General features: G+C 43.6%; 1 long non-coding RNA gene across 1 annotated transcript; it reads left to right on the plus strand.

Moving 5' to 3' along the window:
- The first annotated feature begins 21,884 nt into the window (after positions 1 to 21,884).
- LOC143776543 (uncharacterized) lies at positions 21,885 to 50,409 on the plus strand. The gene is made up of 3 exons (XR_013215862.1): positions 21,885 to 22,056; positions 28,883 to 28,950; positions 49,929 to 50,409. It is a non-coding gene; the product is annotated as an uncharacterized LOC143776543 (long non-coding RNA).
- The last annotated feature ends 21,680 nt before the right edge of the window (positions 50,410 to 72,089 follow it).

Here is a 72,089-nt window from a genome sequence, read left to right on the forward strand (position 1 = left end):
ACCATCCTGAGATTACAAGAACCCATGTGCCAACTCATGGCACATGGGGAGAACCTCAGTCCACTAGAGCAACCAGCTAGCATAGAGACATTCTAAGCAAGCTGGACCAAAAACCAAACAACTGAAAATCAGCACTTAGCTTATCCTGAAAGATCTGGGAGCAGGTAGGCAGGAACCAAACAGAGCACATCTGAACACATTGATAGCCGGCAAGGGAAATGACAGAAAGGCCAGGTAAAATAGGAAACACCCAGCCTCTGATGGACAGGTGGAAACCAAAGGCCGCAACCCACCAAAGTCACCCAGTACCAGCAGTAACCACCAGAGGGAGCCCACAAACCGAATCCACAACAGGAGCCACTCGGGTGGAAAAATGTGGAATAAACAAACGGTAATAGTTGGCGAACCCCAGGAAGCGTTGTATGGCTTTCAGGCCAGATGGACGAGGCCATTTTACGATAGCAGATACCTTCTCCGGGTCCATCTTTAAACCTGTGGACGAAACTATGTATCCAAGGAAGGGCAGAGAGGTCTGTTGAAAAAGACACTTTTCAAATTTATCATAAAGTCTGTTCTCCCTGAGTCTTTATAAAACCAGATGTACTTGTCTCTGGTGAGAAGCTAAATCTGGAGAGAAGATCAGGATGTCGTCCAGATAAACGACAACACACGAATAAAGCAGATCTCTAAAAATATAATTTACAAATTCCTGAAAAACTGCAGGTGCATTGCTTAGGCCGAACGTCATTACCAGATATTCGTAGTGTCCATCCCGGGTGTTAAAAGCGGTTTTCCACTCATCTCCCTCACGAATGCATATCAGGATGTAGGCTCCTCTAAGGTCCATTTTGGTGAAAATTTTAGAACCCCTAAGATGGTCAAACAACTCAGAAATTAGCGGCAACGGATACCTGTTCTTTACCGTAATCTGATTCAGCCCCCGGTAATCGATACAGGGCCGTAAAGAACCATCTTTTTTCTTCCCGAAGAAGAATCCTGCTCCAGCTGGCGAGGACGACATCTGGATAAATCCCATGGCCAGGCTCTCCTCAATGTACTCAGACATGGAGTGAGTCTCTGCTTGAGAAAGAGGATAAATTCACCCTCGAGGAGATGTTCCGTGGAGCAGATCAATGGGGGAATCATACGACCTGTGTGGAGGTAATTTCTCTGCATCCTTTTTCCCAAAGACATCAGCAAATTATCAGTAAGAAGGCGGTAGACCCGGCAGAGCAGTGGGCTGAACTGGAGGAAGGACAGGACGGACGGGGATGATACACTGATCCAAGCAGGAGTCTCCCCAGTGCAGAACCTCTCCCGTCTTACAATTTAAGACTGGTTCATGTATCCGAAACCAAGGTAGACCTAAAAGCAAGGGGTGAGAGGAATCTGGCAACACATAAAAGTGGATTCTTTCTGAATGCCTTGAACCTACCCAGAGTACCAAAGACTTAGTCTGGAACTGAACGGACTCGGATAGGGGTTTACCATCCACGGATGTCACCTGCAATGGCTCCGGAAGACGCTGGACTGGAATCTGATATCAATCCACCAACACCTGCTGAATGAGATTTCCTGCAGCTCCGGAATCCTGGTGACAGAGTTCCGAAAACTTTACCTTGCCGAAGGCCATGGAGACAGTTATTTGCAGTGAAGGATAGAGATGATCCTTACCTAGGGTAGTCTCTCCTACAGACCCTAGGTACTGGAGTTTCCTGACTTCTTTGGACAAGTGTGGATATAATGCTTTGAACTGCCACAGTAGAAACAGCTCCCCTCCAGGCGGCATGCCTCCTGGCGACGGTTGCCCAAGCTTACTCGATCCACCTCCATAGCCATAGGTGAGGGAGACGAAGGCGAGGAAGTTGTGGATTTAGGAGAATTAGAACCTTGATGATAGGAGCCCTTTTCACGTTTGGTCTCCTTGGATCGTTCTTGAAACCGTAGATCAATCCGAATTGCTAGGGAAATCAGGTAATCCAGAATTGTAGGTATGTCCCGTCCCGCCAGCTCATCCTTTATTCTTCCTGAAAGACCCTGCCAGAAGGTGGGTACCAAGGCTTCGTTGTTCCAGGATAGTTCAGACGATAGGGTACGAAACTGCACTGCAAACTGAGCCACTGTAAGATCCTCCTGTCGTAGTCGAAGAAGAGCCGAATCTGTCGACGTAGCATGACCGGGTTCATCGAAGGTCCTACGAAATGCCTCTAGAAAGGACTGAAGGTTAGTAACCACAGGATCCATTCTCTCCCACAGTGGATTCAACCAGGCAAGAGCCTCTCCCATCTAGGCGGGACATGATGAAGCCCACCTTGGCCCGATCCGAAGCAAACATATGCCCCAGGAGTTCAAAGTGCAACATACACTTGTTAATGAACCCCGACACTGAACGGGATCGCCACGGAGGGGGGTGGGAGCTGCCAGGCGAGGACCTTTACTTGCTGTACAGCTAGATACCTGTATACCAGTAGCAAAGAAAGGTGCAGTCGAAGCGACCCAGGTATCCATGCGAGCAGACACGTTGTGCAGAAAAGACATGATCTTGTCCTGCTGGCCCTTCAGATGGGTAACTTCTTGACATAGCTCCACGGCCGGCAGAGTCTGGGATCCAGCGGGTTCCATGGCCGGAGTAATCTGTAACGAATGGAAATGGAGGCACAGAAGTTGAAGTTCACATTCGTTTTTATTTAGGTTTAATGTGGAACCTCAGGAACATGGTCCTGGGGGCTCCGAAGGGGGCGTGACTACGTGAGCCCCAGACACCCGTGGTAAGTCCCCTCGAACAGGGACAGAATGGTATGCCTGGGGGACACGAGTGCTACCTCCAATTAGGCCCCGAACTCGTGGCAGCTGTCCCAGCGGGACAATCAGACAAGCAGGGTTAGCGGGAGACATGGAGCTAACCAGGTGATACCTGGTGTATGGGTAGAAGCTGGTTCCAATGGTACTGGCGTTGTCCGGAGATGAGGATGGCAGATTGGACGAGACGGGATTACGTAGATTGAACAGTCGTCCAGGATAGCCGGGTAACAGGTAGCTGATGATCTGTGGAAACAGTATAAGCGGAGTACTAGCAAAAGCACTTCAGAAACAGGAGCACATGCAGACAGGAACCGGAAGTAAGCAACAGTGGATACTTGTTGCTCCGGCGCCCTCCCTATGGTGGAGGAGCTAGAAATAGCAATGAATAACACGCCATTTGCCAGAAGCATATTTTAAAAAATGCACGCTCTCTCTTTAAGAGACCGGGAACGAGCGCACGTGCCCTAAGCACTCTGCCTGAGAACCTGCTGGCAGCACGCCAGGAAGCAGGAGAAGCTGCATCCTGACAGCATGGAGCCAGCACAGAGCAGGAGACCCGACGTGGACCCCGCAAAGGTACAGAGACCGGACCGTGTGTAATACATACTGGATGGGCCCATGCAAATCCACTTCACAATATGCATTTTTTTACGCCCATACTCATTGGCAGCAAGTCCAGCCCTGCTGCATATTCATATGCACCCCATTACACCTTGGAACCCACATACTGGATGGGCCCATGAAAATCCTCTTCACAATATGCATTTTGTACTCCCGTACTCCTTTGTTTTACACATTGGCAGCAAGGCCAGCCCTTCTGCATAGTCAGTCATATGCACCCCATTATGCTTTGTAACCCACATACTGGATGGGCCCATGAAAATCCACTTCACAATATTCATTTTGTATTCCCACACTCCTTTGTTTTACACATTGGCAGCTAGGCCAGCCCTGCTGCATAGTCATATGGACCCCATTATGCCTTTTAACCCACATACTGGATGGGCCTGTGAAAATCCACTTGTATTTTGTAATGGTATGATGGTTCCCTCTTTGCAGAATTATTTACAAGATAATTTGGCAATTTTATTTACCATGTTTTTAACACTAAGGTTCAGATACGGCTTTAAATAAGGCTAATACTTGGAATACAACGAAATTTTATTGCAATCTTCAAAATTTAAGGAATAGTATGATTGAATAGTGTGAGTGTGTACACTTTTGTATATGTTAACATACAAAGGTTAATAAGTACATATAAGGATTAAATACATATAGTGATTACGCATATATATAAAGATTAACTACATACAGTATACTTACATCATCCACAAGAGGCTTTTAAACATCATCCATCTGGAATGTCAGAGAAGCAAGACCAAGACAGAGAACCCCACAAGGATTTAGATCAAACCACCACAGGCAGAGTTTCAGTAAACCTTAAGGTACCTTCACACGAAACGACTTTACAACGAGAACGACAACGATCCGTGACGTTGCAGCGTCCTGGATAGCGATATCGTTGTGTTTGACACGCAGCAGCGATCTGGATCCTGCTGTGATATCGCTGGTCATTGATTAAAGTTCAGAACTTTCTTTGGTCGTCAGATCGCCGTGTATCGTCAGGTTTGACACCAAAAGCAACGATACCAGCGATGTTTTACGTTGGTAACCAGGGTAAATATCGGGTTACTAAGCGCAGGGCCGCACTTAGTAACCCGATGTTTACCCTGGTTACCATCGTAAAAGTAAAAAAAACAAACAGTACATACTCACCTGCGCGTTCCCTGCCGTCCGCTTCCCACACTGACTAAGCTCCGGCCGGCCCTAAAGTGAAAGTAAAAGCACAGCGGTGACGTCACCGCTCTGCTCTTAGGGCCGGCGCTCACACAGTACAGGAAGCGGACGCCGGGGGACGCGCAGGTGAGCATGTACTGTTTGTTATTTTTACTTTTACGCTGGTAACCAGGGTAAACATCGGGTTACTAAGCGCGGCCCTGCGCTTAGCAACCCGATGTTTACCCTGGTTACCCGGGGACCTCGGCATCGTTGGTCGCTGGAGAGCGGTCTGTGTGACAGCTCTCCAGCGACCAAACAGCGACGCTGCAGCGATCGGCATCGTTGTCGCTATCGCTGCAGCGTCGCTTCGTGTGAAGGTACCTTTAATGTTTTACAATGACAAAGAGCAAACATATAGAGGTTTAGAACTGTTTGGGAAGTGAATAAACAAACATTTCTCAGGATTGTGTCACTATGAGCATTGTCTGTCACTTCTGTAAATGTTTTACAAGACATGCAACTATGTGATTGTCTGAATGCATTCGGTATACAGTATTTTAATCTGGATTCCAAATCACCATTTGTATATTTGCCATTTGTACATTTGAGGCAGCCAAAGTCATGGCTCTCAAGGAGAAAATCTAATATAGTAGACAAAGAAATATTTGTAATGAACTACTGAGCCAAACTAACAGCATTGCTTTATCAAATTTATATGAAGTGTATTGTGTCCAATGTGAGCAACCAGGCAACACAAAAAGGAGCTTTTCAAGAGAGCTCTTTAAGGTACACAAATGTTATGAAGTCTTTGCCAACAAGGACGTGGTTTCACCAATGGGAGGGGGTAACTTTTTTAAAAATATACTTTTGCCATCACAGCCCCCCTTGCTCAAAATTTTGTGGCCTATAAAAGTACTGAACACATTCACCAGGTCATGTTGTCAGACATAAGGAAGAGACATTGCAAGAAACAGAGTTAAGAAATAGGCCCAATGTAGGGGTGTGGGTCTCTGAGTCTTGTAATGGAGGGTATGAGCTGACAAACAATTCCCCAATGTGGAGTCCTTTTTTTTACTAAATAAAATAGTGCCATCACAGCCCCCTTGCCCAAAATTCAATGTACAGAGCATGTTCACCCTGGTCATCTGGTGGCAGCTAAAGGACACATTGCAGGAGACAGTTAAGAAGTAGGGAGCTGACAAACAATTCCCCAATGGAGGAGGTCCTTTTTTTAATAAATAAAATAGTGCCATCACAGCCCCCTTGCCCAAAATTCACCGGCTTATAACCGTACAGAACACGTTCACCCTGGTCATCTAGTGGTTCTGGATGATGAGGATGAGGATAAGGAGGAGGATAAGAACAAACAGACCAAATCTGGAAATGTATACCCATGTGTGGTTGTTAAAGGGAACCTGTCACCCCGTTTTTTCGGTATGAGATAAAAATACCGTTAAATAGGGCCTGAGCTGTGCATTACAATAGTGTAGTTTGTGGACCCCGATTCCCCACCTATGCTGCCGAAATACGTTACCGAAGTAGTCGTTTTCGCCTGTCAATCAGGCTGGTCAGGTCAAAAGGGTGTGGTGTCCTCCCCCAGATCTTGCGTAGTGTTCCGTTGGTGGCGTAGTGGTGTGCGCATGCCCAAGGTCCCGAATCCTCTGCCAGGGGTGTGAAAACAACAGCGATGTCCGTTATTCCATTGGTGGTCGGTGGGCGCGGCCATCTTGCTTTGGCCGCAGAATCGGCGCTCTGCTGGCCGCGGCTTCAGGAAAATGGCCGCGGGCATCCGCGCGTGCGCAGATGGCTATCGCGGCGGCCATTTTCGTGAAGCAGAATTCGCATCTCGGCTTCACGAAAATGGCCGCCGCGATAGCCATCTGCGCACGCGCGGATGCCCGCGGCCATTTTCCTGAAGCCGCGGCCAGCAGAGCGCCGATTCTGCGGCCAAAGCAAGATGGCCGCGCCCACCGACCACCAATGGAATAACGGACATCGCTGTTGTTTTCACACCCCTGGCAGAGGATTCGGGACCTTGGGCATGCGCACACCACTACGCCACCAACGGAACACTACGCAAGATCTGGGGGAGGACACCACACCCTTTTGACCTGACCAGCCTGATTGACAGGCGAAAACGACTACTTCGGTAACGTATTTCGGCAGCATAGGTGGGGAATCGGGGTCCACAAACTACACTATTGTAATGCACAGCTCAGGCCCTATTTAACGGTATTTTTATCTCATACCGAAAAAACGGGGTGACAGGTTCCCTTTAAGAGGTGCATGAGAATACACCTGCCCAAAAAAGAGAATGTATTTGAGGTTATGTTTCGCTGTTTTCACTTGGTGGTGTACAGAAGTCTTTCCCATTCCAGCCCTTGTTCATTTTTATAAGAGTCAGCCTGTCAGCATTTTCAGTTGACAGGCGGATGCGCTTATCTGTTATAATTCCACCAGAGGCACTGAAAACCCGCTCTGACAGAACGCTAGCATCAGGGCAGGCCACGATCTCCAAAGCGTAGAGAGTCAGTTCATGCCACATGTCCAGCTTGAATACCCAATAATTAAAAGGCACAGAGGAATCACGGAGGACGTTTGTACGATCTGCAAGGTACTCCCTCACCATCTTCCCAAACATTGCACTTCTTGTGACAGCACCCTTTGCCTTTGTGGCGCATGATGGGAGGGACTGAGAAAACTGTCCCAGAACTTTGCCATTATTCCCCTGCCTGAGCTGTCTCTCTCTCTTGGACTCCTTGGTTGTACAACAAACTCTGACGTCTGCTGCCAGTGTTCTCACATGGGAATTTTCTAAGTAGTTCCACTACAAGGGCCTTCTGGTACTGCAACATTTTAGTACACCTCTCACCAGTAATGAGTGTCACCCAAAATTTTTATAATGCGAGGGTCATGTGAAACGCAGCGCAATATAAAGTCAGCCATGCGTGCCAGACTGCTAACAGGCAAGACTTCCGTGTCCTCACCAACAGGACGGCTGACCATGCTGTCCTCCTCCTCATCCTCCTCCTTCCTGTCCTCAAGCCATCCATGCTGAATAGACGGTATGACAGCTGTGCTTGTAGTACCGTCTATAGCACATGAAAGTAGCTCCTGTTCTTCCTCCTCCTCATTTTCCTCTTTGCCTACCAATCCACGATAAGAAGACATGAGGCTGGGCTGAGTGTAATCCCCCTGTATGGTTCCTTGCTCCATGTCGTCGTGGTCTGCCTGCAATGCATCCTCTTTAATTGTGAGCAGAGAGGTTTTCAGAATGCTGAGAAGTGGGATGGTGACGCTAATTATGGCATCATCGTCGCTCACCATCTTGGTGCAGTCCTCAAAGTTTTGGAGGATGGTACATATGCCTGACATCCATGTCCACTCCTGAGCTCTTATGTGTGGATCTGAACTGAAAATCGACGGCCTTGTTAATGTTGGTAGTCAACAACTGCCCTCTTCTGCTCACAAATCCTTTCCAACATGTGCAGTAGAGATTCAGCGCGTGGGGACATCAAACACCAGTCGGTGAGCTGGAAGCTGCAAACGCTGCTGAAGCACGGCAAGGGCGGCTGAAGCTGTAGCTGACTTTCTAAAATGGGCAGACGGACGGCATACTTTCACTAGCAGATCCGGAAGCTCCGGGTAGCTTTTCAGAAAACTTTGAACCACGAGGTTAAGCACATGGGCCAAGCAAAGTATGTGTGTGAGCTCACCTTGCCTCAGAGCCGCCACCAGGATACGGTGGAAAACAGGCCTAAAATGCCCAAACTTGGAGCACGCAGATATATGAGGCCTTTTTTTGTTTTTTGATGAATTTAAAACAAAAAAAAAAGAGTGGCACAAGGCTACCACACAGAAATATGCTACTGCGGAAATTTGATTTTTCAAAAACAGATACACCAGGACTCAGTCTGACTTAACAGACTGTATTAATGTGTTTTTTGCATTTTGGTGAATGTAAACCAAAAAAAATTGACCAAGACTAGCACACCGAACTATGCTACGTATGCCTGTGGAAATACGTTTTTTCAAAAACAGCTACACCAGGACTCAGCCTGACATAACAGACTGTATTAATTTTTTGGGGGCTTCTGACATGAGTGATAGCTATTGTAAATTCTACAATACCATGCAGTAGAGGGGCTTTAAATATAAGTCAACCCCCTATGTGCCATTTTTTGTGACTTACTCCCTCTTCCTCAGTTACCAGTAGGCATTTTATTGTTAGCTGAACTTGCTGCAAAGAAAAAAACTGCATACATTGAATATGACAATTTTTTTATGGAAAACTTTTTAAAGTAAACATTAGAAAGTATTAAAGTAGAACATTTGTAAAAGTGCAAAATTGGTTGCAGCATCGCAACACATCAGTATTCATTGTCCCATTGTTTTGAATTCACTGTCGATTTGTAGTGCTGATGACTGACCCCAATAAGTGATAAGTGCATTAATGCGGCTTAAGAGCTATAAAAACAAGAAAACAAAAAAAATAAACCAGTAGGCTACCACCACAGTGATCGAATAATATCACATACAAGGAACAAATACCACAACACCATGACCAGACCACAACATATTACCACCACAAAGTGACCAAATAGCACATTCAAGGGACAAATACCGCAACACCATGACCAGGCCACATATTACCTCCACAAAGTGACCAAATAGCACATACAAGGGACAAATACTGCAACACCATGGCCAGGCCACCTATTACCTCCACAAAGTGATCAAATAGCACATACAAGGGACAAATACCGCAACACCATGTCCAGACCACATATTACCACCACATAGTGACTGAATACTACAATACTGATCAGTAATAAAAAACACATTGCTAATATCATCATAAGTGCCATTATCCACAGGAGGTCTGTACTTAGTATGCAGTGTCTGTGAACAGGTAATACAGTGATTACCGGTGACATTATACACAGGAGCTCTGTATATAATGTATAGGTAATACAGTGATCACTGGTGACATTATACAGAGGACCTCTGTATATAGTATACAGTGTATAGTGTCAGTATATAGGTAACATACTGACTCACCAGTGACATCTCTAGGTGAAGTCCTTCATCTTTGGTTTTCATCTTTCATCCAGCACAGACAGCCATCACTTCTTCCAGCCAGGGCTCATGTCTGCAGGAAATAACACAGTTATCTCGAGCTCCGCTTGCAGAACACATTACTTAATTTTTCCCAACTTCTACATTACACCACATGAAGAAAAAAAAGGGGACATAGTATCACTCTACACAGTAACAGGACTGCCCCCCCATTTAAAACTGTATACTCAAAAAATAAAATAAATACACCACTGGAGTAATATCCCTTAATTAGCCCCTATGGTAATAATATTCCCCATCCTGGGCCCCATATGTCTCATTCCTGGCTTCAGCCATATGTTATGCCATGCTGCTCTCATGAGTATCCATTCTGCCCCATATGATCTCCCCATCCTGCCCGATCTGTCTCCAACCCTGCCCAATCTGTCTCCAATCCTGTCCCCAATCATGCCCCGTATCTCCATTCAGCCCTGTGTCTCCAATCATGCCCGTATCTCCATTCCTGCCCCCAATCCCGCCCCCATGTCTTTCATCCTGCCCCCTGTGTCTCCAATCATGCCCTGTGTCCAGCATTCAGCCCCCATGTTAGGTGTCGAGATCCCACCTCTGCACATGGGGGAATCTCAAACCATCTCCGCTGCAGTCTCCCATTCTTCTCCAGCCACAGTGGAGTCTGCTCAGCTGAGATGTCGGTCCCAGTGTTTAGCTCAGGCTGATACTGGATGACTGGTTACTGCTGCCTTTCCAGCTTCTGCCATTGTAGCCAGTACTGGGCAGCGGCAAGCAGACGTGTTTGGGACTAAGTCCTGCTCTTCCCTTTCTGAGCATGCCCAGGGCAAGATCTCTCATTGGAGATCAAGGTTCACAGGCTTAGATACTGCAGCAAATCCCATTGGTCCTCAAGGAAGGTCCTGAAGGTGTTCTTCTTCTGTGGCTGACTTTTATTGGTCCTTCTGGGAAGGTCCTGTTCTTGCTGCAGCTATAAAAGGTTCGCATGGCCGCACGGCCATGCGCTTGTGTACATTTGGAATCATGTGTGTTGATGAGTGCAAGTCTTTCTTTAAAATCCCCTCACTTGTGCATGACTGTTTGCAAAAGGTGAATGCTTGCTGTCTAGTGCCCGACTAAGCTGTCAACATAAAGACACACGATACAGCATCTATTGCTGTAACCGCCAGTGTGGCACCGTGCGTTTATAGAGTGTTTTCCTATCCCAAGTCTGGGTGGTTAGTGGCGTCCACCAAAGCGGCACAACACACACTCTTGTGCTTTAAGTTAAATTTCCTGTTACTTTGACACCCCAGTTGCGGTGTCGAGCGCAAGTGGTCTGAACGTACTCTAATCCTGTGTCTTGGGATAGAGTCTTGAGACTCCTTGCTTGCGCTCTTGGTGCGGTACCGCGGCCCTGTGACGCAACAGGGTTTGCTTCCTTCACACAGGGTGAAGTTATCCCGTGTGTGTATCCACATTGTACCGCCATATAGTCAATCATTACTCAGCAGCAGGTTCCATCTCTGCACGGTGGACCCCAGGCTGCGAATGCACCTTATACCATCTCTCTTATAATTTGGTGTGTTCCACTAGCCCTAACAGTACACTAGCGCCAGGGTCTGGCTAGTAATGACGGCAAACAGCAATCCTTGCTGTACATCCAGCAGCTGGAGGGTAGGTTGGCGGCTCTCGAGCACACAACCTCCGTGTAACAATTGTAGTGGAACACTCAGGAATCTCTTGGCTTGAGACAAATAAGCAACAGAACCAAATATAGTGATAAGTCTGTATTTTTCAAACAAACACTGGTGCAAAGCGTGAACAAGTTCAAACACAGCAAATAAGGTGAAATCAGAATAAGTTCCTTGCAGCTCGGCTGCAGGCACAGTCAATATTCAAACGCACAAACGTGGGTGCAGCATGTGCACAACAGTTCAAATGGATGACAAACTGGGTCCTTCTTAGGAATAGTTATTTGCAGCTTTGCTGCAGGCAAAGTTTTATGGGCGAAGCATCTTCTGGGGAAATGCAGACGATAAGACACAGTTCAAACCAGGGCTGGCAGTTTTAGCAACGAGTCCAGAAGCAGTGCAGAGCTTCAAGTCCAAAACAGTCACATAAACCAGCAGTGAAAATCAAACAAGCTTAGCTGTAGCAGGATGAGCTTACATGTCCAGCAGGTAGGAGAAGAATGCAGAGAAATGCAGGAGAACCTCTGGGAGCTGAGAAGGTTTAGCTGAATAGGCGGAGCCGGAGTATCTGGAGAGGGGAAGTCTCTTGCAGCACAACCAGGGATTCAGGCAGAATACACAAGCAAGGAGAATGAAGCAAGCCAGGCTTATAAAGACAGGGAAGTCAGATCACATGAGCAGATTTGAGGCAGCAGACGCCATCTTGGAAAATGGCACCGAAGATAAACAAGGAATCCAGAATCCTTACACTCAGCTGTGGATGTAACCGCAGTTGCTGTTCAGGCTGCTAGAGTGGCTGCAGCAACTTTGTCCACTGCCACCCCTGTTCCAACTCTATCTCGCCTCCCGCTACCAGAAACATTTTCTGGTGATAGTAATTCTTGTAGGGGTTTCTTGAGTCAGTGCTCTATACATCTCGAGCTTCTGGCCACACGTTTCCCCACAGAGTGGGCTAAGGTGGGATTTATTGTGTCTCTCCTGTCGGACAGGGCGTTGGAGTGGGCTACGCCGCTGTGGGAGCATGGCGATCATGTGGTGCAGAGTGCTTCGTTGTTCCTGAGCACTCTGAAACAGGTCTTTTTAGGACCTCGTGTCACCCATGATACGGCACTCCAACTGTTGGCATTGACTCAGGGCTAGTCCTTGGTCAGCCATTTTGCCTTCCACTTTCGCACCCTAGCATCTGAGCTGGAGTGGTCGGATAAAGCCCTTATTCCAATAATTTGGAGGGGGCTGGCTGACCATGTGAAGGATGCTCTGGCCACTAGGGAGATTCCCGCCACGCTGGAGGAGTTATTAGCAGTGTCCACTCGTATTGACCTCCATTTTCACAAGCGGAGGTTAGAGCGAGCCCAGTGCAGGCAGAGGATTCAGCTGGCTCGCACCTTCGCCCAACCTTTGGAATCTCCAGTCCAGGCCTCTGAGTCACATGAAGCCATGGAAGTGTCACGAGCGGGATCTAAGTCCCGGACCGCTCATGCACTCCAGGTTTATCATGTTTGCCAGCAGTCAGGACATCTTGCCACCAGATGTCCCCAGCGGTTGAGGAAACATCAGCCTCTAGTGGTAGTAGGTCGTACACTAGACACAGCGACAGCGACGTTTGCCTCCAAATTGTCCTTTAAGGGGACAATTACTATAGGCCCATTTTCCCACTCGGTAGAGCTCTGCGTGGATTCTGGGGAGGAGGGCAGTTTTGTCATCTGCCTTCGCCCAACGTCACGCAATTCCCCTAGTAATGTTAGCTCAACCAGTGACCATACGAGTGGTAAATGGGTCGACACTGCCCTCACAGATAACACACCAGACCATCCCTTTCACTCCGTCCATGTCGCCATCTCATCAGGAGATTGTATCTCTGCTCGTAATTCCTGAGGGAATTGACGAGGTCCTGTTAGGGATGGCTTGGCTACGGTACCATTCTCCTCATATTGAGTGGTCCACAGGCAGACTTTTGGGATGGGGTGAATCTTGTGAGGGGTAGATGTCAGAGGGAATGTGTTCAGGTTGCTACTTCTGAGATACCCGCAGATCTATACTCTCTCTCCAAGCAATATTGGCCCTATGCGGACGTGTTCTCCAAAAGAGCTGCGGAGACCCTTCCACCTCACCGCCCCTATGACTGTCCTATTGACCTCTTGCCTGGTGCTGAGCCTCCCCGGAGTCAAGTCTATCCGTTATCTCTCCCAGAGATGGAGGCAATGTGTCAGTACATCCAGGAAAATCTGGCAAGAGGATTCATTAGGAAGTCAGTGTCACCTGCAGGGGCTGGGTTCTTCTTTGTGCAGAAGAAGAACAACGGAGAACTACGTCCATGCATAGATTACAGGGGTCTTAACGCCATCACCGTTAAGAATAAGTATCCTTTGCCCCTGATATCTGAGCTCCTTGATAGGCTTCGGGGAGCAAGGGTATTTACAAAATTAGATCTGCGGGGTGCTTACAACCTGATTCGCATCCGTGAGGGGGACGAATGGAAGATGGCTTTTAACACCAGGGATGGGCACTATGAATATCTGGTGATGCCCTTCGGGCTCTGTAATGCCCCAGACGTTTTCCAAGACTTTGTGAACGACATCTTCCGGGATATGCTCTCCACCTCGGTGGTAGTCTATCTGGATGATATTCTCATCTACTCTCTAGATATTGACTCCCACCAGAGAGATATTTGCAGAGTCTTCTACCTCTTACGGGCAAATTCCCTCTATGCAAAGTTGGAGAAATGTGTGTTTGAGCAGGAGTCTTTACCTTTCCTGGGCTATATCATCTCCGCCCAGGGATTGGCTATGGATCCTGCCAAACTACAGGCTGTGATGGACTGGCAGGAACCCCATTCTCTTAAAGCGGTGCAGGGCTTTATGGGGTTCATTAATTACTATCGCCAGTTCATTCCACACTTCTCAACTTTGGTAGCTCCCTTGGTTGCCCTCACCAAGAAGGGAGCAAATCCCAAATTGTGGTCTGAGGAGATCTCCAAGGCCTTTCTCTCCATTAAGTCACACTTCACTAGCGCTCCCATCCTACATTGCCCCGATGTAGATAAGCCATTTATAATGGAGGTGAATGCCTCATCTGTTGGTGCTGGAGAAGTCCTTTTCCAAAAGGATGCTCAAGGTCGGAAGCATCCTTGCTTCTTCTTTTCTAAGACCTTCTCACCAGCAGAGAGGAATTATTCCATCGGGGACAGGGAGTTGCTAGCCATGAAGTTGGCCTTCTCGGAGTGGAGACAGCTCTTGGAGGAAGCTCGTTTTCCCTTCCAAGTCTTCACAGATCACAAGAATTTGGTGTACCTGCAGACAGCCCAGCGGTTAAATTCTCGCCATGCAAGATGGTCCTTGTTCTTCTACTGGTTCCATTTCACCCTCCATTTTCTTTCTGGGGAGAAGAACATTCATGCCGATGCTCTCTCTTGCTCCGTTGTATCATCTGCGGAGGAGGAAGAGGAGCCTCAGCTTATTGTGCCCACCGAGAGCCTGAGAACTTTGGCCCCGGTTTCGCTCGAGCCTGTGCCTCCGTGCAAGACTTTTGTACCATCCAATCTGCGTCCGGAGGTTCTCTCTTGGGCTCACTTGTCCATGGTGGGTGGACATTTTGGGTCCAAAAGGACATCTGAGCTACTGGCGAGGAAATATTGGTGGCCACATATGCCTCGTGACGTCGCAGACTATGTTCAGGCGTGTGTCTCTTGCACCAAGAACAAGTCTCCTCGGCAATGGCCAGCTGGGTTGCTTTACCCCCTGCCGGTGGCGGACAGGCCCTGGGAGATGGTCGGGATGGACTTTGTGGTGGGCTTACCCAAGTCTCATAGCTGCACCATTATCTGGGTGATCACCGACCATTTTTCCAAAATGGTGCACTTGGTGCCTCTTCCACGGCTACCTTCTGTACGGGCTCTGGCAGAGTTGTTCATCAAGCATATCTTTTGCCTACACGGTATGCCAGACAACAATTTTGTCAGTGATCGGGGTTCCCAGTTTGCGTCTAGATTCTGGAGAGAGCTTTGTCTTCTACTCAGTATTGAGTTGAATGTCTCCTCGGCATATCATCCCGAGATGAATGGGTTGGTTGAGAGGGCCAACCAGACCTTGGTCACATATTTATGACATTTTGTTTCTGCCAGGCAGGATGACTGGGCATCCTTGCTACCGTGGGCAGAGTTTGTGCTTAACAATGCTGTAGCCGACTCCACCGGTCAGACTCCATTCCTCCTAAATTACGGCCAGCATCCGCTTGTCCCTGTGCCCATGCCCGTGTCTTCCACTGACTCCAGGGTGGCAGACTGGGCTGTGGAAGCACAGGACATTTGGGACCACACTCAGGATGCCACTCGGGCCTCCAAGGAGAGAATGAGGACCTCCGCCGATGCTCATCGGCGCCCCTCTACGACCTTTGCTCCTGGCGACTTGGTGTGTTTCTCCGCCCGTAACATCAGGCTGCGAGTTGAGTCCACTAAGTTTGCACCTCGCTACTTGGGTCCCTTCAAGGTCCTCGAACAGGTTAACCCTGTGGTCTCCTGTCTGGCCCTTCCTTCACTCCTGGGTATCACCGACACCTTTCATGTGTCCCTCCTGAAGCCCCTATACATGTCTCGGTTTTCCGAGTCATCTGCTGGGACATCGGGTTCGTCTACGGACGATTACGAGGTGAATGCTATTTTGGGGTGTAAGGTGGTACGTGGCAAAAAATTCCATTTGGTGGAGTGGAAGGGTTATGGCCCAGAGGACAGGTCCTGGGAGCCTGCTAAACACATTCGAGCTCCACAGCTCATTGCTGGCTTCGAGCGTAGCGAGGTCCAAGGAGGGGGGCCATCTTAGGTGTCGAGATCCCTCCTTTGCATAGGGGGAATCTCAAACCATCTCCGCTGCGGTCTCCTATTCTTCTCCATCCGCAGTGGAGTCTGCTCAATGGAGACGTCGTTCCAAGCTACCTAGCTCTGGCTGATACTGGACGACTGGTTACTGCTGCCTTTCAAGCTTCTGCCATTGTAGCCAGTACTGGGCAGTGGTGAGCAGACGTGTTTGGGACTAAGTCCTGCTCTTCAAGGGTCACAGGCTTAGATACTGCAACAAATCCCATTGGTCCTTAAGGAAGGTCCTGAAGGTGTTCTTCTTCTGTGGCTGACTCCCATTGGTCCTTCTGGGAAGGTCCTGTTCTTGCTGCAGCTATAAAAGGTTCGCATGGCCGCACGGCCATGCGCTAGTGTACATTTGGAATCGTGTGTGTGTTGATGAGTGCAAGTCGTTCTTTAAAATCCCCTCCCTTGTGCATGACTGTTTGCAAAAGGTGGATGCTTGCTGTCTAGCGCCCGACTAAGCTGTCAACATAAAGACACACGATACAGCATCTATTGCTGTAACCGCCAGTGCGGCGCCGTGCGCTTATAGAGCGCTTTCCTATCCCAAGTCTGGGTGGTTAGTGGCGTCCGCCAAAGCGGCACAGCATGCACTCTTGTGCTTTAAGTTATATTTCCTGTTACTTTGACACCCCAGTTGCGGTGTCGAGCGCAAGTGGTCTGAACGTACTCTAATCCTGTGTCTTGGGATAGAGTCTTGAGACTCCTTGCTTGCGCTCTTGGTGTGGTACCGCGGCCCTTTGATGCAACAGGGTTTGCTTCCTTCACACAGGGTGAAGTTAACCCGTGTGTGTATCCACATTGTAGCGCCATATAGTCTGTCATTACTCGGCAGCAGGTTCCATCTCTGCACGGTGGACCCCGGGCTGCGAACACACCTTATACCAACTCTCTTATAATTTGGTGCGTTCCGCTAGCCCTAACACCCCGTGTCCAGCATTCTGTCCCCATGTCCATCATTCTGCCCACATAGCATATAACACAGCCCATGTAATATATAGCACAGCCCAAGTAGTATATAGCACTGCCCACATAGTATATAGCACAGCCACGTAGTATGTAACACAGCCACATAGTAAATAACACAGCCCACGTAGTATATAGCACAGGCCACGTAGTATATAGCACAGCCACGTAGTATATAGCACCGCCCAAGTAGTATATAGCAGCCACGTAGTATATAACTCAGCCGCGTAGTATATAGCAGTGTGGCCACCATATCCCTGTTAAAAAAATAATTAAAATAAAAAATAGTTATATACTCACCTTGAGGCGGCCCCCGGATTCAGTTCAGGCCTTAGAGATGCTCCCGCCAGCTCCCGTTCCCAGTGATACTTTGCGACAATGACGTAGTGGTCTCACGTGATCCTACGTCATCTGGGGTCATTTCGCAAGGCATCACTGGGAATGGGAGTTGCCGTGAGCATCGAGAAGATTGGGAAGACTGTGGGAAGTTGAGAATAGCACGATTTTTGGGCATAGGCAGCATCAATAGTAAAAAGTTGGTCACACTTGTCAAAATGGGCCCCTTCGTCTCGCTAGGGCCCCGGCACTTGCCCGGGTGCGCAGGGTGCTGACACTGGCCCTGCAACCATGCTACCTATGCCTGATAAACTATGATTTTTAAACAGGCATCAGTCTGACAGAACAGACTGTATATTTTTTTTGGAGGGGTGAATTTTTCGAAAAATAAAAAAGGGAAACTGCAACTATGTATATCGTAAATAAGCAGCAGCAGACAGTTATGTAGCTTTGGTAGGGATGCAGTGGGAGCTATGTACACACATACAGTGCCTGCAGGCCTTACACTGATGTGGATATGCCATGTGTTATGGACCTGGTGGTTAGGAGCACCCGAAATGACCTGATGAGTAAACTAATAATCGCAACAAGCTCTGGGAAAGTGGGAACTCTGCTGACCGCAAACCCTACTCCTATCACACACACTAGAAATAGCCGTGGAGCGTACCTAACTCTCCCTAGATGCCTCTTCACAGCCTAAGAGCTAACTACCCCTAAAGATAGAAATAGAAGCCTAACCTTGCCTCAGAGAAATTCCCCAAAGGTAAAGGCAGCCCCCCACATATATTGACTGTGAGTTAAGAGGAAAGTCACAAACACAGGAATGAAACAGGTTTTAGCAAAGGAGACCAGACTTCACTAAATAGAGGAAAGAAAAGGAAACTATGCGGTCAGCACAAAAACTACAAAAACCACGCAGAGTATGCAAAAAGACCCCCACACCGACTCACGGTGTGGAGGTGCAACACTGCACCCCAGAGCTTCCAGCTAGCAAGGAAATATCATGATAGCAAGCTGGACTAGAATTTAGCAGTACTAAGAAATATATTCAGGCAGCAGTAACAACAAATGAACTAGCAGGGACTTAGCTTCTGCTGGAGTAGACAGGTCCTCAGAGAAGTCCAAGAGAGATCTAAACCAATACTGAAACATTGACAGCTGGCATGAAGTAACGATCTGAGTAGAGTTAAATAGGGAAGCCAGCCTAAGAATAAATGAGGGCAGCTGAGAAAGCAAACCTCAGAGACCAGCAGTTCCGCTCAAAGCCACCAGAGGGAGTCCAAGAGCAGAACTAACCAAAGTACCATTCATGACCACAGGAGGGAGTCCGAGAAATGGAATTCACAACAGCCATGCCCTGCCTGCCTAGCACTGCAATATCGGGACCCACAAATTAGCCCTAAAAAGGACTGTTGGTTTCTGAGGAGTTGTGGAATTAACAGTTGCAGACCTACACTAACTATTAAAAGCATGATTCTGACTCTATCTCGGCAGCAGCACTCCCTACTCTCGCTGAGTCCGGAGCAGAATGCGGTGAGCAGGGCGGCGCCAGGTCTCTTATACTCGGGATGATGCTGTGCGGCCAAGCCAATCACTGCACGACCACAACAAAGATGGCTGCGGCGTTTCATGGCCTGGCAGACAATCCCTGCAGCATGATTGGGTCTCTCAGGTCCGCCAAAAAGGCTGGGTGGAGACACCAGTTACTGCCGAATAATCCCAGAAATGCTCGCTGCTAGCCGAGTACACCGAGCATAGTGATACTCGGGTGAGCAATGAGTAGTGGCAAGCATGTTCGCTCATCACTGATGATAATGCATCTTGCCATAGAGGAAAAACTGTGTAAATATTCCTTGAAAAAATACACATAAGGTCAATGTCATGGCCTGCAAATAGTCAGAATCTCAATCCAATGAAAATCTTTGGTCCAAGTTGAAGAAAATGGTCCATGACAAGCCAGATTGATGAAGAGTACTGTTTGACAGTCATTACGTCCATGCCTCAGAGAGCAAGCTGTTATAAAAGCCAGAGGTGGTGCAACAAAATACTAGTGATGTGTTGGAGGGTATTTTTTGGTTGTTTGTTTTTCATGATTCCATAGTTTTTTCCCCTCAGAATTCTTTCAGTTCTTGATTTCTTTTAATGTTTCTTAAAGCCAGAAAATTGCCATTTGAAATGACTTTAGTTTTGTGCCATGTCTGTGATCTGCTTTTGTTCTACAAAATTAAACAACTAAATGAACATCCTCCAAGGCCGGTTATTACATAATTTTTGCCAGGGGTTGTATAGATAGGAGCTACTCCTAAAAAATTAGAATATCATCAAAAAGTTAATTTATTTCAGTTCTTCACTACAAAAAGTGAAACTCATATATTATATAGAGTCATTACAAACAGAGTGATCTATTTCAAGTGTTTACTGCTGTTAATGTTGATGATTATTGCTTACAGCCAATGAAGACCCAAAAGTGATACTGTTGTTTGTAAACCATGTATTGGTACTTTTGGCAGTGTGAACAGGTGCCAAGTCCTGCAGGCGAATGAATTTTCCATCTCCAAAAAAGCTTGTCGTCAGAGGGAAGCATGAAGCGCTTTAAAATTTCCTGGTCTTGATAAAACTCAGTGGACCTACACCAGCAGATGACATGGCTCCCCAAACCACCACTGACTGTGGAAACCACACTAGACCTCAAGCAGCTTGGATTGTGTGTCTCTCCACTCTTCCTCCAGACTCTGGGACCTTGATTTCAAAATGAAATGCAAAATTTACGTTCCTTGTGGAGTGTGTCAATGATTGCCTTCTGGACATCTGTCAAGTCAGACTAAGGGACCCTTTTAAATGCCCAGGAAGCCCTTGTAGGTGTTTTTTGTAAATTTTTTGAATTTACTGAGAAATGACTTTTGGGTTTTCATTGGCTGTAAGCCATAATCATCAACATTAACAGCAGTAAACACTTGAAATAGATCACTCTGTTTGTAATAACTCTATAGAATATATGAGTTTCACTCTTTGTATTGAAGAACTGAAATAAATTAACTTTTTGATGATAATCTAATTTTGTGAGAAGCTCCTGTGTGTGTGTACCTTTTTCATTAGGTACTGGAGGTATTTTTACTAATGGAATCAGTGAGCCTGGTTGTTGTGAATTCTGCTCTTGGGTTCCCTCCGGTGGTTGTTGGTGGTAATGCAGTTGTCCCTGGGTTGCAATCCTGGGCAGGTGTCCCTGCTAATTGCAGCTCTGACTGGGGTATTTAGGTGTGCAGGATTCATTAGTCATTGCCAGTTGTCCATTGTTCTTGGAGGTTTTGCATCTCTGTCTGGTTCCTCCTGCCCTGCTGCCAAATCAGCAAAGATAAGTGTCTGGTTTTTGTTTCTGTAGCACACATGCTGTGTGCTTTACAATTCAGTGCTATTCATTGTTTTATCTTGTCCAGCTTAGACTGTGTTTGGATTTTTTCAGTCAAGTTGGATTCTCAGGAGATGCAGATATGCATTCCATGTCTTTAGTTAGATGGTGGAATTTTTGTATTATCTGCTGTGGATATTTTTAGGGTTTTAATACTGACCGCTTAGTATTCTGTCCTATCCTTTTCTATTTAGCTAGAGTGGCCTCTTTTGCTAAATCCTGTTTTCTGCCTGCGTGTGTCTTTCCTCTAATACTCACAGTCAATATTTGTGGGGGGCTGCCTATCCTTTGGGGTTCTGCTCTGAGGCAAGATAGAATTCCCATTTCCATCTATAGGGGTAATTAGTCCTCCGGCTGTGTCGAGGTGTCTAGGATGTGTTAGGTACACCCCACGGCTACTTCTAGTTGCGGTGTCAGTTTAGGGTTTGTGGTCAGTACAGGTTCCACCTCTCCAGAGAAAGTCTCATGCGGCTCCAAGGTCACTGGATCATAACACCTGGTATTATAGTGTACTCATGAAGAATAAATTTCAACTATTGCGTGGAAATGTTACATTATGAAATATTGTAATCTAATTACCAACCAATGGTGTATTTTAAGTATCTAAATTCTCTTTGACTGATTCCCTGAATGATTAACAGACAAACGCCTTCCCAGGTGCTTCTGACCTTGTCTATGAAACTGCAGGTTTGTTTGTCAGAACACAAAGCAGAAGTGGGCACAAACACTTTTTGCTTTTATAATTGGCGATGGCATATTTTGCAAAGAAACAAATCATGTTAGTTGTTGAAACTTTTGAAAATCTCTTGAAACAAATGACACTGTGCCGAATATTTTCTTTTCTTGGTCGTAAACAGAAGCTTAGTGTTGACAATGATAATATTATATTGTAAAATATATTTGTATTTCTGTATTTTTGTAGACTTCATTAGGCATATATAATACCTTGTACCAGGTCTTTCTCACTTCTCTTCAACCTGGGAAGGATTGATTTGAAAATGGGATTTTTACAATTATTTAACTGACATTTGGATTTAAATTTTCATTTACATTTGGCTAAAAATAATATATTCTTGGACCTATGATCGTTTGGAGTATTCTAATGGAAATACTGACAAGAATGGAAATACTCCATTGCTCATGATGGACAATCTGTAAGGATATAGTATTTTTTTTAATATATAGAATTTATATAGTTTTTCTATCTTTCTTCACTTGGATACATCACAATGGAAAAAATATTGAAGATTTCACTGGATTATCAAGCATTACCTTGTATTAATATATATCACAAGTTATATATACCTTCTCCAGCAATATATAACTAAATTCTAGTTTTATTCAAGGTTTATGTGATATTTATTGTTTTATTTAGACCGAGACATCCAGCATTATATGAATAAGTGTACTAATGCTTGCATTTCTGTTGATCTAATGTGAAAGCTTCATCGTTAGATGGCTATGCATGGGATAAGCAGCTGTTTGGGAAATACAACATGTTAAGGGCCCATTCAGACATGCGTTTTTTTTTTTATATCATATATGAGAACTGCTTTACTTTATTCACTTTTTTTAGAGTTTCAACAGTTTCATCAGCAGTTCTCATATGAGAAAAAAGTTTCTCTAGCAGGGCATAGAGAACGGAGAGCACTTCAGATATCATATGAGTACTTATAAAATTTTTCTTTTCATGGATCCATAGACAAAGATAAGATAGATAAAGGGCGATAAAAAGATCGTATCGACAACCAAAATAATATTACCAAAAAGTCAGTTAGGCGCACAAAAAATAAGCCCTCACCCAGCTTTAGATCACGAAATCACTTAAATAAAAAGCAACCTATGCATGTTTGGTGTCGGTGAACTCATAATGACCTGGGAAATCATAATAGCAGGTCAAACATGGTAAAAAAAACAACAACTGTGGAATTGCATTTTTTTGCAATTTCACCACACTTAGAATTTTTTTCCCATTTTCCAGTACACGATATGTTAAAACCAATGATGTGGTTCAAAAGTACAACTTGTCCTGCAAAAAAACAAGCCCTCACATGTCTATATTGAACAAAAAAATAAAAAAAGTTATGACTCTGGGTAGAAAATGCAAAAACGGAAATACCTCTGGTCGTGAAGGGGTTAAACAGTTGTGTTTTCATGCAATGTTAGTCAGCAAACTTAAGGGCTTGTTCATAAGTATAATGATTTTATATGTTTTTTAATGCTGAAAAAAGCAACGTTTTATAGAAACAGCAATATGAATTAAATATCTAAAATATCATTCACGCAATGCACTATTTTTTCATTTTTTTTTACCTATGCTGTATTTTTTTTAAAGAACACAGCATGTCAATTTTAGTAATGATTTTTTTTCCAAGCAATTTTATCCATAGTAGTAAAATTGATTTGGCACTGAAAAAAACTATGAACAACTCAACAAATATATGTGCAATTTCCTGGCCGTAGCTTGTATTTTTCAAGGAAAAAATGCATTAAAAAATCCATGTATGAAAGCACTTTTAGGGGTGCAGTCACACATCGTGGTCGCACTTTTTTTTTTCCAGCAGTCACGCTGGTACCGTCACATTTTTGCAACGATTTTGGAAAATCCCGACCTAGCAATGCAGCAAAAAAAAGTAATATAGCCATTGTTTACACAATCTTAACAATAGGAATTGAAAAATAACATATATGACAAAGTAAAGAAACAACTAACCCCATACAGATATATATAGGAAATTAAAGAGATCCCAAAATAATAAAAGCAATTTTTAATGTAATATTATTAAAATATATGTTAAAAAGGACATAAAAAAGCAACCAATGCCGTGGGGGACATCACAAGACACCAGGAGGACTGTATATATGAAGAAATGAATTGCTAACAAAATCAACAGAAGAAGATGGCATGAGGGACGAATAATGGGTTACCTTGCTCAGGGGTGAAGTGATGTTACCTTACCCATGGATGTTATATCCTATTAATTCACCTTTACTCGTTGAAGAGTTTATTGTATTGCTACCTTATCATTATTTATTAGCTACACTTTGATTTCTATTACATTCAGTCATTTATTCATTATCCTTATAATATCTAGAGGCACTACACAGACGCAAGGCATCACGTGCCATGTGAGCTAAATTATTCTTCTTCTGTTGATTTTGTTAGCAATTCATTCCCTCATATATATAGTCTTCCTGGTGTCTTATGATGTCACCCACGGCATTGGTTTCTTTTTTATGTACTTTTTTACATATATTTTAATAATGTTACAATAAAAATTGCTTTTATTATTTTGGGATCTCTTTATCTTCCTACATATATCTGTATGGGATTAGTTGTTTCATTATTGTGAAGTGCCCTTAATACAATGGAACATACGTAAGTTGATTTGAATATGACAAAGTATTTGAACTTTCCAGTTTTATCATATATATTTTTTATTTATTTAACCCCTTCATGACCTTGGGATTTTCCGTTTTCCCGTGTTCGTTTTTCACTCCCCTCCTTCCCAGAGCCATAACTTTTTTATTTTTCCGTCAATTTGGCCATGTGGGGGCTTATTTTTTGTGGGATGAGTTGTACTTTTGAACGACATCATTGGTTTTACCATGTCGTGTACTAGAAAACGGGAAAAAAATTCCAAGTGCAGTGAAATTGCAAAAAAAGTGCAGTCCCACACTTGTTTTTTGTTTGGCTTTTTTGCTAGGTTCACTAAATGCTAAAACTGACCTGCCATTATGATTCTCCAGGTCACTACGAGTTCATAGACACCTAACATGACTAGGTTATTTTTCACCTAAGTGGTGAAAAAAAATTCCAAACTTTGCAAAAAAAAATATTATTTTCCGATACTTGTAGCGTCTCCATTTTTCGTGACCTGGGGTCAGGTGAGGGCTTATTTTTTGCGTGCCAAGCTGGCGTTTTTAATGATAGCATTTTGGTGCAGATATGTTCTTTTGATCGCCCGTTATTGCATTTTAATGCAATGTAGCGGCGACCAAAAAAAAAATAATTCTGGCGTTTCAAATTTTTTTCTCGTTACGCCGTTTAGCGATCAGGTAAATGCTTTTTTTTTATTAATAGATTGGGCAATTCTGAACGTGGCGATACCAAATATGTGTAGGTTTGATTTTTTTTTTATTGATTTATTTTGATTGGGGCGAAAGGGGGGTGATTTAAACTTTTATATTTTTTTTATTTTTTTCACATTTTTTTTAACTTTTTTTTTTTACTTTTACCATGCTTCAATAGCCTCCATGGGAGGCTAGAAGCAGGCACAGCGCGATTGGCTCTGCTACATAACAGCGATCATCAGATCGCTGCTATGTAGCAGAAAATCAGGTGTGCTGTGAGCGCCGTCCACAGGGTGGCGCTCACAGCTGCCGGAGATCAGTAACCATAGAGGTCTCAAGGACCTCTATGGTTACTATTCTGAAGCATCGCCGACCTCCAATCATGTGACGGGGGTCGGCGATGACATCATATCCGGCCGCCCGGATGAGGTAGTTAAATGCGGCTGTCTGCGTTTGACAGCGGCATTTAACTAGTTAATAGCAGCGGGTGAATCGCGATTTCACCCGCCGTTATTGCGGGCACATGTCAGCTGTTCAAAACAGCTGACATGTCCCGGCTTTGATGCGGGCTCACCGCGGAGCCCTGCATCAAAGCAGGGGAGCTGACCTCGAACGTACTATCCCGTCCGAGGTCAGTAAGGGGTTAATGTCCTTAAGCTCGATCTCGAGCCATGGTGACTTGATAAATGAACGCTCTGTAGGAAGATCGATCTTATGCAAGCCTAGATAGGTTCACAAGGTTCTTTGTTGTTATCTTGATAATATCAAATTATTGGGTTACTGGTTTCCTCTACGCTTTGCTCCTTCTATTCTTCAGACTATGATATCCCTCTCCAGGGATTGCAGTCTTTTTCATATGATGTTTCCAAAGTGGGCAAGTAGTAGCTTGGCAATCCTTGCTTCGAGTAACATGTCTGGCTTGATTTGTTTCAAAATTGATTTATTTGTTCTTTTTTACATTCATGGCATTGTTAACATTCGTCTCCAGCACTACAATTCGAAGGTGTAGATTCTTCTTTTGCTTTGTATCTTTATTGTCCATTTTTCTCATCCATATGCTACTACAGAAAAGATAGAAACACGGAACACAAAGAAGGCTCCTAAGCCAATATATAATCATGATGATATAGAGAATCTAATTATAGAGCCTTAATATATGGAAGTGTGGGACACACTGGAAAATGAAACTGAACGCCCTCCCCAACGCACGTTTTGGATTAACCTTCCTTAGGGGGCGTGCCCTGTGGAAGGTTAATCCGAAACGTGCATTGGGGTGGGTGGGAGACGGCGTTGCACACTCTGCAAATCTCACTGGGTAGGTTGTTTTAATTGCAAAGTATGCACCTTGCTAATTAGTGTATGTTTGTACATAGGAACTTTCCTATAACAGTGCTGCAGTGCTTTTTGATAGCATATGATGTGTTTTGTATACAGCATCTCAGTTGTTATTAGCATTATGATGTTCTTGATTCTATCTGAGTGGATTTTGTCACCCTGTTCTCCTGCCATGTAGTGTAGATTTGATTGCCGATTTTAGCCTCTTTTTACTGCTAGAGACTTTTTGTATTCACTAATAAATTTCACAATACTTATTTAACCCCTTATCGACATCGGACGTACTATCCAGTCCGAGGTCAGCTCCCCTGCTTTGATGCAGGGCTCCGCAGTGAGCCCGCATCAAAGCCGGGACATGTCAGCTGTTTTGAACAGCTGACATGTGCCCGCAATAGCGGCGGGTGAAATCGCGATTCACCCGCCGCTATTAACTAGTTAAATGCCGCTGTCAAATGCAGACAGCGGCATCTAACTACCGCATCCGGCCGGGCGGCCGGAAATGACGTCATCGCCGACCCTCGTCACATGATCGGGGGTCGGCGATGTGTCAGGACAGTAACCATAGAGGTCCTTGAGACCTCTATGGTTACTGATCGCTGGTAGCTGTGAGCGCCACCCTGTGGTCGGCGCTCACAGCACACCTGCATTTCTGCTGCATAGCAGCGATCTGATGATCGCTGTTATGTAGCAGCGGCGATCGTGCTGTGCCTGCTTCTAGCCTCCCATGGAAGCTATTGAAGCATGGCAAAAGTTTAAAAAAAAAGTTAAAAAAATGTGAAAAAAATAAAAAAAATATAAAAGTTTAAATCACCCCCCTTTCGCCCCAATCAAAATAAATCAATAAAAAAAAAATCAAATCTACACATATTTGGTATCGCCACGTTCAGAATCGCCCGATCTATCAATAAAAAAAAGCATTAACCTGATCGCTAAACTGCGTAACGAGAAAAAAATCGAAACGCCAGAATTACGTTTTTTTGGTCACCGCGACATTGCGTTAAAATGCAATAACGGGCGATCGAAAGAACGTATCTGCACCAAAACGCTATCATTAAAAACGCCAGCTCGGCACGCTAAAATAAGCCCTCAACTAACCCCAGATCATGAAAAATGGAGACGCTACGAGTATCGGAAAATGGAGCAATTTTTTTTTTTTTTTAGCAAAGTTTGGAATTTTTTTTCACCACTTAGGTAAAACATAACCTAGCCATGTTAGGTGTCTATGAACTCGTAATGACCTGGAAAATCATAATGGCAGGTCAGTTTTAGCATTTAGTGAACTTAGCAAAAAAGCCAAGCAAAAAACCAGTGTGGGATTGCACTTTTTTTGCAATTTCACCGCACTTGGAATTTTTTTCCCGTTTTCTAGTACACGACATGGTAAAACCAATGATATCGTTCAAAAGTACAACTCGTCCCGCAAAAAATAAGCCCTTACATGGCCAAATTGACGGAAAAATAAAAAAGTTATGGCTCTGGGAAGGAGGGGAGTGAAAAACGAACACGGAAAAACGAAAAATCCCACGGTCATGAAGGGGTTAAATTATGGACTATTGCACTGTGGTTTACTACAGAAAAGACCAAACTATATACAAACTGTGTGCTCATCGCCGGTAATTTGTTTTTCAATTTAAAGCCCTTGTACAACTTTCATTGTTGATTTGCCCATAGCTGTTCTCCTATTGACTTCTGATGTCATCATTGCATCTTGAGTGATCATTGATCTTAGTAGGTTGAAGCCCTTTACAACTTCCAGTTCATCGCCATCCATCTCAAAATGTGTCTTACTGTGTCATAACTGACTGTAGTCAATATCTTTGCCTTCTTTGTGTTGAGTAACAGTCGAATGATCGAGCTTTTCATCTTGACAATCTGTATTAAATCCTTAATTCCATCTACGCCTGTTGCTATCAATGTCTAACTTTCCTTCTGCATGTAAATTGAAGAGAAATGAAGACAAGAGGCAACCTTGTCTGATGCCTCGATCTACTTTGAACCATGCTGTGGTGCCATGTTCCGTTCGGAATGTTGCTTCTTAGTCGATGTAAAGGTTCCTAATGAGGCTGATCAGGTTTGGAGCACCCATATCCTTCGTGGTATTACGAAGTTTCTGGTGATCAAAATATTTGAAGGCTTTGCTATAGTTAATAAAGCAAAAATAGATCTTGTATTCTTTGGCCTTTCCATTATCCTTCTAATGTTAACATTCACATCTCTTGTTCCTCTACCTTTTCTGAATCCTACTTTTTCGTTTGGCAGTTATTTGCCAAAGTAAGGCTGTAACCGGCTTTGTAGGATCTTTCATGAGTAGTATTTTGCTGGCATGAGGTATAAGCGCAGTAGTCCAATAGTTTCCACAGATGGTAACATCTCCCTTGTTCAGAATAGTAATAAACACGGTCTTGTCCAGTCCTTTTGCAATTTACCAGTTGCCCAAAACTGTTGACACAGGCATGTAATGATATAGACTGCTGATTCAGATGACTTTGCTATCCCCATTGTAATATTGTCACATCCAGGCGCTTTGTTGTTTGACAGAAGCTTTACCCTAGCAAATACTTTGTGTTTCAGGATGTTCGGCTCTCTATATTATTAAAAAACCAAAGACAGACAGAAAATGAACATATACCCTGATGAAAGTAAGTAAAAAGCAAATGTGCATATAAATAGCATAGGGTAAGCACTGTTTTTGATTAAAAAAGGCGTAACAGCCATCCCACCAGCGACAAGGTGTACCGATCAGGATGGTCATAAACTCTAATATTAAAACCTTACCTCCCTTTCTTTCAACATATGATGAACAACATATACATTCGGTATAAACATACAAAGTGCAAATGCATAATATACTTATATAGGTAATATAGTACAGGAAAAACCCACATGTTACTTGGCATGTGGGATTTTTCCTGCACTATATCTAAATATATACTTACCTTCTAATGCCTTCACATCCTGTTCCGTCCAGATGTGTCCGGATCCCAGAATTCCAAGGTGCAGAAGTTCACCCGCCTTCATACGGGGACACCCAAGTGATGGGTGTCTCAATATGGAAACTGCTGGTGGTACCACCGTCCTGGGCGGTACCACCAGTGGAACACTGTCGCACCACACACACACACTGTATACGCCATACGCACCACACACACACGCAAACACACACTGTATATGCCGTACGCACCACACACACACACTGTATGCGCCGTACGCAGCCTCTTGCGTGGTACCACCAGTGGAACACTGTTGCGAACAGGCCGCCGCCGGGATCAGTCGAATGATTCACTGACCACCGCCATCTTTGTACAGGAGGAGTGCATGCACAGTTTTAATGTGACCGCCGCTATCTGTCTGCACACAGATGGCAGCGGTCTGATTTACTGCGCCTGTGTGAATTCCATGCAGCCGCAGTGAATTATTCGGCTGATGCTGGCTGCAGATGCGTGACATGTCTACAAGCAGAGGAAGCCAGTCACATTAAAGGGATTTTCCCAGGAACGAAAGTTAATTTTAAAAATTGTCTGTGTCTGACCGTGTACAGAGCATCACATCTCCTGGGCAGGGGAGGAAGAAAAAGACAATACTGACATTACAGCAGGGGATCACAGAGGATTTCTTTTGTCAGGTAAAATATTTCACTGACTATTTTTAAACAATATTTTACCTCACAAAATGTATCCTCTGCGATCTTCTGCTGTAATGCCAGTATTGTCTTTGAGGGGAGAACACAGCACAGGAAGGAGAGAGACAGCAGACAAGGGGATACCACATCGGGTACACAAGCCAAAGAAGAGAGCACAGACGGGAGAAGTCAGTTCCTGGGGAAAGAGAGAGTGGATAGGTGGGTGAGCACATGGGGGGGAGAGGTTTTCAATGCTGCAAAGCCTGCCCCCATCGTGACATTACCGCCCTCCCAATGCGATAGCATTGGGCCTCCATCTAGTTTGCTATATGAGTATATTATGCATTTGAACTTTGAATGTTTATATTGAATGTACTTGCATATGTTGGCAATCATATGTTGATGCTCTCTAAAATGGGAATATTTTGAGGCTGTTATAATGTGTAACCTATTACTAAACAAGCACTTACACTTTAGCCTAACCCTGAATTGAGAACTAATTTTTTACATGTATTTGGCCATCCATATGAAAGTATGTACATTTCCCACATAGACTTGTGAGCTGCGTGTTCACGTGCTTAATTTTAGCTGTATATTTTATATGCATTTATCTTTAATAAAAATTTGAATCTTTTCAATTTTAAAGCATATGACCCTTTCTAACCTAAGATGATATATTTTTTTGAGCTGTTTTCAAATGTTATGATATAGAAGTAGTCTGCACCTTATGAGTATTGCGACAAGTGTGGTAATTTCTCCCTTTCTTTGCACCAGTCATTATATTTATATAGCCTCCCTATGGATGGGTTTCCATAGTTGGGCACTGATCCTGCTCGGCCCTAATTCTCATGAGGTAATTTTTGACACATGGAAAGGTTTTAATACTATAGGTTAGGTCTGTCCCGATTGGGTACACCTTGACGCTGATGGGATGGCTTTTTATTAATCAAAAACAGTGTTTACTAATTACTAGTGATGAGCGAGCAATAAAATGCTCGGGTACTCATTACTCGAATTGAGCAAATCATAATGCTCGGCTGCTCGACCCAAGTAGCAAGTATAATGGAAGTCCATGGGAAAATCAAGCATTTTTCCGACGCCCCCCTGGAGGTTTGGAGAGGTCTAAAAACTGAAAACAACGGAAACAGCGCAGAAATAGCATGGGGAAGACCCCTGGAAGTATTTCTAAATCCCAAATCGCTGTTGGAGACAATATTGTCAGATTATTACGCCACTTTTATGGACTGACAATAAGAAAACAAAACCGCTCTTAAAATGGATTTGACTGGAAAAAATGTTAAGAAACATTCTTTCCAGGATAATGACTTATACATATGGCGAAATAAATAAAATAAAACAGGCTCCTCCACACCATGGGCTATGTTCACATGCAGTGTTTTTTCTTTTCTTTTGCACATTTGCATTGCATTGTAATTTTAACATTTTACTACCTTATCTGGTCATGTGGTATGTGAGACACAATCCGACATATCCTGTTTAATTCATGAAGGAGGGCCTCTGAAAGTCACAATTTTTTTTCAGGGCAATCACTATTTCTGGGTGCCATCAGGCAACCCTCACTAGTGTTAGAGGGCCATCAAGTGGCTCTCACTATTGTCAAAGGGCCATCAGGCAGCCCTAACTCTAATTTTTGAGGGCCAGCAGTCAGCCTTCATTAAGCAGTTTTGGAGGACCAGCAGATTGCTTTGCACAGCTGTATATTGCTGCTGCAATATAATTTGTGGTGGGCAATTTTTTTCTTTTTGCATTAATACTGGAAAGATTGTAACTTGGAGGGCCAGCAGGTGGCCCTCACAATTTATAGAGGGCCAGCAAGTGGCCCCCACTATTTCTAGAGTGCCAGCTGGCATCTTGTGGACAGATGAGAGCAAGGTAGAATTATTTTGATAAAGCACATCATTCTATTGTTTACTGTAAATGGAATGAGGCTACACATACACAGTAGTTACAGTCAAATATGGTGGAGTTTCAAAGATATTTTGAGGTTGTTTTGCTGCTTCTGGCCCTGGGTGCCTTGACTGTATGGAAGGCATCATAAAATGTGAAGATTTCCAAAGGATTTTTGGTCGCAATGTAGTGCTCGGGGTCAGAAAGCTGGGTTTGGATCCTAGGTCAAGGGTCTTCCAGCAGCACAATGACCCCAAACATATTTCAAGAAGCACCCAGACATAGAAGGAAACAAAGCACTGGAGAGTTCAAAAGTGGTAATTCCACATCCAGTAGCGTAAAGTCTCCCACCACTATCTCTTACATACAGATGCTACAGAGAAACTGTTAAAGGGCACATTAAATCATTTTAGTTTTGCCTGCTTTAATGAATTTGAGTACAGATCAATATAAAAAAACAAATTGGTCAATGAGTCCATGGAAAAAAGCAGCAGCAAGGCTTAACATTTTTAAGGCAATAATCCCTGACTAGATGCCTGTAATACGCTAAACCCACTGCCACACCTCACTGTATATAAAGTGCAAATAAGAGCAGTGTTATTGTAGAATATAGAAGGGATTTGAACCGGCCCTGAAAATATTTTTTCTTGCACGTGGCAGCAACAAACTCTGGAGGAATGTAGGTAACACTGCAAGCTTTGATGAATTTCTGAGTACAGATCACCATAAAAAACAGGAATCGGTCAATGAGCGCATGAAAAAAAGCAGCAAGGATTATAATTTATAAGGCAATAATCCCTGACTAGATGCCTGTCATACCTCACCGTAGACGAAGTGCAGATCGGAGCGGTATTATTATAACATAATAGAATCTATTTGAGTTATCCCTGAAAAAAAGATTAGTTTAACCTCTAAAACGACCAGAGGTATTTTTGTTTTTGCATTTTTGTTTTTAGTTCCCAGACCTATACTTTTTTATTTTTCATCAAAATTGGCTATGTGAGGGCGTTTGTTTTTTTGCGGGACAAGATGCACTTTTGAACAACACCATTGGTTTTAACTAGTGATGAGTAGTGTTGAGCGATACCGTCCGATACTTGAAAGTATCGGTATCGGAAAGTATCGGCCGATACCGGCAAAGTATCGGATCTGATCCGATACCGATACCCAATACCAATACAAGTGAATGGGACTCAAGTATTGGAAGGTATCCCTGATGGTTCCCAGGGTCTGAAGGAGAGGAAACTCTCCTTCAGGCCCTGGGATCCATATTAATGTGTAAAATAAAGAATAAAAATAAAAAATAATGATATACTCACCTCTCCGACGCAGCCTGGACCTTACCGCTGTGAACCGGCAGCATTCTTTGCTTAAAATGGCCTTTATGGCCTTCCATGACGTCACGGTTTCTGATTGGTCGCGTGCCGCTCATGTGACCGCCACGCGACCAATCACAAGCCGTGACGTAATTCTCAGGTCCTAAATTCCTAGAGTATTCCGAGTATTTTTTAGTGCTTGGAGTTTTAGTTTTTCTTGCTGCAGCTGAATGATTTACATCTGATAGCCAGCATAAGTACATAGTGGGTTGCCTGGTTGCTAGGGAATACTAGGAGGACCCCCGAGCATGCTCGAGAAATCTCGAGTAACGAGTATATTCGCTCATCACTAGTTTTAACATATCGTGTACTAGAAAACCGGAAAAAATTCCAAGTGCGGTGAAATTGGAAAGGAACCTGCAACCCCACAGTTGTTTTTTTTTTTTTTTTTTACCATGTTCACTAAAACCTAAAAAAATTCCAAGTGCGGTGAAATTGCAAAAAAAGTGCAATCCCACACTTATTTTTTGTGTAGTTTTTTTGCTAGGTTCACCAAAACTGGCCTGCCATAATGATTCTCCAGGTCATTACGAGTTCATAGACATGAAGCATGTATAGGTTCTTTTTATGTAAGTGGTGAAAAAAACTACCAAAGTTTGTTAAAAAAACAAAAGAATTGCGCCATTATCCAATACATGTAGCGTCTCCACTTTTTGTGATCTGGGGTTGGCTGAGGGTTTAATTTTTGCTTGCTGAGCTGACATTTTTAATTATACCATTTTGGTGTAGATACTATCTTTTGATTGCCCGTTATTGGATTTTAATGCAATGTTGCGGCGACCAAAAAAATGTAATTCTGGCTTTTTGACTTTTTTTCTCGTTACGCCATTTAGCGAATGGGTTAATTCTTTTTTCATATTGATAGATTGGGTGATTCTGAATGCGGCAATACCAAATATGTGTATATTTGATATTTTTCATTTTATTTTGAATGGGGCGAAAGTGGGGTGATTTGAACTTTTATATTTTTTATTTTTTAAAACTTTTTTTTTACTTTTTGCATGCTTCAATAGTCTCCATGGGAGACTAAAAGCTGCAGTACTTTGATCGGCTCTGCTACATGCAGGCGATGATCAGATCGCCTGTATGTATCAGAAATGCTCACTCACTATGAGCTCCGACCACTGGATAGTGCGCATAGCAATCTGGCTATGACATCCATAGAGGTCCGCTGGAGACCTCTGGTTGTCATGCCGACCCATCGGTGACCTGTGAACATGTGATGGGGTCACCAATGGGTGGGTTTAGTGACGCTCTTCCAGTAAGCACAAGTTAAATGCCGCTGTCAGATCTGGTCTGTTAGACCTTTCAACAACTCCATGGCAGTGTGCGGTTTGTCACCTAAGCAGAGAAGCTTCAGCAGAGCTTGTTGCCGATTGGCAAAGGCATTGCTGCAGTGCTTCCTGCTTCCAACTAATGTTGACTTTTCTGAGATGGAGGATGAGCCAGAGAAGGAGGTGCAGGAACTGCTGTAGAAAGAAGGTGGAGGAAACACTGATTGAACCAGGACCCACAATCCTTGGTGTGTGTAGCATGTGTTCTGTCCCAGGGTCTGACTGGGTCCTGGCTTCCACGATGTTTACCCGTGTGCTATCAGGGAAATGTAGCATCTCTGGACACAAGCACTTGTCTAGATGTACATGGTTAAGTGGACCTTCCCAGTAACAGCATTGGTCAGGGCACGGCTGACATTATGGGACATGTGCTTGTGTAAGGTACACCGGGAGAAATAGTGGCAGCTGCGAAACGAGTACTGAGGGATGGCCACAGCCATGAGGTTGTGGAAAGCTTCCATCTCCACACATCTAAAAGGCAACATTTCCAGAGCAAGCCACATGGAAATGTGTCCATTTAGTATCGTGACCTGTGGGTAGCTGTATATTTACACTTGCATTCCAAGGACTGTGGTAGGGACAACTGAATGCTGTGCTGGGACAAAGACATGGACATGGTTGCTGACGGTGGTTGCAGGTGTGCAATGACAGCTGCATGGTGGGAGGCATTTTTGCCTATATCATGGACAAGGGATTGGCATGCACATAGAACAGGGCAAGAGGTAGTGGTGTCACCTGCAGACCCTGGTGTTCGGCCCTAGTAGTCGGGTGCTTTGCTTGCATGGGCCTGAGCATGTTGGTGGTAGGTCAGGCTGGTAGTTGTGCTGCCCCTGCTGATGCTGGTATGGCAGATGTTGTAAGTGACCTTTTTTTGCGTTACCTGGACTGTCTTTAAAAAAGCACCAGACTCGGGAACACCTAAGCCTTGGTTTGGCAACTTCACCCATGTTGGTGCCTTGGAGAACAGTTGCCAGCCTTGTGACTTTGGCCACCCAGTTGTCCTCCACTGAACAAAGCAATGCCGCCTGTCTAGTCCTGTTACCACATTTGAACTGCATTTAGCCCACTTTATTTTTGGGACCTACTAACTGTGTCTGCCGGTCATTACAGTTGTTCTCCACTGAACAAAGTAATGCCGCCTGTTTAGTCCTGTTACCATATTTGAACTGCATTTAGCCCACTTTATTATTTGGGCCTACTAACTGTGTCTGCCGCTCATTACAGTTGTCCTCCACTGAACAAAGCAATGCCGCCTGTTTAGTCCTGTTACCACATTTGAACTGCATTTAGCCCACTTTATTATTTCGGCCTACTAACTGTGTCTGCCGCTCATTACAGTTGTCCTCCACTGAACAAAGCAATGCCGCCTGTTTAGTCCTGTTACCACATTTGAACTGCATATAGCTCACTTTATTATTTGGGCCTACTAACTGTGTCTGCCGCTCATTACAGTTGTACTCCACTGAACAAAGCAATGCCACCTGTTTAGTCCTGTTACCAATTTTGAACTGCATTTAGGCTACTTTATTATTTGGGCCTACTAACTGTGTCTGCCGGTCATTACAGTTGTCCACTGCTGAACAAAGCAATGCCACCTGTTTAGTCCTGTTACCAATTTTGAACTGCATTTAGGCTACTTTATTATATGGGCCTACTAACTGTGTCTGCCGGTCATTACAGTTGTCCACCGCTGAACAAAGCAATGCCACCTGTTTAGTCCTGTTACCAATTTTGAACTGCATTTAGGCTACTTTATTATTTGGGCCTACTAACTGTGTCTGCCGGTCATTACAGTTGTCCTCCGCTGATCAAAGCAATGCCGCCTGTTTAGTCCTGTTACCAATTTTGAACTGCATTTAGGCTACTTTATTATTTGGGCCTACTAACTGTGTCTGCCACTCTTTACAGTTGTCCTCCACTGACAACCTTGGTTTCTAACCAAGCAAGCTTTTCTTGTTCAGACACACAACTGGAGCACTATAAATGCTGTATAAAATTTCACTGCTGAAAAAGAATTGCAGTATTACTATTTCAGGAAAATTTGCCCACTTCAGATGCTTACACTGCGGGAGCAATATAGCGATTCCATTGAAATCCAACCAAGTCTGGCTGTATGCTTTTGACACTCAACTGCCACAGTAAAAATGGTGGATAATATTTCTCTGCCCAGGAAAATGTGCAGGATTAAGAGCAAAAAGAATATTATTAGTCCTGAGAAGGGGTTTTGTTATGAATTGCAGATTGCAGCATAAATATTTGCAATCCACCCTGTCCTGTCCTACATGATCCCTTCAGCATAATCGCATAATCGCTCCCTAAGTGCTGCTAAGAGCAGTATTACTATCTATATATATATAATTGTCTAAGGTCCACTTCCGTCTGTTTGTCTGTAACTTCCATCTGTAACGGAAATCCCGCGTCGCTGATTGGTTGCGCCCTGCTGGCCGTGACCAATCAGCGAAATCCACAGTCCAGCCGTGAATTGGCCCCTCCCTACTCCCCTCCAGTCAGTGCCCCCTCCATACTCCCCTCCAGTCAGTCACCAACGTTTTACTATTGATGCTGCATATGCAGCATCGATAGTAAAAACATATAATGTTAAAAATATATATTTTTAAATCATTATATTCTCACCTTCCGTCATCCGCACTAGCCTTTCCCGCTGTGCTATATACTACGTGGCTGTGCTATATGCTACGTGGCTGTGTTATATACTACGTGGCTGTTCTATATACTACGTGGCTGTGTTATATACTATGTGGCTGTGTTATATACTACATGGCTGTGCTATGTACTACATGGGCTTTGCTACATACTACGTGGCTGTGCTATACACTAAGTGGATATGTTATACACTATGTGGCTGTGTTATATACTACGTGGCTGTGCTATATATACTACGTGGCCTGTGTTATATACTGCGTGGGCTGTGCTATATACTACATGGGCTGTGCTATATACTATGTGGGCTGAGCTATATACTACGTGGCCTGTGTTATATACTGCGTGGTCTGTGCTGTATACTACGTGGGCTGTGCTCTATACTACGTGGGCTGTGTAATATACTGCGTGGGCTGTGTTATATACTGCGAGGGCTGTGCTATATACTACGTGGGCTGTGCTATATACTACGTGCCTGTACTATATACACTACGTAGCTGTGCTATACACTACATAGCCGGCTGCGAACAATCAGCGACAGGCGTAGTCTGGCCGCGAATTGGAGCGGGATTTGAGCCATGCTTCGCTAATTGGTCTCGCCCGACTGGCCAAATCCTGTGTATTCATTGCATTGTTCTGAAATCTTCATAAATAAACTACATACATATTCCAGAATACCCGATGCGTTAGAATCGGGCTACCATCTAGTTGATTATAATTAGCCATAATAAGGGTATTGTTGTACTTGAAAGAAATGTAAATGTGGTTGAATTCCTGCCTAATATGCTACAATTCTTTTTCTCTTTCAGCAACACCTCTCCCTGCTTAGCCTGTTTCCAGGGTACAGTGTGACGAGCATAGCATCCTGGGTCTTTCCCAGTCACAGCAATGCCACAACCAAAATGGCTATGGTATTAAAGTGACTGTTAGGTAATCTACAGATGTTTATTGGCTGGCTAAAAAGTGCCAAACATGCAGGGCGGGGACTCAAGCTCCTTCTCTAGCATTCAAAACGTACTCAACAACTAATGAACATCTCGAGCACACTGATGCTCGAACTAGTAATGTGTAGTGACAAGCACGATTGCTCATCCTTACTAAGTACTCTGTTATTTACATGCAGGTATTGCTTTTTACTTACAGCAGGGTATATGTTCATTTTGTTTCTATCTTAGGTTTTGTCTGTTGAATGACTAGTGTGAACATGCTCCTTACACATTGCATGTATACCGACTAATACTCCGGTATTAGGACTGTCCATAAAGCAGTTATGATCTTTCATAGGGTTTGGAGCTTTTAACTGCAGAGACAAGGGGAGGGGATTTAAGTTCAGTCCAGAGGGCAGGAGGGGAGTGACCCAAGGGAGATAAAGGCTACTGTATGGCGATGTGGTCCCTCTCTCTGTGATGCATGTGCTCCACTTTGGAAGTGGGGGCTTCATTGAGTAACATGCTGAGAAGGAACCAAGGAGAAAGCAGGCAGCCAATGCTCCTTGTGGCCCAGCGCACTCATGATCTAACATCATCCAGTAGTTGACATATATTTTGCTTATATCTTTTACTCTTCTACTATCTGTATTATTAATGATATTATTAATATATAATTTAACCTTGGGCTGCTCTTTAATCTCAATCCTCAACTCTACTTCTGGCCTGATATAATCCCGTTAATTGATTGGGCTTATATATAATGAGGAACTGGTGCCAGTCCTACCAGGCTGGCAGCGCTCTGTTTTACTGGTTCTAGTGAAAGGGGCCTCTCAGCTGATCAGGGTTGTGAGTGTGGTGCTACATCAGTGACTGCTTGGGCCACATCTTCTCACTCCCTGTGCCTCCATGGACCTGTGTGGACAGGGTGTGTGTGTAAGACTGTGCCAAACTGACTTTACGTGTCCCCTGGGGGTGCGGAGAACGCCACATTGGTACACGGGAGGAAACCAAACCATGTGATCTCGCTGATGTAAAAGTGACATCAGTTGGGGTGGTGAGGTACAGGCTTGTCACATGTGGAGGCAGCGGAGGGATTCTGCGTTATCTCTCTGTGTCATCCTTCATACCACCCCACACAGACCTCTTTTTCAAGAAATCCCACCCCATATGGCTCCCTTTTTCAGAGACATCCCACCCTGCGCTGCCCCCTTTTTCGAAGTCATCCCACCTTAAGCGGCCCCCTTTTTCAGAGACATCCCACCCCACGTGGCCATCTTTTTCAGAGGCACATCACCCCATGCTGACCCCTTTTTCAGAGCGATCCCATGCTGCCTCCTTTTCCAGAACATCCCACCCCACCCAGCCCCCTTTTCGAAAAATATCGAGGCCCCCTTTTGTAGAGACATCCCACCTCTGTACCTAATATTAAATACGGGCCTGCCTCTACCCCTTCTTCTAACTGTTATCCAGCTACCTACTTCTGGGTCTTGATCTTCCCCATTTCCACCCTCCTCCATATCACTGGCCGCAGCCATAGCATGCTCAGTGAGCCTTAAACTCCTCTCCAGGTTCGCAATGCTCCTGAATGTTGCAAGCTGCATATTAGAGCTGTTACCTAAGCTTTCAAACATATAACTCACTGACATCAAGAAGCAGATATATTCAACCTCAAACTGCTATTGAAGGCATGCATACACCTCACAAGATGCACCTCTATTCAAACCACAAAATCAAAGCATAAAATCATGTCAAAGAAAGGTAAAAATACATTTTATTAGATCATTTATAAAAGATACACAAGGACTGTGCACAAATTTGTATATGACAATCAAGAATATGTAATTAACACAACCAGAGCAATTACACAGGAGCAAAGGTGCACCCACTAGAATGTGTAGCACCACAGGATAATAATGGGCATATATGGAGAGTCTAGGCTCAATAGCAACCAGATAATAGAGAACCAAGAATGCTAGTGCGACACAGGCTGTGCAGCCTATTCCCTAGTTCAATCTATATGAGTATTTGGCAACATAGGTATGGTCAATCAAAAACATTATTTAAAAAATCCATTCTGGGCTGTAAAGTTTGTGGGCTAACTCCGTCCACAAAGTAAGTCTTGATGCTGGCACTGGTATCAGGATGTAATCTTTCATTGCATGTGGCTCAGCATTCAGTAGGGAACAATGAGTGCAAGTACTCAAAGAGCAAGAAGAAAACTGAAAGCCTGGTGGCCATCAAAGCACAGTTGCAGTCCCAATCACTGTGATATCTAGGAATCTGCCTGGGGGCCGGAGAAAGCATTATTGCGGGCCATAAATGGTCTGAGGGCCTGAGGTTCCCCCTTCCCTGGTCTAGAACAACTACTGTGCCAACATTACCCGCCATTTTTTAATAATGTCCTTGCCATATTTCAATTCCTGCAAGGCTTTACTGATAAGTTTAATTACCTCTCATGTCTCCCCTTTTCCTCATAGTTTGTAAGCTTGCGAGCAGGGCCCTCACTCCTCTTGGTATCTATTTTGAACTGTGATTTTTGTTATGCTGTAACGTCTATTGTCTGTACAAGTCCCCTCTATAATTTGTAAAGCGCTGCGGAATATGTTGGCGCTATATAAATAAAATTATTATTATTTTTATTATTATTAATTCAAGTGACTCTGGGCTCTGGTGGACTCGTGTAATATTTTTAATTCATCTTCAACCAATTTCTGGAAAGTGTCCATAGAATCAGTACTGGACTGAATGGAGTAACAGGTTTTGAAATTCATTGTTCCTGTGATATTTTTAAGCAGAAACTCCTCTTCATTGGACGGTTGCATATAAGAGATTAATGAGATTTGTTCCTGAAAACTTTGTCCAACAAAGCTATTAGATGTTGTGCATGAATGTACATTGTCCATGTTAGTGTAAATATCCTCAGTTTAAAAAAATGTCTTTTACAGACTTCTGATAAATTTATTGATATGCAATAATGTACATAATAAATTAAAGTCTTTCATTACTGAGAAACCCAGTCCCAAGGATAATAATTCCAAAAAATGGCAACATCAAAATGTAACTCGTCTGTTTGCAAATCCTGAGTTGGCATGTTGTAGGATTTTCTATGTTTTCTTCCCCTCCTCCTGAAATGTTTTTGACTGTTTAGATTTATAACGTCTATTCCTACTGAAAAACTGGTCAGTTTCTGAATTATCACTGCTGGTGTTTCATATTCTGAGGAAAAAAAATGACATGTTACAAATATTTGTGGAAATTATAGACTAAGAGTCTTTGAAAAGGATTTGAGACTATGGGAATTGCAATTATATTTGCTCAAGGTGTAAACTGTGTAATTAGAATAATCTTGTCTGTCTCTTTTGAAACTTGGACTTTTTGATATGCATAATATTTTTCTCCCATTGTGCCACTCTGTTTTTAATTCTTAGAACCAAAATATCATAATTGTCCACATTTTTTTTGTTGTAGTAGAAAAAAATTAATTTGTTGGGTATCATCTTGCACTTGTTTGATCTTGATGTCCTCAGATTTGATAAGAAATTGAGGTTAGAAGACACATCTGATAATATGGAATTCCATTCATACAGAAACTCATCAGAGTAGAGAGTAGATGTTGGTACGTGTCTTTAGCAATGTTGAGTCCTCATCCGTCCCTGGCTTTCTGATGTAGAGAGATCCAAGTAATAACACACAGCACAAGAGATGTGTATTCATATGCAGGGATCGCCCAGGAGCTCGCCTCTGACTCACTGGGCTCACCCCTCCTGTTTATATAGGAATGAGATAAGCATTTACAGACATGCGTACAAGGGCTCATATTCTCTAACAAAGAGTATCTATTCTACTGATAACGTTCACTTCTGGAATGCAGGTTACAATATGGCAAAGGAATGCGTCCATAAAAGGAAATGTCTACCTTGCTCAAGTTTCTTCATATACGTCTCTGAGTAGAGGAAGACAAAATGGATTCTTCAATCTGATCTCTACAATTCCCCCCTTTGACATATTCCTTTTATGATCTATCACAAATCCCCTTTAACATATCCATATTTTAGATTACCACAGGGCCAAAGACAAAGCCTTTATTTTTGGTATTACACATGTACACGCTTATATCATTAATAAGAGAATCAAATCTAGTATCAATTCTTCCGTTTAACTCTCACAACCTTTTCTTTGTTTTGCAATAAGTATACTAAAATATAAAAACAAAAATTAGTACGGTAATATTAATTAGAATCACTAGAGGATAACATAAGAATAAAGAAGAAAATTTATACTCTTGCATCTATTACACAAAATTTATCTGTGCATACTGAGATACTCTTGAGCACAATCTGGAATAGTACGTATATGACTACAATAATCATAACTATATGTATTATGCTCTGCATAATCCCAGCAACCCACCCACCGATTCCTCTGAACCAGTTGGCTGGGTTGAGAAAAGAGAAAGTATCAGACCACCAGCTATCCTTATTCTGGTCATTGTCTTTATCATACTGATCTCTGAGTCGTTGTACGTCCTTTAATTTAAATGTCATACTCATAGTACTATTCGGGTCTATATAATGACAGCAGGTGGGTCCGTCAAATCTTGGTTCAAGAGCCTTTCTGGTGTGTCTTTTTACATAGACTTGATCACCTGGTTCCAACTTGTGACTTCCTTCAGTGTTGTCAGGATCTGGAAGAGAAGCAAAAACTTGTGCATGCACCTTAGTTAATTGTTTCTGGAGGTTTTGCACATAAGAAGTCAATGACTCAATATTTAACACAAGTTGTTGTGGAAAATAACATCCTAAATTGGCAGTCCTGCCAAACAAAATTTCATATGGAGACAGTTTAGTCTTACCCCTTGGGGTATTGCGTATTGAGTAAAGGGCCAGTGGAAGGCATTCTGTCCAAGGCTTTCCTGTTTCAGCCATGGCTTTCTGTATTTTTAATTTTAAAGTTCCATTCATGCGTTCCACCTTACCAGAACTTTGAGGATGGTATGGAGTGTGTAACTGACTTTCAACACCCAACATTTTCAGTACATTTTGAAATATTTCTCCAGTGAAATGAGTACCCCTATCTGACTCGATCACTTCAGGGAGACCGTAACGGGGTATCAGTTCGGCAACTAGCTTTACAGCAGTGTTTTTAGCTGAAGCCTTCCGAACTGGATAGGCCTCTGGCCACCCTGAGAACATGTCCACACACCAACACATACTCATACCCATTACTTTTTGGCAGCTGGATAAAGTCTATTTGTAATCGCTGAAACGGATAGAGAGGTCGGACGTGGTGCTTCATAGGGGTCTTTGTCGTCTGTCCGGGATTATGTGCCAGGCATATAACGCATGCAGCACAATAGTCTCTTGCGTAGTTGCCAAAACCTGGAGCCAACCAGACTTGCTTTGCCAGTAGTGTCATTGCATTTGCAGACACATGAGTAGGGTGGTGCAGTCCACCAACTACAATCGGGTACCAGGCTCTAGGTAGACATATTAGTCCATCTTTCTTCCAAATTCCTGCTTGTTCTTCTGCCCCTTCCTTTTTCCACCTGTCCCTCTCCTCTTCTCCTGCATCTTCCTGTGCTTGTCTCAGTCTATCTTCAGTATTTTCTGTGGGGTTTACAGTATGAACCTGCTGTAAGGGTTTGACCGCTGCTGCCTTGGCTGCTTTATCAGCCCTATCATTTCCCCTAGATTCCCTAGTGTCGAGTCTCACATGTGCAGCTACCTTAATTACTGCTACTTCTTTTGTTTCTTGTGCAGCCTCTAAGATCTGTTTGATCAGAGAAGCATGTTTTACAGGTTGGCCTGACGCTGTCATGTAACCTCTAGCTCTCCAGATTACTCCAAAGTCAAACACAATACCATGTGCATACCTAGAATCAGTGTATATATTAGCTGTCTGATTCTCAGCTATTTTTAGCGCTTCAATCAATGCTGTTAGTTCTGCTTCTTGTGCAGACTGTTTCGGTGGAAGAGGTTCTGCTTTGAGAGTTTCAGATTCTGACACAACTGCATACCCTGTATGGAAATTACCTGTGTCATCTGCAAACCTACTACCATCTATAAACAGCTCTAAATCTGGATTTTGAAGTGGTGTTTCGGATACATTGGGTAAGCCTACCGTTTCTTGTAAAATGAGCTCTGTACAATCATGTGTGTCTGTAGGGAAAAAATTTGCGTGTGGATCAGTGTCCTTATTCCCCCCTTCAGACTCGAGAGGTAGCAGTGTAGCTAAATTGAGAGTCTGAAGCCTTACAAATGTGATAGTAGAGGGAAGCAGCAAAGAACACTGTAGCCGCAAATGTCTGGCCATGGAAATGTGTTTTGGCTGGACCTGGTTTAATATCCCATAAACATCATGCGTAGTTTGAACTGTGAGTGGATACTCTAGGACAATTTCTGATGCTTTGTCCAACAATAGCGAGACAGCAACAACCACACGTACACAGGTTGGCGCTGCCCTGGCTACTGGATCTAACCTTGCTGAAAGATATGCAATTGGTCTTTGTTTCCCTGCATGCTTCTGGGTAAGAACTCCTGTAGCATGGGAATCAACTTCTGCAGCCATAAGCTGAAATGGTTTGGTGTAGTCTGGTAGCCCTAACGCTGGAGCTGAAACAAGGGCATCTTTTAATTGTTGGAATGAAATCTGACCTTCTTTTGTCAACAAATAAGGTTCATTTTTTACACAGTCATACAGTGGTTGCATTAGTTGACTGGCATGTATAATCCATTGTCTACAATGAGACACTATTCCTAAAAATGCTCGTAGCTGTTTATGATTTCTAGGCTCATTCATCTGTCTTATTGCTTCAGTTCTTTGAGGTGTAAGATGCTTTTTACCTTGAGAAATGCAATGACCTAGAAAGACCACTTTGATCTGACAAACTTGTAGCTTTTGTCTATTCACTTTACACCCTTCTTTTTCTAGAAAACATAGTAAACTCACAGTGGACCTTTCTGCAGTTTCTAGATCTGGGCAGCAAAGTAGTAGGTCATCCACATACTGCAAAATTACTACCTGTGATTCAGGTTCAAACCTTTGAAGAACTGTTTGTAGGGCATTTGAATAAAGAGTAGGGGAGTGTATCATTCCCTGTGGAAGGCGTGTCCACGCCAACTGTTTGCCCTTAAATGTAAATGCAAACAAATGCCAACTATCTTGGTGTAAAGGAACCGAGAAAAATGCATTTGAAAGATCTATTACAGTAAACACTTGAGAACTGGCTGGTATCTGTGATAGTAACGTATGAGGATTGGGTACAACTGGGGTGATTGGATCTAGAACTTTGTTTATTTCTCTTAGATCATGTACCATACGATATTTGGGCATAGAACTCTTATCAAGAGTTCTCTTCTTGACTGGATACAGAGGAGTGTTAGCAGGTGATTGAATCTCTACCAAAACTCCTTTCTCTCTATATCCCTCTATCTGTTTTGTAATCGCTAGTTCCTGCTGGGCACTCACAGGGTATTGTCTGAGCTGTGGGAGAACAGCTCCTGGTTGCACAGATAATTTTACAGGAGAAATATGCAATAATCCCACATCAGTGTCACCCTGTGCCCACAGTGTTTCTGGGATCATTGAGAGGTCTAGATCTGTGGTGTACTCTTTTTCTTCAGTATAATCCTCAAAAGCCTGAATTCTGACATATTGTTCTAATGATTCTGCATCATCAGGGATAGTCAACATAACTGTGCCATCTTCCCTAAAATTGATGTTAGCTTCTAATTTCTTTAGTACATCAGTTCCTAACAGACATGTTGGGGCACCTCTGGCATACAAAAATCTGGATGCAAAACATTTAGGTCCTAATGAGACCTCTAGGGGCACAGTATATGGCAGTGTTCGAATTACCCCATCATAACCCTCAGCAAAAGTTGTTTGTTCTGAAATATCTTCCGGATTCGGAAGAAAATCTTGATTCAAAATTGAGGAAGTTGCACCTGTATCTATCAAAAATGGAATCTCTCTCCCCCCCACATTCACCTGAATCATAGGTCTTCTAGCTGGTAGGGAAGTTTGTAACACATCGAGTCAATCTGAATCTGGTATGGGACCATCTATGATGGTAGATTTCTGCTGGTTGTCCGTTTGGGGAGGGTTATTTCTGGGAACAAATTTGCCTGACTTTATATCTGCCAACTTCTTCCTGCACTCTCTTTGGAAATGACCTGGCTTTTTACAGTAGTGGCAAAGAAAATTGTGTCTCTCTTCCTCCTGTATTAGCTTGTGCTATTCTAACAGGCTTATGATTTTCTCTCATATCCATGGCTATTCCTAAACATCGTTGTTTCACAATATTTGGTTGTTCAATTGTTCTCCAATCTGGAGTAGAGGATTTAAATTTTCTCTGATTTTCGGATCTAGCCCCTCTATTAATTGTTTTGTAAAAAGTCTCCTTACTGAAGCATCAGTCAAATCCAATCCTTCATCCCTAAAGTTATTTTCTAGTTCTTGACTATATTCTTCAATACTTTGCCCAAATTTCTGCATAATCACACCTGTTGACCCCCTTTCCCTCTGTTTTCCTCCTTCTGTTCTTCCAGATGGTACAAATGATTGGGCTTTTGGATCTAGGTAAGGTGGTGGGATTATATTACAACTTTTTCCCTTTCCCATGATCCATTTGGAAGTGTCTGGATCATACTTCCAATTCTCCTCTTTAGCTGTTTTTGAGACCTCTATCATACAGTGTATGATTTCTTCCCACCCATTGTCTTTGATAATTCCACCTCGTTCTTTACTCAGTTTTTCCCATTCTGTACTGAACATAAGTGCTTCTGAAATTCCCAATTTTTCTCTTACTCTTCTAATCTGTCTTCTGACTATCTTTCCACATCTTTCCTGTATGATATCTGCTACTTCCACTTGTCCTAAGACGGTTTTGGTCTGTTTATTTCTCATTTTAGCTATTTCTACCCCAGGTGACGTTTGGACAATCACTGTGGTGATGTCTCGTTGCCTTCTCTCCTAGGGAGCTAAAATATCCTTTCAATATTTGCTATTTCTACCCCAGGTGACGTTTGGACAACCACTTCCTCTGTTGGTGGCGTCTCGTTGCCTTCTCTCCTAGGGAGCTAAAATATTGAAGGGCTCGTCTGCTCCGTTTCTTCTAATATGCAGGACGTACTTAAGTGCTATTATGCACACAGACCCAGCAACACCATACAGATCACAAAACTTTCTGTGTCAGTTAGCATACTTGTCCCAGGCTCATGAAAACCGCGTCCTGGGCTCATTCTATCACACCTTATCCAGGGAATGTAGAAACAAGTTCTATAGGAGAGTCAAGCATGGGCGGAGGTCTCCCAGAAGGACGCTACCTCATAACCCAGTTAGGCTGACTTCACCAATAACCTTGTTCTAACAATCGTGGCTTATTGTTCTACGTACTTCTATTCTTCTTTCACAACATGTCACAACCTTCACACTGTTCACACACTGTTCACACACTGTTCACACACTGTTCACACACTGCCAGGGACTAGACTCATAAATCTATACAATATGGTAACCCGAGTTCTATAGGTATCTACTCACTACTAGACTAACCCAGCATGACACGGCTCATAGAGATCTTTCGGATAATACAGGGCAGATAAAAGAGAACTAATAATGTCTCTTACCTGGCCAGGTTTTTTTTTTTATTTGCCGTCCATTATCCCAGATCTCCGTTGTCCGTATCCGCAGGTAAATCTTGAGTAAATACTCTCTCCTCAGGTCCCTGTTCGGGCGCCAGAATTGTTGAGTCCTCATCCGTCCCTGGCTTTCTGATGTAGAGAGATCCAAGTAATAACACACAGCACAAGAGATGTGTATTCATATGCAGGGATCGCCCAGGAGCTCGCCTCTGACTCACTGGGCTCACCCCTCCTGTTTATATAGGAATGAGATAAGCATTTACAGACATGCGTACAAGGGCTCATATTCTCTAACAAAGAGTATCTATTCTACTGATAACGTTCACTTCTGGAATGCAGGTTACAATATGGCAAAGGAATGCGTCCATAAAAGGAAATGTCTACCTTGCTCAAGTTTCTTCATATACGTCTCTGAGTAGAGGAAGACAAAATGGATTCTTCAATCTGATCTCTACAGCAACCTTAGTCCCCTTGAGATTGTAGATTTGTCAACATACTGTTATAAGGTTATGATATCCCACCAAATTTTCAGTTTCTGAAATTACAAGTTTCTCAAAATGTTTGATTTTGTCTTTTAAATCTGTGCTTCCACGGATGTTTGTAGCATCCATATTGAAAACTTGTTCTAAAAGATATTTTCTTGAATTAGTGTTTATTAAATCCATTATGGAAAAAGGAGAAAAACATATACTTATACTTCTAATTGGAGGTATTTGCTAATATAATTATTATTCTTATTACACCTTTTACGCCTATTACATATTGGGAGAGTATGTTGGAGATGGAAATACCCATTTAAATTCAGTACTCATCGGTTGCCAAAAAGAAATGAATGGGGCTAAAGTGTTCTGCTCTTACAGTCAGGGCCGGTGTCACCACCTAGCACACCTGGGCAAGTGCTGGGGCCCTGGTCGAATGAGTGGGCCTGCTCAGCGTCGGGGGACACTGGCATGTGATGGGGCCCATGAGTAAGGGGAGCCAGATACCAGCGCTGGCATCTTGCCCTCCATCAAATACTCACCTCTCCTCGTTCCCCGCAGCTCCAGTATCTTCAGCCTTGCCGTCTTCTGACTCTTTGTGACATCACAGGGCTGAGGGTGCGATGACGTAACTACAACACACCCTCTGTGCTCAGCAGTGCGGAGAGTCAGAAGACGCCGAGGAGACCGGACCTGCAGGGAATGGGAGAGGTGAGTATTTTATTTTTTTTAATGTATGGAGCATTATATAGGGTCCATTATACTGTATTGAACATTATATGATACCCATTATACTGTGCAATGACGGGCGATCAAAAGATTGTATCTTCACAAAAATGATATCATTGAAAACGTCAGCTCGGCATACAAAAATAAGCACTCACCCAACCCCAGATCATGAAAAATGAAGATGTACGGGTATCAGAAAAAGGCACAATTTTTTTTTAGCAAACTTTGGATTTTTTTTTCACCACTTAGATAAAAAAATTAGCTAGACGTGTTTGGCGTCTATGAACTTGTAATGATGTGGAGAATCATAAAGGCAGGTCAGTTTTAGCATTTAGTAAAACTAGCAAAAAAGCCAAATAAAAAACAAGTGTGGGATTGCTCTTTTTTTTCAAATTCACTTGAAAATTTTTTCCCGTTTTTGTTACAAGACATGGTAAAACCAATGGTGTCATTCAAAAGTACAACTCGTCTCACAAAAAATAAGCCCTCACATGGCTATATTGGCAGAAAAATAAAAAAGTTATGGCTCTGCGAAGAAGGGGAGCGAAAAACTAAAGCGCAAAAACGAAAAAAGCTCCAGTCATAAAAGGGTTAAGACACCAATGGACACACTGAGGTTTTCCTATGGGAAGCAGCTTCAGGAAAAAAATGACAATCTTCTTCCTGAAGCAGCTTTGCTGACAGTTCTGCAGCGGCAGGATGCTTTTTTTTTTTTTTATTTAAACTATAACTTGTGAGCGATTTTCAGGCCCCATATATCTGACACACCAAAGATGATTGCCAGAAGGGCTAGAAATCGAAAAGACAATCTTACTACTAGCCATTTCAGGAGACCAACTACAGGATTGGGGACGGGGAGTCATCTTAAGGGATCCTTTCCATGCGGCAGATGTACTGTGTGTCCTTACATGATTGCCACTAATGTATTAACGCTTTAGGTCTTTCCAGAAAAAATCGAAACAAGGATTTATGCGAACTGCCGATCCAGGAGTGTGGTTTATCTACTGGTCTGTTCTTGTCCGAAGATATATGTTGGGCAAACGGGCCAAGAAATTAGACGAAGGATCCAGCAGCACATATCTAATATTGGCAGAGCCAAAGGGGATAAGGAGAAGGACAAACCCATTTCTTCTGTTGCATCACATTTTCTGGAAAACCATGACAGCAAATGTAACAACATACCGGTCATGGTTGTGGACCAGGTGCCGGGCAGTATTCGTGGGGGTGATTGGACCAAGGAACTATTACGTCGAGAATCTCGTTGGATCTTCAATTTGAAAAGCCTGTCACCTAATGGACTCAATGAGGAACTTCTCTTTTCTGGGTTCTATGGTTGATTTGGACTGAGTCTGTTGCTCCAAATTAGGTTACAATTCGATCATTTATGGACGTGATGATTTGTGTAATGGTCACAGATATTCTGTTACATAGTTACATAGTTACATAGTTATTAAGGTTGAAGAAAGACTGTAAGTCCATCTAGTTCAACCCATAGCCTAACCTAACATGCCCTAACATGTTGATCCAGAGGAAGGCAAAAAAAACCCATGTGGCAAAGAGTAACTCCACCATGGGGAAAAAAATTCCTTCCCGACTCCACATACGGCAATCAGACTAGTTCCCTGGATCAACGCCTTATCAAGGAATCTAGTGTATATACCCTGTAACATTATACTTTTCCAGAAAGGTATCCAGTCCCCTCTTAAATTTAATTAATGAATCACTCATTACAACATCATACGGCAGAGAGTTCCATAGTCTCAGTGCTCTTACAGTAAAGAATCCGCGTCTGTTATTATGCTTAAACCTTCTTTCCTCCAGACGTAGAGGATGCCCCCTTGTCCCTGTCTCAGGTCTATGATTAAAAAGATCATCAGAAAGGTCTTTGTACTGTCCCCTCATATATTTATACATTAAAATAAGATCACCCCTTAGTCTTCGTTTTTCCAAACTAAATAGCCCCAAGTGTAATAACCTATCTTGGTATTGCAGACCCCCCAGTCCTCTAATAACCTTGGTCGCTCTTCTCTGCACCCGCTCCAGTTCAGCTATGTCTTTCTTATACACCGGAGACCAGAACTGTGCACAGTATTCTAAGTGTGGTCGAACTAGTGACTTGTATAGAGGTAAAATTATGTTCTCCTCATGAGCATCTATGCCTCTTTTAATACATCCCATTATTTTATTTGCCTTTGTAGCAGCTGCCTGACACTGGCCACTGAATATGAGTTTGTCATCCACCCATATACCCAGGTCTTTTTCATTGACGGTTTTGCCCAGAGTTTTAGAATTAAGCACATAGTTATACATCTTATTACTTCTACCCAAGTGCATGACCTTACATTTATCCCCGTTAAAGCTCATTTGCCATTTATCAGCCCAAGCTTCTAGTTTACATAAATCATCCTGTAATATAAAATTGTCCTCCCCTGTATTGATTACCCTGCAGAGTTTAGTGTCATCTGCAAATATTGAAATTCTACTCTGAATGCCCCCTACAAGGTCATTAATAAATATGTTAAAAAGAAGAGGGCCCAATACTGACCCCTGTGGTACCCCACTGCTAACCGCAACCCAGTCCGAGTGTGCTCCATTAATAACCACCCTTTGTTTCCTATCCCTGAGGCAGCTCTCAACCCACTTACACATATTTTCCCCTATCCCCATTACTCTCATTTTATGTAACATCCTTTTGTGTGGCACCATATCAAAAGCTTTGGGAAAAGTCCATATACACTACGTCCACTGGGTTCCCTTGGTCCAGTCCGGAACTTACCTCTTCATAGAAGCTGATCAAATTAGTCTGACATGAACGGTCCCTAGTAAACCCGTGCTGATACTGGGTCATAAGGTTATTCCTCTTCAGATACTCCAGTATAGTATCCCTTAGAATGCCCTCCAGGATTTTACCCACAGTAGAGGTTAAGCTTACTGGCCTATAATTACCGAGTTCAGTTTTTGCCCCTTTTTTGAATATTGGCACCACATTTGCTATACGCCAGTCCTGTGGTACAGACCCTGTTATTATGGAGTCTTTAATTCTGTTGACATTATGTGTATATGTACATCTTGATGTTCACTTACCTGTGCATCCTTTGGATTTTTGATATACACATATTTGTGCAGTACATGGAATTTATTGAGCCAGATTTATATATAATTTATTTTTTTTTTTCCCAAGGATCCTGGGTATTGCAATACCATACGTCTGGGATAGCTCATGTCCACTATGATCGTCTAAATTTGAATTATGTATTGTGTATCTTGGACATGTAAACAATATATGGTACCAAGACATCTAGACATCTGGGTGATTGTGTTGTAATGTGATGGTATCATGATACTGCAGGTCAAAACATACCCTACCGATAATATATATACAGTATATATATATATATATATATATATATATATATATATATATATATATATATTTTTTATAAATCACTCAGCTCTATGCACAACTAGCTCTGCATAGAGCATGAGTAATTAGTGTGCCTCCATTAACATATTGCTAAGTTCGGCATATGTGCTAATATCTTTTTACATTTCCGCTCAGTCACTTTTACACCATAGGGGCTTTTTTGCTCTGTGTGCTTCGCTTTTCAGCACAATAGTGTTTATATAGCTTATTACTACTGTATGGTTGGTGTTTAAACTGTCATAGGTACATGTGGTGTTTTTTCATCTGACGGTTGCTGACGATATGGGGCTAAATTGATGCTACCATTTAGTTGGTTTAGTTGGTCTAGCATCTCATGTGCGCAGAACACTCATAGTGAGCAGTGTCGTTTTGATGCAGCGCTGTACATTGCGCCCGTGTTGGCATCACTTTCGTATGCCTGCGCCGTAATAACCGTGCCGGTCAGTGCTGTGCTATCAACATACTTATGCCTGTGCGCATGCGCATGAGCTATCTGACTTTTTGATCAACCGACATTGGGTTACGTTGTGTCCTTTCTATATGGTGGGCACTGCATGCATGGGGTTTGGTGCTGTGACAACATTGGTGGTCCAGCTCCTCATATGTACAGAGTGCCCACAGTGTATACTTTTCTACCTATGCAACACTGCACATTGCGCACGCGCCAATGTCTCTTCTTTTGCGCCTGCGCAGTAAGGATTATATTGTTAGCCCTGAGCTTCTGATGCACGTCGCGTCTATGTCTGAGCGCATGCGCACTAGCCATTTGACAAAACTATTGTCTCTACTCGATTTGTAACACTAACAAGATGGCCACGGCCAGGCTGCACCTCACATGCGTGATCCCGGAAACCTCTCCACACAGGTGAATACCTTTAGTATTATTAGAGATTTGTATATATTTCTGCAGAGAATGTCACACACAGTATGAGATTCTTTCCCTGAGGAAGCCGCTATCTAGGTGGCGATACGCGTGGGAGCCTATTCCCCACTTTGTCTCCCAACTTCACAAGACTTCTCTCCATGATTTTGGACTGTGGGTATGATGGGTTTTTTTCTTTTTTGGGATTGAGGTTTTGGGTTCTTGTATTGTTCTAGTTCCCCCTCTCCCTCCCCTATCCCGCAATTTCCTGCTGCGTACCATTGTTGAGATATTTATACTTCATATCTCCATATTTATTTTTGCATTCATTATTTTTCGTATGCTTTTTCTATATGCTCTGCACTTTTTTCATGTGTTTGAAGTCTTGTAGTACCAAAAATCTTTGCACAAAAATTATGCACCTTATTTCAGGGATGTATGGTATTGCAATATTGACACCACTGCATCCTTTGCATGGATTTGTCATGGGTTTTTGCACTATTTATGTGTGTGTAATCAGTTTATTGTAACATCTCTACTGTGAGTTTACTATAACATCTTTTTGTGGGGGACACATGCTTTGTGGGTTGTCAGTTTTCCTTATACTAGGACATGACATATTAATAGGCATGTTGTTGCATGCTGGCATTTTTAAGTGTTTTTAATTGTACTTTGTGTCTTTTCTCTGCTTGTACATAGATGCAGTTTGTTAGGGTTTTTGCCAGTTCAATAAAAATACAACCTTATTACTATATATATGAAAGTGTTCCCATTATGTGGGCGTGATCTTTCTCTTGTCTTCTTTTATACTTAATTACAAGCCCACGGTGAACTTTCCTTTCTTTTGATATATTGTGCGGTGCCCTCCATTTATCTATACATTCCCCGATTTCCTGGCATAAGCTGCCTGGGAGATAACTACTAATAACTTACTACTTCTTTTAACTTCATGGTTTTCAATGGTCTTCATGGTTTTAGCTTGATGATTTTCTAACCCTGAAAGGAAAAATCAATCTAAGGGTATGTGTCCACGTTCAGGAAACGCTGCGTGTTTGACGCTGCGCAGAGCCGCAGCGTCAAACACGCAGCGTCCAGATGTTCCAGCATAGTGGAGGGGATTTTATGAAATCCCGTCTCCACTATGCGTGGCAACATGCATCCGTCAGCCCTGCGACTCCGGACATGCTGCGCGTCTTTTAAGATTGCAGCATGTCCGTGTTCAGGTGCGTGGGGTGCAATGATCCCGGATGTGTGCAATGAACACATCCGGCATCATCACGTCACAGAAGGGGGCGGGGCTTAGGGCGGAGCAGGTTTGCTGCTCCGACGAAACCGCCGGCCATACTGAACGTGGACACGTACCCTAAGGGTATGTGCACACGTTGCGGATTAGGCTTAGAAATTTCTGGTGCAGATTCTGTCTCTCCTGGCAGAAAACGCACCTGCGTTTTTTTGTGCGGTTCCGCAGCGTTTTTTTTTGCGTTTTTGCTGCGGTTTTCTTGCGGATTTGCTGCGTTTTTTGCCCCTGCGGTTTTCTACAATGGAGTGGGTACCAAAAAGGCTGCAGATTCACGAAAAAGAAGGGACATGCTACTTCTTATAAACTGCAGCGTTTCGGCAGCGGATTTTCCGCAAAGTGTGCACAGCATTTTTTTTTTCTCATTGATTTACATTGTACTGTAAATCAATTGCGGATCTGCAGCGTTTCTGCACTGCAAAAAACGCTGCAGATCCGCAGAGAATCCGCAACGTGTGCACATACCCTCAGGCTGGTTTCACACGTCAGTGCCTCTGGTACGTGTAGTGACAGTTTTCTCACTTACCGGAGACACTGACAAACGTAGACCCATTCAAATGAATGGGTCTATGCAGATGCCAGCGTGTTTTGACAGACCGTGTGTCCGTGTGCGAAATACACAGACATCTCCATTTTTTATCTGGAAATACGGCCCGCCAAACGTCCCGCACACCTGCACATGGAGAACAGTGTACACTGTCCTCTGTGAGCACTAATGATGATGGCGGGGGAAGCTGCGCTACTGTAAGCCGCTGTTCCTCTGCATGTGGTGCTGAACCTGGCTTTCTTCCATTGTCCCCTGCTCTGCCGGCAGCAGCAAGAGCAGGGGACAATAAATGAAAGAAAAAAAAGACGTTGCGTCCCTCCTATATTTTGCAACCAACCCTGCAAAACTCACAGGTGCGGGCTGCTATTCTCAGGCTGGTAAAGGGCCATGGATATGGCCCCCCCAGCCTAAAAAAAGCAGCCTGCAGCCGCCCAGAGAAGGCGCATCTATTAAATGCACCAATTCTGGAGCTTTGCCTGGTTCTTCCCACTTGTCCTGTAGTGTTGGCAAGTGGGATAGTGAGGGGTTAATGGTCACCTTCCTATTGTAAATTGACATTAAGGCGGATTAGTAATGGAGAGGTGTCAATAAGACACCTATCCATTACTAATCCTAGAGTAGTTAAATGGCTAATCAAACAGCACACAGTAAGAAAAAAGTATTTTAATGAAATAAAACAATATACCAATTTTTTCGATCTTTATTAGTCTGCCATTCCATGCGAAGCCCTCGATCTCTTTGAAAAAAGTAAAAAAATAAACCAGCAATATACCATACCTGTTCGGTGTACAGTCAATCCCATGCAGTAATCCATATCTAGGGGCATTTACAGTTTACAACCGGGAGAGCTTACCGTGTGGTGTGTTCTTCCTGTGTGGTGTGTTTGGTTAACCATTTAACTACTCTCGGATTAGTACTAGATAGGTGTCTTATTGACACCTCTCCATTACTAAGCCGGCTTAATGTCACCTTACAATAGGAAGGTGACATTAACCTCTCATACCCCACTTGCCAACACTACAGGGCAAGTGAGAAGAACAGGGCAAAGCTCCAGAATTGGCGCATCTAATAGATGCGCCTTTTCTGGGCAGCTGCGGGCTGCTTTTTTTTAGGCTGGGTGGGCCCATATCCATGGCTACTTACCTGCCTGAGAATAGCAACCCACACCTGTGAGTCTTGCCGGGTTGGTTGTAAAATATAGGGGGGACCCCACGTCGGATTTTTCTTTCATTCATTCTCCTCTGCTCGCGCTGCTGCCCGCCGAGCAGAGGAGAACGGATGACAGCCGGCTTCAGCACCACAAGCAGGGGAACAGAGAGAAAGTCCTCCTCAAAGGCAGCTTCAAAAACTTTTATAAAACTCTTCTAACTCATTTACTTTGATTCATTCACTTCTAATTTATTTACTTGTGTTCATATCATGATTTTTTTTTACTATGTTTTCTGAAGAAGGTTTGAAAAATGGCTGATAGCAAAAAACGTGTAGATCACTTCTTTGTAGCAGCTCCTGATGGAGTCCGCTCCAAACTAGGCACTGCCCACTTAAACAATGTTTAAGGGTATGTGCACACTTTGCGGATTTCCTGTGGATCCATAGCGTTTTTTGCGGTGCAGAAACGCTGCAGATCCGCAAGTGATTTAGGCTATGTGCGCACGTTCAGGTTTTTTAGCGTTTTTTTCATGATAAAAACGCTATAAAAACTCATTAAAAATGCATACATTATGCATTCTATCATTTAGAATGCATTCTGCATGTTTTGTGCACATGGTGCGTTTTTTTTCCACGAAAAAAATGCATTGCGGTAAAAAAAGCAGCATGTTTATTAATTTTGCGGATGTTCCGCATTTTTCCCGCAATTCTATGCATTTGGAAAAAACACACAAAAAACGCACAAAAAACGCGTCATAAACGCGGTAAAATCGTGGTAAAAACGCATGTGGATTTCTGGCAGAAATGTCCGGTTTTTGTCAGGAAAATTTCTGCCAGAAATCCTGACGTGAGCACATAGCCTTACAGTACAATGTAAATCAATGTGAAAAAAAAAACGCTGTGCTGATGGTGCGGAAAATTCCGTGCGGAAACACTGCGGATTAAAAGAAGTAGCATGTCACTTCTTTTTTGTGGATCTGTAGCGTTCTTGTACCCATTCCATTACAGAAATCCACAGGGATAAAAAACTCTGAAAATCCACAAAAAATCTGCAGCAAATCCGCAATAAAAACGCACAAAATCCGCACAAAAAATGCGACAAATCAGCACCTGCGTTTTCCGCAGAATCAGCACCAGAAATTCCTAAGCCTAATCCGCAACATGTGCACATAGCCTTATTTGGTTTTTGGATAGTGGCAGCCAAGGCACTAAAAATAAACATTTTTGCTAATCAGATGACATCTTTCTTTCTTACTTAATTTCTTTCTCTCCCTTTAATTGTATTGCTTTAAGGCTGCCATCACACTAGCAGTATTTGGTCAGTATTTTACCTCAGTATTTGTAAGCCAAAACCAGGCGTGGAACAATTAGAGGAAAAGTATAATAGAAACATATGCACCACTTCTGCATTTATCACCCACTCCTGGTTTTGGCTTACAAATACTGATGTAAAATACTGACCAAATACTGCTAGTTGTGACGGCAGCCTAATAGTAACACATAGCATTCTATAAAAACATTACAGTATTTTTGAAGCTCTTGTAATAGACAGTAACACAAGTATTTTAACTTCCATATTTATAACTTGACCAAAGTTGGTCATGACGCCATCAAGGTTATTTAGAGAGCAAACATATTGTGGGGATTTTCCAGATAAAGCCTTTTACCTTTTGCAATAACATATTGTCCTTTCAGTTTTGGAACACCTATTTTTACTTGTATTTACACAAAATAAAGATGGCCTATGTGCTTCATCATTATGTATTATGTCACGGGTATGGTAGCATTACCTAGTTCTAGCAGGAAGGAAGCCACTCATACTGCCGTTGTCACAAGTATGTGAATAGACTAAGTTCATAGAAGTTTAAGTGCCCACAAGTTGTATGTACCAACATCCAATGTTTATCACTCCATCCGCTCTTTCTGTGTTGATGGTGATAAGCTTGTTACCAAAACAGTATGTCCTGTGTTATGACTTTCATTTAGGTCTGCAATGGCTATAGCTTTATCAAGTACTGCTACAAAGACCTTACATGTGTACATACAGAATTAAAAGGACAAGCCACTTTGTCTGGAGACCAAATGTTTTTCCCCTCAAGCAGTTTTGCACCACCCAATCTAAAATGTTTTTAATAAGTACTGGAAAAGAATATGTAATTTTGTCAAATAACTGAAATATTTAAAAGGTTTCTTTTCAATCATTGCTTATTGTTTGTTATTTATTATTATATGATGTTAAAATATGTGTTCATACGATTAAATTAAAAGGTATGACATTTTGGGGCCAGTTTTATAATTTATACAACGATGAAACATTCACAATATATGAACACAGTCTTATTTTAATTACAACTGTGAGGTGAGCTTCTTTTTCAATGCATATCCAAACAGCAGATATTATGGACAAAATGAGGAACAAAATGTCTGAAAATTCATTAAAGATGTGTATGTGAAGTGTGCCTATGCTCATAGCCCATGATATTTTTTAACTCATCTGATATCCATTTTATATGTACAGTGTTTGAAGTATTGAACACATCATCAATTTTGTAAGCAAACATATTTCTAAAGGTGCTATTGACATGAAATTATCACCAGATGTTGGTAACAACCCATCTAATCCACACAGGCAAAGACAAGAAACCATAGCTGTCCATAAAATAAGTTATGTGTAAAAATGAGAAATGACACAGGGAAAATGTATTGATCATGCTTACTGAAATGTATTTAATGCTTCATGCAAAATACTTTGTTGGTGATGGCATTGTCTTGAGTGTGTCATGTTCTCCTGGCAGATCTGGGATAAGGTGATTTTTACGCACTGTGCATCATAGATTTTCCATTTAGCCTGTGTGTTTTGTTCCTCGCATTAAATGGACTTAGTTTCCTTTGGTGCTGAAGAGGTTAACGACTCTCTCTATGCTGGATAGAGACATGCAGCTCCATCTCACAGCTGCTCCTGATCTTCTTGTTTTCTCTCTCTATAAAACCTGGCCAGACCTTTTCATCCCCGCCTTTGAAAGTTTTGCTTCCTGACTTGCTGGAGTTGATGTGTTGAAGTGGGAGTTTGTAGTGGCTGCTGGAGATTGGTGTCTGCTATTTTTTGCTATTGGTTTGCACCTTCCTATCCTTCCCTTTATTCCTCTCTACCCTTGGTGAGTGTTTTTGTATGTAAGTTGCTTTTTATTATCCCTTTTTGTCTTACGTGTATGTACACTAACATATCTGTCTCAGGCCTCCTGAGAGAGGGGACAGCTTTGGACATTAACAGGAACTTACTAAGATCAGAGACTCTGGAGTATCTACCTTTAAGAGTACCAACTGGGCCAGAGATAGCTAGGGTCCCAGTTCTAGGGACAGTTAAGGCCCACATTCCCTTGAAGACTGTCATGCACTGCTCAGGTGTGAGTTTGGCCTATTCTTTCACACAAACACTCTTCAAATCCTGAAGGTTCCATGGGTTCCTTCTCTGAACTCTGAGCTTTAGTTCCTTCCATAAATTTTCTATTGGATTCAGATCAGGTGATTGGCTAGGTCATTCTAGCAGCTTTATTTTCTTTCTCTGAAACCATTTAGAGTTTCCTTGTTTGTTTGGGAGCATTGTCTTTCTGAAATGTCCACCCTTTTTCATCTCCATCATCCTGGCAGATGAAAGCAGATTTTTATCTATGTATTGGTACATTTGTCCATCCATCCTTTCATTATATGAAGTTTGCCAGTTCCGCATGCTGAAAAACAGCTATACACCATGATGTTCCCTCCTCCAAATTTTGCTGTTGGCATGGTATTTTTGGGAGGATGCGCAGTGCCTTTTGATCTCCAAAAATAATGCTTGTTATGGCATCAATAGAGTTAAATTTTGGTCTCATCTAACCAGACTATATTCTCCCAGTATTTTACAGGCTTGTACCATGGTGAGCCTGCATACAGGCCGTGGAGGTTGAGTACATTACTTATACAGTAGTTTTCTTTGAAACAATTTTGCCTGCTGATTCCAAGTCTTTCTGTAGCTTTTCTTAGGTGGTCCTTGGCTCTTCGTCAACTCTACTGATAATTCTTTTCACTCCTCTATCTGAAAACATGTGGTGAGTCCCTGATTGTGGCCGGTTTATGGTAAAGTGATGCTCTTTCCACTTCCGGATTATGACCCCAACAGTGCTTACTAGCTCTTTCGGTTGAAAAGAAATTCTTTTGTTACCAATGCCGATGGTATAAATTTAAAAAAACTGACCATCACATCCAAACATAGACTAGGTGTGAACAGGTGCTAACCTAGAGTCACCAACTCATATCCAATCAAATAAATAAGGCAGCACTCTGTAGCGCCATAGCTTGCAAACATGAAATATGAAAATTGAATTGCATTTATTGCACTAGAAATATGAAAAATTGAGAAAGCTTAGCGCATAAATTGGCCAATTCATGTGTACCTGGTAGCCATGGTAAGGCGTTTCTCGTTACCAGAACCTAACAATGCCAATCCTCTCTAAGAATAAAGTCTTCATCTGTATGGGAACCTGTGAGTCCTCTCTTAGACTGAAATCTATATCTCTGTGGAGGGGTCGGGTCCTGTTTTGATTAGAAATGCCTGAAGCTAAGAGGCATTTTTAATTTGTATTCATCAGCCTTCTGACTGACCACTCCGCCTCTTAGCTTCAGGCATTTTTTTCATATTTTTTCATATTTAATGTTTGCAAGCTATGGCGCTACAGAGTGCTGCCTTGTTTATTTGATTCAATGCCATTTGTATGTTTTGCAACAGTAAGATTGCAAAAGGATTTGAGACAGATTACTGGTTTTACCCAACATGAGATGTTTCTTGTGTGCCACCTTTTTAAAGGGAACCTGTCACCTCAAATTGGCGGGATATTAAAATGAGTTTTTACCGGTCCGATGGGCGGCGTATTCTCTTCATTTCTCCACCCTGTCCGTCCCTGTTTTCCGCAATATTTTAGTGAATAAGAGTATGCGTGTGCCATAGTTGGCGCGTACGCCATGCAGTCTTCGGCGGCGCACGCACAGTATGCTTTGCCCTACTGCGGGCAAAGCCAAAAAGCATTACTGCGCATGTGCCAGCGCCCTATGTCCCAGAAGTATTTCGCTGTTCCGGGACATAGTGCGCGGGTGCATGCGCAGTAATGCTTTTCGGCTTTGCCCGCAGTAGGGCAAAGCATACTGCGCGTGCGCCACTGAAGACTGCAGAGCACAAGCGCCAACTATGGTGCAAGCATACTGCTATTCACTAAAATGTTGCGGAAAACAGAGACGGATGAGGTGGAGAAATGAAGAGGATACACCGCCCATCGGACCGGTAAAAACTCATTTTAATATCCCGCCAATTTGAGGTGACAGGTTCCCTTTAATAGGTCATTCATCCATAATTATTCTGTAGTTGTGAAACCCCTTACTGACATGACAAGGAATAGGTCTGATTTTTTCAAATGGTCGGATGCCACCCTGCAGGGTTTTTCCTCCTTAGAGTTGTTTTGCCATGGCTCCTATACTTGGTCAACCCGATGTTTCCCAACCCTTTATTGTGGAGGTTGATACATTTGAGGTGGGGGTTGGGGCTGTGTTGTCTCAGGGTCCATCCCCGGGTAAATGGCGTCCATGCGCTTTCTTTTCTAAAAATTGTCTTTAGCTGAGAGAAATTATGACGTGGGCAATAAAGAACTTTTGGTGATTAAATTGGCATTTGTAGAATGACAACGTTGGTTGGATGGGGCTGTCCATCCCATTACTATTATTGCTAACCATAAGAACCTCTCATATCTTCTATCAGCTAAACGTCTCAACCCTAGGCAAGATGGATGGTCTGTGTTTTTTACTAGGTTCAATTTTGTTGTCACTTTCTGTCCAGGGGTCAAAAATGTCAAGGCTGATGCTTTGTCCCAGAGCTTCCCTGGTGACGGTTACCATGAGAACCCTGCATCGATTTTGCAGAAGGGGGTAGTCATTTCAGCATTGTACCCTGCGCTGGAGGGAGAGGTGCTAGAGGCTCAGGGGGATGCCAGGCCTTCAGGAAGGTTACACCATCTAATCTGCACCGCAGAGTTATTAAGGAACATCACAACTCTGTGCTTGCTGGCCAAACAGGTGGTAAGGCAACTGCGAACCTAATTTCTCATAGTTTTTGATGACCGGGGTGCATCCGGATCTGATTGAACACATGTCTGTTTGTAGTGTTAGGTGTCGAGTTCCTGCCGCTGTACAGGGGGACTCTCGCATCATGTTCTCTGAGTCTCCCATTCTTCCCCAGCCACAGTGGAGTCTGCTTAGCAGACACGTCGGTCCCAGCGCCTGGCTCAAGCTGATACTGTGCGTCTGGTTACAGCTGCCATCCCAGGTTCAGCATTTGTAACCAGCATTGATCAGCAGCAAGCAGATGTTCTAGGGACTAAATCCTTCTTTTCATCTACTGAGCATCCCTGTGGGATGACCTCTCATTAGAGGTCGGAGGTCACATGCCCAGGTTCTGTAGCAGCTCTGATTGGACCACCAGGAAGGTCCCGAAAGGCTGCGAATATAAAAGGTTTGCATGGTCGCTCGGCCATGCGCTAGTATAGACCTGACTATGTATGTGTGTGCTGAGAGATTGATACTGGTGAATGCTCCTAAATGATCCCCAACCCTTTGGTTGTTGTCTGCGTATTAGGGTGAGTGGAGCAAGCAGTCAGCGCCTAATAATGGCTTCTCAGCTACATTAACACTACTGGTCAGTGTAGGGTGGGAATTCCCGCTTGATCTCAGCATCTGACTCAGGGCATCCTCAGGCACGGGCTCAAAAGCCACCAAGAGTCAGAGCGAGATCAATCACCAGCGTAGTGGGGATGAAGTTCAGGGATCCTACTAGCATCTTTCTGCTGCACCCTGTGACTGCTAACAGAGCACAGCGTTTCCTTTGTTTCTCTGCATCTCTGTGAAGCAGCAGAGTTTGCGTCAGTTCCTACCTGGTGATGGAACCCAGGTTCTGTAGCAGCTCTGATTGGACCACCAGGAAGGTCCCGAAAGGCTGCGAATATAAAAGGTTCGCATGGTCGCTCGGCCATGCGCTAGTATAGACCTGACTATGTATGTGTGTGCTGAGAGATTGATACTGGTGAATGCTCCTAAATGATCCCCAACCCTTTGGTTGTTGTCTGAGTAAAAGGGTGAGTGGAGCAAGCAGTCAGCGCCTAATAATGGCTTCTCAGCTACATTAACACTACTGGTCAGTGTAGGGTGGGAATTCCCGCTTGATCTCAGCATCTGACTCAGGGCATCCTCAGGCACGGGCTCAAAAGCCACCAAGAGTCAGAGCGAGATCAATCACCAGCGTAGTGGGGATGAAGTTCAGGGATCCTACTAGCATCTTTCTGCTGCACCCTGTGACTGCTAACAGAGCACAGCATTTCGTTTGTTTCTCTGCATCTCTGTGAAGCAGCAGAGTTTGCGTCAGTTCCTACCTGGTGATGGAACCCTAGTTTATTCTGGCGTAGTACCACCATATAGTGCCGCCATTACCTAGCAGCAGGTTCCATCTCTGCATGGTGGACCCCAGGCTGCAAACGCATATTATTACTATCTTTATAATTATTCAGTACATTCCGCCAGCACTAACATTATACTAGCACCAGGGTTTGGCTAGTAATGGCGGACAAACAGGGACTGGAGGGCAGGTTGGCGGCTCTCGAGCGCACAACCTCAGCTGTGGTTGTTACCGCAGTAGCTGTTCAGGCTGCTAGCATGACTGATCCTGAATCACGTTGACAGATAAGTTTACTGGTGACAGTAAGCTGTGTAGGGGATTCGTGAGCCAGTGCACAATACACCTCAAGCTCCTTGCTGCATGTTTTCCCATAGATCGGGCAAAGGTGGGATTCATTATATCCCTCCTGTCAAACAGGGCATTGGAGTGGGCTACGCTGCTGTGGGAGTGTGAGGATCATGTGGTGCAGAGTGCTCCATGGTTCCTGAGCACTCTGAAACAGGTCTTTTTATGACCTTGAGTCACTCATGATACGGCGCTCCAATTGCTGGCACTGACACAGGGCTCGTCCATGGTCAGCCATTTTGCCATCCACTTCAGGATTTTAGCATCAGAGCTAGAGTGGTCAGATAAAGCCCTCATCCCTGTATTTTGAAGGGGGCTGGCTGACCATGTGAAGGACGCATTGGCCACCTGGGAGTTTCCTGCCACACTGGAGGAGCTAATGGCTGTATCAACTCGCATCAACCTTCGTTTTAACGAGCGAAGGTTGGAGTAAGCCCAGTGTAGGCACAGGTTTCGGCTGGCTCCCACCTTCTCCAAACCTCTGGAATCTCCGGTCCAGGCGTCCGAGCCACATGAGGCCATGGAGGTGTCACAAGCTGGAACTAAGTCCCGGACCACTCAAGCACTCAAGGTCTGTCATGTCTGCCAGTAGTCAGGACATGTTGTGTCCAGATGCCCCCAGCGGTCGGGAAACCGTCAGTGTCTAGTGTGTTATGATGACCTGGTGGTTAGGAGCACTAGGAATGACCTGATGAGCAAACTAGTAATACAGGACAAGCTCTGGGAAGTGGGAGCTCTGCTGACCGCAACCCCTAATCCTATCACAACAACTAGAAATAGCCGTGGAGCGTACCTGACTCTGCCTAGACGCCTCTTCACAGCCTAAGAGCTAACTACCCCTAAAGATAGAAAATAAAGCCTAACTTGCCTCAGAGAAATTCCCCATAGAAAAGGCAGTCCCCCACACATATTGACTGTGGATTAAGGTGGAAGTCACAAACACAGGAATGAAATAGGTTTCAGCAAAGGAGGCCAGACTTAACTAAACAGACTTGAGGATAGAAAAGGTATCTTTGCAGTCAGCATAAAAAACTACCAAAAAACCATGCAAAAGAGACCTCACACCGACTCACAGTGTGGAGGTGCCACTCTGCATCCCAGAGCTTCCAGCTAGCAAGGCAAAATCATGATAGCAAGCTGGACAAGAAAACAGTGGTAAACAAATAAGCTAGCAGGGACTTAGCTTTTGCTGGAGTAGACAGGTCATCTGAAAGATCCAAGAGAGAACTAAACCAGTACTAGGACATTGACAGCTGGCATCAGGTAACGATCTAAGTGGAGTTAAATAGAGCAGCCAGCCTAGGACTAAACGAGGTCAGCTGAGGAAGGAACCTCAGAACCAGCAGCTCCACTCACAGCCACCAGAGGGAGTCCATGGACAGAACTCGCCGAAGTACCATTCATAACCACCGGAGGGAGTTCGAGAACAGAATTCACAACAGTACCCCCCCTTGAGGAGGGGTCACCGAACCCTCACCAGAGCCCCCAGGCCGATCAGGACGAGCCAAATGAAAGGCACGAACAAGATCGGCAGCATGAATATCAGAGGCAACCACCCAGGAATTATCCTCCTGACCATAACCTTTCCACTTGACTAGGTACTGAAGTTTCCATCTCGAAATACGAGAATCTAAAATCTTCTCCACCACATACTCCAACTCCCCCTCAACCAACACCGGGGCAGGAGGGTCAACGGAGGGAACCATAGGAGCCACATATCTCTGCAATAACGACCTATGGAACACATTATGTATGGCGAAAGAAGCTGGAAGGTCCAAACGAAATGACACAGGATTAAGAATTTCAGAAATCTTATAAGGACCAATGAAACGAGGCTTAAACTTAGGAGATGAAACCTTCATAGGAACATAACGAGACGATAACCAAACCAAATCCCCAACACGAAGTCGGGGACCAACACAGCGACGGCGGTTAGCGAAACGCTGAGCCTTCTCCTGGGACAATGTCAAATTGTCCACCACGTGAGTCCAAATCTGCTGCAACCTGTCCACCACAGAATCCACACCAGGACAGTCCGAAGGCTCAACCTGTCCTGAAGAAAAACGAGGGTGGAAACCAGAATTACACAAAAAAGGCGAAACCAAAGTGGCCGAGCTGGCCCGATTATTAAGGGCGAACTCAGCCAAAGGCAAGAAGGACACCCAATCATCCTGATCAGCAGAAACAAAGCATCTCAGATATGTCTCCAAAGTCTGATTGGTTCGTTCGGTTTGGCCATTTGTCTGAGGATGGAAAGCTGAAGAAAACGACAAATCAATGCCCATCTTAGCACAAAAGGACCGCCAAAACCTCGAAACAAACTGGGAACCTCTGTCCGACACGATGTTCTCCGGAATGCCATGCAAACGAACCACGTGCTGGAAAAACAATGGAACCAAATCAGAGGAGGAAGGCAATTTAGGCTAAGGTACCAAATGGACCATCTTAGAGAAGCGATCACAAACCACCCAGATAACCGACATCCTTTGAGAGACAGGGAGATCTGAAATAAAATCCATGGAAATATGCGTCCAGGGCCTCTTCAGGACCGGCAAGGGCAAAAGCAACCTACTGGCATGAGAACAGCAGGGCTTAGCCCGAGCACAAGTCCCACAGGACTGCACAAAAGAACGCACATCCCGTGACAAGGAAGGCCACCAAAAGGATCTAGCCACCAAATCCCTGGTAGCAAAGATTCCAGGATGACCAGCCAACACCGAACAATGAACCTCAGAGATAACTCTACTAGTCCATCTATCAGGGACAAACAGTTTCTCCGTTGGGCAACGGTCAGGTCTATCAGCCTGAAACTCCTGCAGAACCCGCCGCAAATCAGGGGAGATGGCAGACAAAATTACCCCCTCTTTGAGAATACCAGCCTACTCAGGAACTCCCGGAGAATCAGGCACAAAACTCCTTGAAAGGGCATCAGCCTTCACATTCTTAGAACCCGGAAGGTACGAAACCACGAAATCGAAGCGGGAGAAAAACAGCGACCATCGAGCCTGTCTAGGATTCAACTGCTTGGCAGACTCGAGATAAGTCAGATTCTTGTGATCCGTCAAGACCACCACGCGATGCTTGGCTCCTTCAAGCCAATGTCGCCACTCCTCGAACGCCCACTTCATAGCCAACAACTCTCGATTGCCCACATCATAATTGCGCTCAGCAGGCGCAAACTTTCTAGAAAAGAAAGCACATGGTTTCATCACTGAGCCATCAGAACTTCTTTGAGATAGAACAGCCCCTGCTCCAATCTCAGAAGCATCCACCTCGACCTGAAACGGGAGCGAAACATCTGGCTGACACAACACAGGGGCAGAAGAAAAACGACGCTTCAACTCCTGAAAAGCCTCAACGGCCGCAGAGGACCAATTGACCACATCCGCAGCTTTCTTGGTTAAATCAGTCAATGGTTTAAGAACACTAGAAAAATTAGCGATGAAGCGACGGTAAAAATTAGCAAAGCCCAGGAATTTCTGAAGGCTCTTCACAGAAGTAGGCTGAGTCCAATCATAAATGGCCTGAACTTTAACAGGGTCCATCTCGATAGTAGAAGGGGAAAAAATGAAGCCCAAAAATGAAACCTTCTGAACTCCAAAGAGACATTTAGACCCCTTCACAAACAAGGAATTAGCACGAAGAACCTGGAACACCATTCTGTTTTCCAAAGCTTTATTGTTTTTTAACAAGTATGAGGAACAGGGGAGGAAAAAGAGGGGAGGGGGAGGGGGGGGAGGGGGTAAGGGTGGACAGGAAAAATAAGTGGAGTAAAACAAACAAATCACACAATAAAGTGCGGAGAGGCAACAATAAGCCTTAATGAAGCAAGGGATGCAGCCCTTGGAACAAACTGTCTAATAACTGTTCGTTATATAAAATATAATGTATAACGTAAACAGGAACAGGAAAAAATGGATTAGGTACATTTTAACTTTTATAGTGCAAGGGTTAAGCCCTTGAGCTAGGCATACGTTGGCTCATGAAAAGCAAGGGTTATGTCCCTTGGACGGACTGTTAATTCTAACAGCAAGATTAGTGCAGAGGCTATATAAGTAGAGAGCTCCCAGGCGAGGCAGAAATGCTATCAGAAAGGAATTAGGTCTGAGGCAGGCGCCATCTTGTGTTACCTTATGGTAGTGAAAGTGAGTTGAGGTAGCAGCAGATATTCAAGGAGGAAAAAACTGGTCCCACTTATACCATTTCTGGTAGAACTCGCTAAACTCGTTATTGGATAAAGCGAATTTGAGTTCGAGGTCCCTATGTTGCGACATTAATTTAATTATAATGGTTTCGTTGGGGAGGGTCGTGTTTTTCCAGTGGTATGCTATGGAGTTTTTGGCGACCATGCATAGGTGTAAGATTATTTTTACCAGAGAACTGTCTAGGAGGTGGGTGTCCAATGAGAGGAGAGCTAGTTGGGGAGAAAGGGTGACTGAAGGGCCTGGAAGTTTGGCGATTATCGAGGAGATGTTTGACCAGAAGGTAGTAGCAATGGGGCAGTTCCAGAAAATGTGTAGCAACTCACCCCTGTGTCCGCAATTTCTCCAGCAGAGAGGGGAGATGGACAGGTTTATGTGTGAGAGTCTAGTTGGGGTGTAGTACCATCTGGAACAAATTTTGAAATGGGATTCTAAAAGGGACATCGAGATTGTGGAGGAGTATGTGGTTGAAAAAGCCTCTTCCCAGTCGTCTGTGGAGGCGGATAAGTTTAGGGACTTCTCCCAGGTTAGGATATAAGCATTTTTAACAAAAGAAGTGTCTTTATTGAAGCAGTCGTAAATAAACTTATGGCCCCAGAATATTCGGTGGTTTTGGTTGGTTAAGATTTTTAAAGATGGCTCCGAAAATCTAAGTTTGAGGCCTAGAAAAAGTTTAACGTTTTCCCTCAATACAATGTATTCAAGGAAGGAGGACGAGGGTGCGTTGAATTTGGACTTTAGGGAGCTAAAATCCAAAGATTAGGACCATCCGAAATGTCTCCCAGGGTTAGAATTTTTAGGTCGGCCCAGAAGGGGGGCAGAGGTAGGTTAAAATATGAGTAGATAAATGCGAGAGGTAGCTTATGGAGAGTGGATCTGTTTTGGCTGCGGCCCTCTAATCTGGATACTCTGGACCAGGCAAGGGAAATTGCTTGGAATATCGGATGTTTACAGGTGTTTAGGTGGGAGCTAGCTATGGCTTTAAAGATCAAAGATTTGAGTGGCTTGCCCTCGTTTATTTCCAACTCCAAGTCGTACCAAGCCGGGGTTTTTTGGTCTGAAAACCAGTGGGCACTCTGTTTAAGAAGAAGTGAGTGGTAGTGAGCATGAATGTTAGGAAGGCTCATTCCACCATGGTTTTTCTTTTTATATAGAGATCTAGTATCTGTTCTAGATTTTTTATTGTTAAAAACAGAGTTATTCAGATGAGCTTGGATCACCGTCAGGTAGGACGTGGAGATGGGGAGTGGGATGCATCTAAAGATGTATAGGATTTTGGGGAGCGTAAATAGTTTGATTGCCAAATTTCTCCCCCACCAGGACAGGTCCCTGTCTTTGAAGGAAATGCAGTCTTTTAAAATTGAGTCAGTTAATTTTTTCATATTTGATGTGACTGTTTTTTCTAGGTTTTTGTTGATGATGACACCTAAGTAAGGGATTTCTTCTCTGCACCAATTAAATGATACAGAGGTGTTTAAACGTTGAATTTCTTTTTGGCTAACGTGTATGGGTAGGATGTTGGACTTTGAGTTGTTGATTTTGAATTTAGAAAGGGCCGAGAAAGTCTCTAATTCGTTGAGAGTTTCTAGTGTGGAGGATACCGGGTTTGTGAGAGTCAGGATAATATCGTCCGCAAACAAGCTGATCTTGTGCTGGCGCTTGTTTGCGGGTATTCCAGTTATATAAGGGTTTTGTCTGATATGCTCCACCAGGGGTTCTAGTGCCAGATTGAAGAGTAGGGGGGAGAGGGGACAGCCCTGTCTCGTGCCGTTGCCGATGGGGAAAGCGTCCGAGATATGGTTGTTGCTGATAACTCTTGCCGTGGGACACTTGTAGAGTGTCATGAATGTGGAGACAAGGTTATTGTTGAAGCCAAATTTAATTAGGGTCTGTTTGAGGAATAGCCAGTCGATGCGGTCGAAGGCTTTCTCGGCGTCTAGGGATATAAGTACTGTTGGTGATCTAGTAAGGTTTGTAAGTTTGGTGGAATTCAGAATTCTTCTCGTGGCGTCAGCGGGTTGTCTATTTTTGACAAACCCCATTTGATCGTTCGCTACAAGGTTAGGTAGGATATCACTGAGCCTGTTGACAAGAATTTTTGAAAAGATCTTAATGTCTGTGTTCAACAGGGAGATCGGTCTGTAATTATTGGGGGATGTGGGGTCACCTGTTTGTTTGGGGATTAGAATGATAGATGCCTCCAGCATTTCTTTTGGGAAGGATCCTATTTTGGCGGCGTGGTTAAACAGCTCTGTTAGATGGGGGGCAAGGATTTTGCTGAAGGCTTTGTAGTAAGCATTATTGAAGCCATCTGGCCCAGGAGATTTGTGGGGTTTAAGGTGGTTTATGGTATCCTCTACCTCTGGGATGGAGAAGGGAGCGGAAAGTGATTCAGTTTCTTCTTTCGTTAAGGATGGCAGATTAATGTTGGCGAGGTATGTTCTGATGTCTAGTTCTTTTGGGGGAGAGGAGGTAGGATCTGAATTTAAGTTATAGAGTTTGGAATAGTATTTGGAAAACTCATTTGCTATGTCTTGGGGGTGAGTTAGTGGAGTGCCATCTGTTAGGGAGGAGATTCTGTTTATTTTGTTTTGGGTCCTTAGTTTTTTAATTCTGTTGGCCATGTATCTGGTGGGTTTGTTCAGGGATGAATAGACCTTGAATTTAGAGGAGTTGAGGGCGGCTTCATAGGGAGAAAATATTAAGGACCTAAGTTCCTGTCTTAGGGAAAGAAGGTCGGATTGCATCTTAGGTGAGGGGGAGGGGAGGCCTATTAAGGTATTTTCGAGTGTGCGAATAGATTTTTGTAAATTCAGAGTTTTTTCCCTTTTTTCCCTTTTTATTTTGGCGGAAATATTCATTATAGTGCCTCTGATAACGGCTTTATGGGCGCACCAGTTATTAGGAGGGTTGGTTGCTTCTGCGGAATTTTCCTTGAAATAGTTGGTTAAAGTATTCTGGATTGTGGCAATATGGATGGAATCATGGAGGATATGAGAGTTGCATTTCCATAATTTAACGTTTTTTAAGGAAGGGCCAATCAGTATTTCACCACTAACGGGGGAGTGGTCCGATAGCGTTCTGTCGCCTATGGATACCTTTTTAAATTTGTCCAGGGAAAAAATGTCAGATAGGATCAAGTCGATCCTGGATGCCGAATGGTGGGCTGAGGAGAAGTGAGAGAACTCCTTGGAGGAGGAGTTCAGGCATCTGAAGATATCATAAAGTTCATTTCTGCCCAGCCACCAATTTAAGTTGTCTGAATTAGGTCTAGAGTTTGATGAGGAATCTAGGATTCTGTCTGGGGTGATATTGAAGTCTCCTAGGAGAATCAAGGTGCCTCTCTTGACTTCATTTATCTTTTTCAGCGTTTTAGAAAGGAATCTAATCTGATTTTTGTTTGGAGCATACAAATTCGCTAGAGTGCATGTCTGACCATTAATGGTACAAATTAAGATGTGATACCTGCCTCCAGTATCAGCATGTTCCTCAAGAGCCTCGAAGGGGACAGAGTTCCTGATCAGAGTGATCACCCCAGCTTTTTTACTTGAGTTGCAGGCCTCAAAGATATGAGGGAAACTGCGGTGACTAAAGTAGGGGTGATTCCCTGCCAAGAACTTCGTCTCTTGGATGCAGGCAATGTCTGCCTGGGATTTAAGTAGTTCTCTCCACAGAGTGTGCCTCTTTTGGGGGCTATTTAGCCCTCTAATGTTATATGTTAGGATTTTGAATGACATTGTATTATACCCCAGAAGATGAAGACGAAGAAGGTATCACTAGAATCTGGGGGGTAATGGTAACCTGA

This window comes from Ranitomeya variabilis, chromosome 5, assembly GCF_051348905.1.
Source record: "Ranitomeya variabilis isolate aRanVar5 chromosome 5, aRanVar5.hap1, whole genome shotgun sequence".
NCBI lineage: Eukaryota > Metazoa > Chordata > Amphibia > Anura > Dendrobatidae > Ranitomeya > Ranitomeya variabilis.